This window comes from Oculina patagonica, chromosome 13 (genome assembly GCF_052425735.1).
Source record: "Oculina patagonica isolate OP01 chromosome 13, crgOcupat, whole genome shotgun sequence".
In the NCBI taxonomy this organism is placed as follows: domain Eukaryota; kingdom Metazoa; phylum Cnidaria; class Anthozoa; order Scleractinia; family Oculinidae; genus Oculina; species Oculina patagonica.
The window spans coordinates 30649553-30719689 of NC_135770.1; the positions used below are offsets into that span (position 1 = coordinate 30649553).

At 38.1% G+C, this 70137-nt stretch overlaps 5 protein-coding genes across 5 annotated transcripts; 3 read left to right on the forward strand and 2 right to left on the reverse strand.

Moving 5' to 3' along the window:
* The first annotated feature begins 7380 nt into the window (after window positions 1-7380).
* On the forward strand, window positions 7381-14726 carry LOC144636081 (uncharacterized). Its single transcript, XM_078495224.1, has 4 exons — window positions 7381-7676; window positions 8151-8354; window positions 13351-13458; window positions 13957-14726. Exons 1-4 carry the CDS (start codon window positions 7638-7640, stop codon window positions 14116-14118), a joined length of 513 nt encoding a protein of 170 aa, XP_078351350.1. The 5' UTR covers window positions 7381-7637; the 3' UTR covers window positions 14119-14726.
* Window positions 14727-20562: 5836 nt separating this feature from the next.
* Window positions 20563-21552, reverse strand: LOC144636062 (histamine H2 receptor-like). The gene has a single exon (XM_078495205.1). The coding sequence runs from the start codon at window positions 21550-21552 to the stop codon at window positions 20590-20592; it is 963 nt and encodes a 320-aa protein (XP_078351331.1). The 3' UTR covers window positions 20563-20589.
* Window positions 21553-25298: 3746 nt separating this feature from the next.
* LOC144636083 (cyclic AMP-dependent transcription factor ATF-3-like) lies at window positions 25299-32761 on the forward strand. The gene is made up of 4 exons (XM_078495226.1): window positions 25299-25420; window positions 28989-29201; window positions 31776-31883; window positions 32482-32761. Exons 1-4 carry the CDS (start codon window positions 25397-25399, stop codon window positions 32620-32622), a joined length of 486 nt encoding a protein of 161 aa, XP_078351352.1. The 5' UTR covers window positions 25299-25396; the 3' UTR covers window positions 32623-32761.
* A 13339-nt stretch (window positions 32762-46100) lies between these two features.
* LOC144636035 (uncharacterized) lies at window positions 46101-66670 on the reverse strand. Its single transcript, XM_078495177.1, has 9 exons — window positions 66403-66670; window positions 58574-58700; window positions 57235-57292; window positions 56373-56468; window positions 55734-55918; window positions 54142-54562; window positions 53243-53296; window positions 49325-49389; window positions 46101-47727 (listed from the first exon to the last, which is right to left on the reverse strand). Exons 1-9 carry the CDS (start codon window positions 66666-66668, stop codon window positions 47566-47568), a joined length of 1434 nt encoding a protein of 477 aa, XP_078351303.1. The 5' UTR covers window positions 66669-66670; the 3' UTR covers window positions 46101-47565.
* Window positions 66671-67563: 893 nt separating this feature from the next.
* On the forward strand, window positions 67564-67956 carry LOC144637125 (uncharacterized). The gene has a single exon (XM_078496273.1). The coding sequence runs from the start codon at window positions 67564-67566 to the stop codon at window positions 67954-67956; it is 393 nt and encodes a 130-aa protein (XP_078352399.1).
* The last annotated feature ends 2181 nt before the right edge of the window (window positions 67957-70137 follow it).

Consider the following 70137-nt stretch of genomic DNA (forward strand, 5'->3'; position numbering starts at 1 on the left):
CTAGCTTAAGTAGGCTAACCGTAGTGCTATTTAGGCTAACAAGAGTGCTAGTTAGGCTAACCGAACGCTATTTAGGCTAACCAGAGTGCTAGTTAAGCTAACCGAACGCTATTTAGGCTAACCGGAGTGCCATTCAGGCTAACCGGAGCGCTTAATAGTTAGTCCCATTCTTAATTATCCTTGCTCAGATCCTAGCTCGGATCCTAGCTCGAATCCTGGCTCGAATCCTGGCTCGGATCCTGGCTCGGTATCCTCATAGAATTTAGGTTGTGAATGAACGAAAATCTTTGTCGAACAGTCAGGGGCACCCAACGGAATATTTCGTTAAAATATCTGTTCGGAAGACGAGTTGAGATCTAGAATTTTCGGAACATTCATTGTAATTTTTTTTGCTTGCCTGCCTTTTCTAGGATTTTCGAATATCTAAAAAATGGTATAATTGTTCATTTTTAACGGATTTTTACTCTAAAAAGGTCACCTAGAATTTTCGGAAGCCCTTCTCTGGCTGGAATTTTTTCAAAAAGGTAACTTTTGATCCCTATAACTTTCGGATCACTAGACTTTCAGCTAGGAAATCCGAACAGATAAAAATATTTTAGGGGATTAAAATATGCCTATATCTACCGTTTAAATACTAAAATACGTTCAACGGTGCTATCTTTAAGTGGTTTTGAACTATATTCTCGATGGGTGCCCCTGAACAGTTCTGACAGAAAACAAATACTCCAGGTGTACTGCGCTTTAAAGAACTTTCCCGAAGAAAGTGGTTTTTGATTTGATGCGTTTATTACTTCGTTTATTATAGTACTTTTCGTTCAATGTCTATATGGAATCGTGGCTTTTTCGAGAAAAACAAGGGTATCGTGTTACGTTCGTTTTTAAAAAACAAAGGTCTCATGTTACAAAAGTGAGAAAAACAACAATATCATGTTTCAGTGTTTAGCCAAAAGTATTCCGTAACAAACAAAAGTAACACGTTACGGTTGCTACAAAGCTAGCAACAAAATAACCGCTTAAACAGAATAAGAACGTGCCATTTTGTGACATTTTGATAATTGAATTAGTTTTTGTTTTTCAATTAAATGATGAAAATTTACATATTGAATAAAACAATTCTGATGTATCAAAATGCACGTAAAAGTTATTTTTTTTGCAAGCAAATTTTGTGCAAAAAGTGACTTCGTGGGCCGCCATACACAAATAGCTCAACCCATGGTATAAACCATCCCAACAGGACAATCGCCCAGTTTCACCCCAAGCCACCCCATAAATTGAAAAAATAACTCCTGCACGCTCAGCGTGCCTATGTTTTGAAGACGAGGGGAAACAACCTGAATAGTGAAGCCTTAGTTAAATTGCAATCCATTTCCATCCTAGCCATCTGCAGCCAAAGACGCTCGTTAACAGTTTCAGTGCTCTAATAAAGCAATTGTTTTTTTTTTTTAAAATAGACTATCATTTTTTAGGTTTCCTGCGACGCAAATATAAATTTTGGCTGTTCAAAAATCTGGTAAAATCCGCGACAAAGCCCCTTTAATTTTAAGCACCATTCATGAAACTATACTTAAAAAAATAATATAGATTTAGGCAAGCCTAAAAGCGGAGCTCCCCATTTATTAAATTTTCACTGGAGTTTACAATGTTTCCATTTGATAAATATGCGGTCATTCAAAGCTTTAATTAAATCGATCATGGTTGAAATGAATGTCTTTATACGGTACAACAAAAATAATAATCTCAAGAACAACTCATGGCCTAAAAATTATTTAAGAGTTAATTCTCTGATTTCTAAGAATAGAAAATAGTTTCGCGATCCTCTTATCTTTTTGCTTTATATAAAAGATACGTCAATATATTTCGTGGAAAAATATTCCCGTCTCGCTTTTATTGTCTTAACATCGGTGCACTCAAATGGGTTGCTTACGTTCGCAAATTTAAAACTTTAATAATAACAAATCGGAGTTCATTTTTTAGCTATTTTAATTTCCTACCGTGTGCACAATTTAAACAAATTTTAACGAACACTAAATCATCTCCATTCAGTGTAGTCATTCAGTGTAAACGTGAGCTTCACTAAAGCAAAAATATTGTTTGGACTACTTTTGAAAATATTATTCAGTTTATATTCACAGTTCGCGCTCTCGATCTAAACATGATTTTCAGAACATCAATTAAGCAGTTAGTTTTTTTTGCTCGAGCTTTCTGCTTTGTCGTCGCTCAGCACTTCGAAAAACGTCACTTATACTGTATGAATTTCTTCTGCCGAGAGAATTTACGGCTTTAAGTCGAAATAAACTCACAACAATAAGAAATAAACTCTCATCTAACAGAACATCACTTCAAGGGACTCGAAATCGACTTTATACGGTCGTAGAAAATTACGGAGGAGGCTAAACACGAACGAGATCTTTGGAAGCGCTGTTCAACAAAAGTTTGCTAAAATCGACAAACACTTCCAAGAAAAAAATGAAAGTGAATCACTACTGAGATGTAGGAACTCGTTAAACATTTCACCAGTTTTTGAGTAGTTCAATTACCAATGTTTGCAACATTTTAGATTTCAGGGTTTTCAATTTTGCAGGGTCGAAATAAGTTATCCCAGGTCAGCCTAACTTCCGCTTTTGCGTAAATTGCTAATTTTCGTTTTGTGGTCCAGATTCTTCTTTGCGAATGAAGTCCTGTCAGACATTTTTTTCGTCGAAATTATTCCCACTCAGAAGACCAATAAATTTGAAAAACGCAATGAAACAATAAGCGATTTCGTACATATACTAACAAATGAGTACAAACGAATAAAAGCTAACCACATTTATAAATATTCCACGCATGAACACAATTTCCGTTGCATCTGTTCAGGCAGAATGTTTTTAAGACCCTAATAAATATTCTGATCGATGAACTTTCGATTTCCATTTTGAGTGATTTCATCACTTTCATTTTCAGTTTTAGGCGGGATTTAACCCTCATAAATATGATTTGACATCAATTATCTCCTCACAAATACGAAACACTGTGCATCAGTGCCGCATAAAATAATCTTTCTAAATTTTAGCACTGCCTCTTTCAAAACTAAAATAAAAACATTAAGCAAAAATGCTATCACTGAGCAAGGAGAATCTGACAGTGTGTTTTGAGCTTAAAAGGGTTAAGTTATCTTGGAGGTTTCACAGAATGCCGGACATTTACAGACACGGCAATGTATTCGGCAATATAACGGCAATGTATTCAGCAATGTATCCGCACTGTATTCGGCAATGGCGCCTGTAGCGATATCACAACACACGTAGTTTTTGCATCAGTAGAAAAAGTTAAACGGAAGTGATTACAAAAAATATGAGCTTACCTACAAAACTGTGTGCCAAATTTCCTGTTGAAAAAGTAACGAATTCTCCTCCACTGCATTAGAAGTTTGAAGTATATGGTCCAAAGTACAAGCAGGACATTCCTTTTAGTTGAAAATTCGAATAAAAAGAAGGCAAATATTGTTCTCAACCACTTTGTCATCGCGAAAACCTCCTTATAGTTTCGCCAACATACAACCTTTACCTCGACAGAGGCTTTACGGTCTGAATGATCGAGAATAACCTGGGAAGAAGCTTTTGCCAGCAATCATTCTCCCATCCTCGTCCCCATAGCCCTTAATGTTCGTTTCTCTTAGCCGGCAGGGCCTTGGTACGAGAAACAAAGGGCTCTGGGGACACAGGATTTCCATTCTTAGATTCTAGGACATGCGGTCTTCATGTATGCAGTCGTCGTGACGTTTCCATTTATTTTATAAACTGTGTGAGAGAGTCAAAGAGTTTTTGACTTCTGTTCAAAATATCTTTGTGTCAAACAGCCAATTAATTTTCTCGTGCCAATGCCCTGCTGGCTAAGAGAAACCAAAAGGGCTATGGCTTTGGGGACGAGAATGGCCAAAGCCCTGCCGACCAAGAGAAACAAAAAGAGCTATGGGGACGAGAATTTTACTCTCTGCGTTCCCAGAGCCATTTGATTCTCTAAGCCGGCGGGGCCTAAGCGCTACTTGTGTTCTGGCCTCGCTATGTGCAGGTGACTCAAATGGTCCCACGAACAAGAACTGGCAACATCCGGCTGTCGAAATTAACATGCAACTTAGCTTGTTTCCCTATTTTCTTTTTTCCCTTACACGTTATAAGGTATAAATTGATAGATTGACCCAAATGGCAAAGATAAATAGCAATAATTTTCTTCGGTAAGTCAAAACAGAAAAGAAAAATAACAAAAAATGCAGGATGTAAAAAGATTGTATATTTCGTTAGTTTATGTTTAATGGGAGCGGTTGTTTTTCACTTTTACCCCTTAAGGAGTTATCTTAGTAATCATTGACAAAAATTGAGAACTTCAAACGAAAAAGAGTATTTACTGGTTTTGATTGAATAATATGTAAAGCTTAGCAACATAACAGTTTTTTCAATCTTTCAGCCTCGGGCATTATCTTCCAATATACCAGCCGCCTGAAGGGGTTTGGTTACTAAATACCTGTCGTCCGATTTTGTACCACGTGATGCGTTTTGCCCAATGAGCGCGCGCAAAAAATAATGGGTGGGTTATAATTAGTAAATAGACCCCTTTAGGCGGCTGGTATATTGAAGGATAATGCCCGAAACTGAAATAAATAGTTGGCCAAGAAGCGTCCAATTTTGTACCACGTGATGCGTTTTGTCCAATGAGCGTGTGCAAAAATTAATGGGTGGGTTATAATAAGTAAATAAACCCCTTTAGGCGGCTGGTTGTGTGGGGTAGTGGCTATTACGGTTAACGGTTAAAATATTGGCTTTTTTACGGCTAACGGTTAATTGATTTCCATTACGGCTAGGCCATCCCAATAAAATGTTTCGTTTCCCATCGCCCCGTCTCTTGTGATGGTGGGTCGGTCGGTCGGGCAAAAAAAAAAAGTATGAACAGTTTAAGGAGTCTGGGTTCATTTAGAAGCCAGGAGATGCAGAACTGAAAGATTTTGTTTCAGTCGATCTCGCTGAGAATGTCAACGTTAATGCACTTGGCACGAAACAGCCTTTGAAAAACTTAAGTATAGATGTTAATTAAAGACAAGGGCATCACATCATACCAATTGTTGTAAATAAAGCAAGATCGTGTGCTTGTAAATTAAAGTACTTGCCTCTTTGACTAGTGAATCTGGAATTTTTTTTTACATTTCGAAAAAAATGGGTCGGTCGGGCGATGGGAAACGAAACATTTTATTGGGTTGGCCTTAACGGAAGTTAAAAATTAATTTCCATTATTGAAAAACATATTTTAGGTCTAAGGACCATACTGGGACGATGAAGGGATCTAGTCTGTTTTATTTATTATAACTAACCGTTTTTTTTACGATAAACATATTTTACGGCTAACGGTTAAAATATTTCAATTTTTACGCCTAACGGCTAAATTTTTGGCCGTTTTACGACTAACGGTTAGCCCCATTGAGACCCTCTTGACCGAGAAGCGTCCGATTTTGTACCACGTGATGCGTTTTGTCCAATGAGCGCGCGCAAAAATTAATGGGTGGGTTATAACTAGTAAATAAACCCCTCGAAGCCCTCGAAGCTTTGCTTCTCGGCCAACTGTTCATTTTTTTTTTCAGCCCCGGGCATTATCCTCCAATATACCAGCCGCCTGACCCGGGGGGGTACTCCATATAATGGCCTATACGGGGAGGCTCCACCCGAAAGGGGGTACCTTTTTCAGGCTTCAGGTATATAAAAGGGTAGGGATGTTGCTAGTTTAGGTATGTGAAAGGGTATGAAAATCCGTCATTTAGGTTTTTAAAAAGGCCTTTAATTAAAATATTTCGAACAGACGCACTTTATGGCTGTATTATTTTAATTTATTAAGCGCTAAATAAAAATGACAAGAAAACGTCCTGTTCTAAGGCTATGCCATGTCTTTTAGGTATATGAAAGGGGTACCTTTTTTCAGTAGAAGGTATACGAAAGGGGTACAATTTCTGTAAAAATGGTATATAAAAGGGTAAGGGGTAAGAGCTTGGGGCGGAGCCTCCCCGTATAAAACTTTTTTGAGTGCCCCCCCGGGCCGCCTGAAGGGTTTATTTACTAAATATCTGTTATATTGGCAGGTCGACTGGTCCATGAAAGAATGGGGTATTCTGATTGGTTCTTTGACCGTTCAGAATTTTCTAATACAGACCGTTAAGACAAATAGACCACCAACAAATTAGCTAATCAGTGATTTTTTTTTACGTAGCTTGAACAAATAAAACCGTTTTCTTTATTACTGTTAAACACAATTTTTTTTTCACTATGATGTCTGGTCGACTTGGTTCAATATCTAGGAAAATGAATTTTAAAGTCATGACTTAACAAAAAAGACATAAAAGATAAAAAAGACGTGTGCGTGCTTGACAACATCGATCGCGCTGGTGCATTTGCGGAGAATGAACGTCAAATTTATTTGTAAATGAAATACTTAACTGTATTTCAAGAAGCTTGCTCGGTCCGTGTTTTGGGCAACGTCCTCGTGTTTGTTTGTTTGTTTGTTTGTTTTTTTTGTAAAGGAACTCGACGAAATATTTCCCCAACTCCGATCTCAAGTTCATTCAATAACACCTTCTTCTTCTATTCACTTTTCAAACAATAAGAAGTCCATGGAAATTCATTCAATCTTTGAAGATTCACTAGGTGACAAATATTGTTTGACCGAAGTGCTATACTCCGCCTCACCTCTACTAACTATGGCCCCACACAAGAAGCTATTGCTTGCTACACTAGGTTGTGTAAGTTATCATCAGGTGTCTTCTCGCTAAACAACATCGCACTGGTGAATTTGCGGAGAATTTAGCACAAAGTTGTAAATGAAATACTCAACTTAACTACAAGTAGCTTGTTTGCTCCGTTTTTTTTTGTAAAGGAACTCGACGAAATATTTATCCCGCAATTCCGACCTAAAGTTTATTCGATAAAACCTACTTCTTTAAAACACTTTTAAAATGATAAGAATTCCATGGAAATTAAATCTCCTCGTCTTTTTTTGAAGATTCACTAGTTGGCAAACCGAAGTCCTATTCTATGCCTCACACAAGAAGATATATACATTCTTTGCTATACTAGGTTGTATAAGTTGTCACAAAGTGTCTCGCTATTGTCTCGCTTCATCAGCCGAGTGCTGAATTGTCACTCGCATTGTGAGAACCGAGAGGAGAACGTAAATGGACTGCAAGGGACTGGGAGCAAGATTAATGATGGTAGTGTAAAAAGTGTCAATAAACGTCGCTGGTACCCGTCATGTAATCACTGAGTTCGTTACACTTTCTTGTGGTTGTCACTGGTTCCCCTTTGTTTCGTCCTAAAATAGCTGCAGAGCTTTTTCTTTCTTTGTTTCGCAGCCGGAAAATGAAACGTTCTTAAGAGTTGTCCGCAGAACGTTCTGCGCTGAACAAGGGGAACTGAGATTAGATCATCTTGCAATCTCGTAACCCAACAGAGGAGCAATTATGTAGCGGTAAACTGACCAATCAAATTACAGTTGACCTTATCAGGGACACTTAGCACATTTCGTGGTGCTTTGATGGGACAACATCGTAGAACCTTCGGGCAAGTCAGCTTTAGGCCTCCGTGTTTCCCTTAGCGGAGGCCTGGCGAAGGATAGAGACCCCTATGGAAGCCAGGGTTCCTGTTGCACCGGGGTTTGACGAGGTATGGCGTTTTTTTTGCTGCAGTTTTCGAGAATAGTAGGGTTAATTAAATGGTAGCGGGAACACGCAAACGGGCCGTTGATGTTAAGTGCTTATTCTTGCCTTATGATTAGGTCATAGCGTTAGTGTCGAAAAAACGAACGGCGGAACATTGGATTTCTTCCTCGAAATCTATTTGTTTCGCCGTCTCAGAAAATTCGATAAGGTATCTCAGAAATATGGCCTCGGTTTTTTTAACAAGGGAGGCGCTAATTACACGGTTGACTTCACAAAGTGTTCCATGTTTGACAGAATGTTTTGATGGAGTTAGTCGTCCGGTACCAGAAAAAATCTTTTCATCATTAATGAAGGCCCTCCGTTAATGAAGTTTGAAGGTTAAGACAGGCAGACAAGAGAAAAACGCTGATTACAGCGTTTTGCACGGTTGTCGTTTTCGATCTTCAAATTAAGAATAATTTGATTTATTTCACGGCAGAACTGTGCGTCTATGACACATGAATTCTCTCAAGCACCAAAGGATTTCCCTGGATTGGGTGATTGCCATCCGCAGACAAATTTCAACTTGTTTGAAATGCAGATTAAGCCGGAGCTGAGATGCGGACTTGAGGATGGAGGCGAGGATGTCGATATGGATTACATGATGGACATGTCTTTTGATTGCGACAATGGAAACGAAGCGGTTTGTAGTATAGTGTGCTCTTTGTAAGCGATTCCCTCTCCACAGGAAAACGATGATTAACTTTTAGAATTGTTTATTCGTTTCTTGTTTACCTGTAAACCTCACAACATCTATTTGATTTCCATATGAATCATGATTTTGGTGGATTCAAGATCGCGCTTTTTTGAGCAAAATCTGAATGTTGCTGAAAGTGAAACCTGCAGGCATTTGATGTCCGAGGGTTTTTATACTTACAGCTCATTTTTTTTTTCGTCTTAAGACAAGAGTTGCGCTAACTTTAATCATCTTTTAGCGCTTTGCAATTTTCCATGCTATCTCAGTAACCATTGTGTCAAGAGATGTTAACACCAAAGAATTTTACCACTACACAGTTCTATTTAAGGAGGCTTTTTTGTAAAAACAAGGCAGTCTATAATTTAATCTGGCCTAAAGACGGTTCAAAATCTGCAAAACTCAACTTTCTATTCTTATTGATTAGCATGGTGACAGTTTAAATTAAAACCAACATATTGCCTGAAGTTGATCCTTACTAACTCCGGTGAATATCACCATGACTGAAGTTCACTCTTCGGATAACTTTTATCCGCAGCCTCGCCGTGTATGAAATAAGTTTACAGCTTTAAATATTTTCTGTTCCTGGTTTTCCTTTTATTAAAACTGGTTTGGCTTAACTCGTTTTGTCAATGTGAATTAAGGGATTCACAAAATATTCCTCATAAAAAGCGGTTCTCGCCTTTAATAGCCTCTTATAGAGCGATTTTGGTAATTATAACCGGCGAATTCTTAAGTTCAAAAAAACAAAGCAAAGGTTACTTGCAGATGTCTCAGGAAACAAATTTTACTTTTTAAAAAGGGTTCAAAAGTCACATTCGTGGGTTGTGATTGGTGGAACTCAATCCATTTTTATTTCTATCTTTTTATCTTTTTTTCTCTGTCTTCAGTATTCTCACAAGATGATTTTGTTATTCTTGAACCTTGATGAATAATGAAATTGCAATGTTGGCTCAGGGGCAGGGTAACCCTAGGTGGACGGTTGCTAGCTTTGACGGTATATATGGTAATATCTGGTTTGGGGGAGGGAGCCAACGTTATTCCATGTAAACACTTTGGCTATTTTTGACTCGCTAACCAGAGAGAAGTCTGGACATACAAAGCATGCGTAAGACCGGGAGGTACAATTTTTAGCTTGGCTGGCGGGACAACTTTTCTCATATAAACGCCCGGTAAAAGATGGTTCGGGGGAGAGGGTAGTTCCCTCCTAACAGGAAAAAACTTTTGTTGATATAAACAGGTCCTTACGCATCGTACCTTTGTCACTTGGCAATGTTTTTGATAAACCTTTTTGCAATTCTTTGACAACGCTTTGACAACTTTCTGATGGTGTTGATCTGTTTGTCAAACTGGTCATTCAAAATGCAAGAAAGAGGAAGGCGGAGTTGACAACTGTCAGAACGCGCACGTGGAACTTGTCAACTCCGCCCATCACACTTTGATTGGCCAGAATTGATTGAAAGTCATCAGAAGGGTGTCAAAAAGTTGTTAAAAGTTAATGAAAAACTTTTTCAAATAAAAAAATAGACAGCTATTATAGAAATTTGTCACATATAAACCCAGTTAAACAGAAAACAATAAGTCAACGGGAACATCTGGGACGGGTATTCAAATGTGGCTAGTGCTTCTTTGCAATTCCCAAAATGGTGTTATCCCTTTGAGAAGTTGTATTTTATCATTTAGCTAGAGTTACGGAGTTTATGAATCAAAAATTTAAGCAACATTATTTAATAAATTCTTTTTGAATTGCATAGCGTGTCAAGAAGATAGTTGCTATGACGGTTGACGTTAAACCCTTATATTATAAAGTAGTAATCTTAAGCGTCAAGTTAGTAATTGACGGATAACAACAGGGCCGAAGGCAGAGAAGGGGGGTGCGATGGATGTGTTCACATCCCCCCACAGGCCAAAAACGTTTAATTGGGAAGTGGAATGCAGATACTTGATTTTTCAAAATTTCCGGGCAGAAAATGCACCTGGACCCCCTAGATGCTCACGCCTCCGGTACTCGCAACCACACTCGCAAAATCTTGCATACGGCCCTGAACAATGTAGTCTCTAGGCTATCTGGCCTCGTTGAAGTTACTGTGTAGCAGGGAGGTACCTCTTGTTGCTGCAAATCTCAATTCTGTGTGGAGAGACACTACAGCTGCTAAGATCCTGTAAGATAAGGTGCTGCTTTCTCTTCGCCTGTAAGACTCTGCAACGCTTCTACAGACAGGCGATAGCTGGCCTGGGACTCTTTTGTGTCTGGATCATTGGCACATGCCTTGAAGTGCCCTCTGCAAAATTTTAAGGCAGATAGGGCTGGTACCAGTGAGACTGGTGTCGTTGACTTATTCCTCCGAAATCCTCCTTACAAATGGCCTAGCTATCTCAACTGGCCTTGCTTTTAGTCATATTTCATACGACTAATCCTTAAACAAGCTGCTTTTTGATGTTTCAATGTCTGAAGCCACCGACGGGAGGAGCCACCACCAACTTAGCATTAGCATAACAAGGAAGGTCTTCTAACCTTTTAAAATATTACGGGTCAAAAGTAAAATTTTGCATTGCACGCATTTTCAATTATATCAACAGATTCTTTGTTCCTTTCCAGGTGAAATTGTTTTAAAACAAAATATAACAAGGCAAGAGTAATGTTGGTCGCGAGTTTAACTCATAGGTCAAACTCAATATCACAATACTAGCTATCTCAACCGCCCTTGCATTTGATCATATTTCATACGACTAATCCTTAAACAAGCTGCTTTTTGATGTTTCAATGTCTGAAGCCAACGACGGGAGGAGCCACCACCAACTTAGCATTAGCATAACAAGGAAGGTCTTCTAACCTTTTAAAATATTACGGGTCAAAAGTAAAATTTTGCATTGCACGCATTTTCAGTTAAATCAACAGATTCTTTGTTCCTTTCCAGGTAAAATTTTTGCAAAACAAGAGATCGACGACAATGCAGGAGTAATGTCGGTTGCGAATTCAACTTATAGGTCTTCTTTTTATGGTAGCAACAACCGAAAATGCCAAGATATACGAAAAATTTAAAACTTAATATCATAAAAATCGATTATGCTTCACCCAACCTCCACAAGTATAGCAAACGTTTTACTTTTTTAGACCTTTAGTCACTTTGCGAACAAAATATTGACTGACTTCACCTATAAACTGCGCGTTTCAGGTGCCCGTGAATGAAGATTTTTTGATCACCTTATTCCTACAAATTAGCAGCAGCAACTGCAGTCTTTTTCTCGGTCGATAAAAGCTACATCCAAAATTACTATCCTTTTCTCTTGGCGAAAATCGATTTTCATAACTCTCAAAACAAAAATATTCTAGCAGATCTTGAATGGTATGGCGAGGCAAGAAGAGGGCGACAAGCTAATTTTGTCACCTAAGGTGTAAAAAAGTGGTTGGTAGCTAGATATTGATTACATATTCTTAGCTGTGAGGAATAAAGCAGTCGATAAGAGTGAGACCTATAAAACATGTCAATAACAAGCTATCGATGAAAGTTCAACGATTTCTGTCAAGTTCTGTTCGCAAGTCAGGACCACTCTTTTCTCGATATCGATTTAGAGGGTCATGGATTACATGGTTTCTGTGTTCGTATAAAACACTGATGGCTTGATACGAGAATTTTCCTCGTGAAGATTTTTGTTTACCATTGTGCGAGAACTCGAGATATTGTAGATATAATCGTGTTCAAGCATAATCTCTATTCTGAATCGTTTACCAAGTCATAAGAAGGCAATATTTGTGTTTTTTTTTGATGTGGCTTTGATATTTGACCTTTTTTGTTTGTCGTCATGGACAAACTTACTGTTGCCCTAGTTATTTATACTGCTACAGACCGCGTCGTTTTGTTTCGCCTGACCTGTTATTTAATTAAAAGAAGCAAAGCAATTTCCTTTATACTCTAAATTAAGCAAAGAGATTGTAAGGAAGACAAGATTGGTTCAGCCGACTTGTTGTGGAATCGAAGGCTTTTATTTTCACCGATCCAAAGCACTCTAAAAATAAGGGAAACTGAACTGTGATGTAGGTTTAATCTTTTTGATACGACCCAGTACGGTCACTCAAAGCTTTGTTTGGACAACATTTTGACCTTTCTAACACTCACTAGCTAGGGAAAAGCAAAAAAAAAAAAAAAAATATGAATTTAAAAAAAAAAAAAAAAGCTAGGGAAAAGCAAATACATTTTGAACGCTTTAACAGGCAGACAACAACTTAACAATGGAGCATAAATAAATAATCAAATGCAACAATCTTTTCATTCGCTTTAAAGAAAATTTGATATTCCCGTTTGAAGTGTGAAGCACTAGTACTAGAAGATTTTAAAGTCTTAGTCGAATGTCGCGGCTAAATATTCCTTCTATAACTTTTCTTAGAATTGCTTAGTTGTTCCTGAAATTGTAAGTGTATTGCACACTGGATTAGAGGTCTGGTTTCGAAACCAACTCATCGTCTGTTATTGTGTTTTTACGCAAGGCAGTTTGTTTTTCAAGTACCGTAAAAATGTTGTAGCAATTTGACAAAGTCAGTCGGAAATAACCTGTAATAGATTAGCATTCCAGCCGCTTCACGCTACAGCAGCCGCCCTTTTCGGAAAACTCTCTTGCTCAAATAAATGTATTAACCCTCGCATCTCAGTTGGTAGAGCATCGCATCGGCAACGTACTGAACGCAAAGTTCTTGGGTTCAAGTTCATAGCTATCGCTAGCTCAATAGGTTTTCGAGCTTCTTCTCTGCAATTGCTCAAACTGTAACTGCGATGGTTATTTCCTCACACACTTTGTCCGCAGTTCATTTGTGGCTTCTTTCATACCACTTGCCTTAGCTGCCTGTAGCCCTTTGTCACTGTGTTAATATACTGCTTTTGACACTAGTTGTTTTCTCTTTTGGTCAATAAACAGTTCAGTCGACTTCTGAACGCCTTTCTCCCGACAGGTGACCGCCGATGAACAAGAACGAAGAAGAATAAGAAGAGAGAGGAATAAAGTGGCCGCCTCTAAATGCCGCAAGAAAAGAAAGGAACACGTCAAAACACTAGTCGAGGTATTTTAAGGCTTTTAACCATTCATTCTGCAGGGCTCTGTCTTACCAATGTCAGGTAAGGCGGCCATAATGAGAAAAAAACCGGCATCATTTCTCATTTACCAAAGTGTAAACAGAAACCTCCACTAAAAAGCTAGAAAACGGAAATGAATAATGTCGCTAATCCTGGATTAATCTAGACGTGCTTTGTGTAACCGCGCCCATGGGTATAAAGGGGTGGCGGGAGCTTTGTTAGGGCAACCAACGAAAAGTTGGTGGGCTGCCTCATTATTGTCCCAAGAGGTCAGGATCTGTTTGGTCAGTAATCTTGGTGCTGACCAAAAGAATCGCGGCCTCTGGGGACGAGAATGGGTTGCCCGCGATGGAGAGGCTTCCCGGCCATCGAAGGGGGAGTAGCAATACCCCAGGAAGGTTTAACGCGACAACATGAATAGGCACCTAGCTGTTTGAAAGCAGACTTTCATTTGATGGAACAAACCGTTTATATTATTTTTGCAGGCATCCGAGGAGCTGGAACACCAAAACAATGATCTTCAGGGTCAGATCAGCAAGCTACAGGCAGAAATCAAGCAGCTGGAGTTCATGTTAGATTCGCACAGTTGCGCTAAATATTGCCACGGTCAACATGATGATCAGGAGCTTGGATTAAGCGCTAATTAGTTAAAGGGGACAACACAGAGAGGACAAAATCAAAAGAAAGAAAACTCCATTATTCTGATTTACGATGAAGAGCTATAAATAGCACCCGCGCGTGCACGGAGCATACCGAGAAGCCGCGCGCTTTTCACTCTAAGCGCGCCGCTTCGTGCGCGCAGCTTTGCTGAGACGCCGTGCGAAGCGTGATGTCGCGTTATAACTTGTTATTTGTGTTAACGTTCGGGAGCGTTGTATCAACGCTGCGCGTTAGTGTATGCTTCTGGGAAGCTCAAAAACCAAAATTGCTAAAAATTGCTTTTGAAAACCTGCACAATATAAAGGATAATTATATCCAAGAAAAACCTTCGATGAGCTTATCATATTGGTAATTTATACTTGGAGGAAGAACTTTTAACAAATTATTGCGGTGGTTGTGGTTGGTGAAAGAAAAGTGAATTTTGTGAATCACAAAATAAGGTTAGTTACTTACAATTGTTATTTCAGATGCAGTGAGTTAAACTGATTTAGTTTCCTTAAGATAGACATATTGTTCATCGTATATAATCATTAAATGTAGTGTAGCCTGTATAGATGCTTAATTAAGAGATTAAAATATGCGAAAGAAAAAAAAATTAATGTGTCAGAGTGATATTAATAGATCTTAAAAGATGTATTTTCTCCTAGCAATATTAGTTATCGTACACTTAGTTTCCAGGAATGCCACTTAAACAGACCAAACAAATATTTCAAGTAACATAGCATGGTTAGATATCCTAACCAGCAGGAGGCAGACCAGTTCTCTTTACAAAGCAAGACCACCGTGTTGAACAAGAGACTATCGAGAACAAATCCAGTTAGTGGCAGGATGGAGGGCTTAAAACCGGGACCTCCTGATTACAACACCAGTACCCAGCCACACTGCCTCCACAAACAGACAAGTGCCAAATGGACAAAGTACGAGAAAAAAGAAAAATAATCAGCTAAGGATACTGTTTTGAGGAAATGACAAATTCGCACCTAGCATGACATTTAAGGGGGTGTTATATCCGAGAGTTATGTTTTCATATGTTTAAGTACTATTCTCTCATAATATCTTTGACGTTCTGTGCAATCTTAATTTTGTGACGAGTTATAAAGATGTATATGGAGGAGGAGAAAGAGATGAGGCATTATTGGACTTCAGATAAATACGTTCTATGACTATTCAAAACAATTCAAGACTTTTGAGTTAACAATCTATAGATGGACACCAAGATAGACTGCTATCAACCCCCGAAATATTCTTGTTTTGGAAGAAGCCTTGCTTTATGGTTTTTGCTTTTTAATCCTTTTTATTTATTTTTTCTTCTCTTGACCTTCATCTTATTACAAAATCCTTTTATAACGCCCCCTAATAAAATTGTACGCGTCATACCAATCATACAAAGGAGAATGAGTTTCAGTAGCTGCTTATTCATTCTTTGTTCCCATGGAAACCATCGACCAATCATAACGCACGTTGGGGATTTAACCGTATTTCGCCACGCGTCTGCCAACACACCTTTCTCTCTATATGCAAACAGTTTTAACTAAAATAAGCCAGTGTACTTTCATTTATCTTAGTGAGAAAATATTATGAAAAGACACATAACCTTTCTGGTTTTAAAGCATGTGGAAGCAAAATAACCAACTGACATCTTTTTAAAAATGAAAAAATAAATGGACAAAGATTTTGTATGGATTTGGGGAGAGTGGCCAAAAACTATTGTTGCCTCTGAATAAACTTCTGAAATGTTTAGAATCCTGCCCATTGCGGTTCTTTTCCTCAAATTTTTTGGTCGCTTATATACCATGCATAAGCATCGTTATATTCGAACGGCTTAGCTTTTTTAAAAAGCCATGGAGTCGTGGCTTTTCAATTCCACGTCTCAATCCTCCCTCGTATTTGCGATGATGGGCAATCCAAGTGCGTGATGTGCTTGGTTATGCTTGGGACTATTTTCCTTTGACAACTTTGTGATTTGGTAACTTTTAGCGTTTTTTCTCTATCGGATAAGATTACGATCGGTGCTATTCTTAGTAAAATAAAATAAATTCCTTTGGATTTTGACCACCCCCTGGTTTTTGGAGCAAATTAAGCAAGAAACGGTGGCAAATTTATGTCAACTTCCACGGCTAATTATTCTAACGTCGGATATCTCTTGATCATTTTTACGACTGTTACGTATTGTCCGGCATATAAACAACTCATTTCTGTAATATAAACGATTTTGGATAAAAAGCTTTACTTTGGCTCGACTCCAAATATTAGCATTTTTTGGTTATCAGATGCAAGGATTTTTTTGCAATTTTTAAAGCCAATTTTCTCCAAAGTGCGGCAGTCTCTTTTGAAACCAAACACATCTTTTATGAGTCCGTCCATAAGTCTAAATAAATCCGCAAACTCTCATTTGGCAAGTCAAAATCCCGTCGCGTGAACTTCCTCACAAATTGACCTAATTAGCATAATTTGATCTAATTTGCATAATTGTTGATTTCCCAGAAAATTGTCACGCTTTTTCGTTTCATGTTGAAGGTGTTTATTAACTTCTTTTTTAGTATTAAGAAGCACAATAGACTACTTTCTGAGAATAGAAGGTATATTTAAAAGAATTTTCCCACTTACAAACCAAAAATTCTTTCCTACAAACTTCCTAGAAATTTGATCAAACTTGATTTGTCATCGAAATTCATGTCTCCCCGAAAAATTGTCACGCTTGTGTTATTACATGTTGAAGGCGTCTATTTTCTCTCCAAGTGTTAATAACAGTTCTTTTTTTCAGTTTAGTAGGCATGCTTACATAGAGCTTTTTCGATTGTTTGTTCGTTTGCTTTTTTTAACATGGAATGTATAATTATTTCCGCCGCTCCTGTAGTGACTAGTATGCTGTGGCGTTTTCTGTAACCAAGAATGTAATAATCCCGAATTATATTTTTCATACTAAAAGTGAAGAGGGAAAGCTAATTAGGAACAACGTGTTAAAATAAATTGTAGTTTAGAGGGCACACAATCGCAGATTTTTACTGGTGACTAATCTTTAAATAAGGAGCCTCTGTCCGTCCGTCCACCCATCCATCCATCCATCCATCCATCTATCATGATTAACCTAGCTATCTGACTCACGTCTTATAAGCCTGGGTGTCAGCTTAGGGCTCATTAGCAAGGTTGATCTTATCCTGAATCGAGCTGGGCACATTGTTATTTCAAATGGCACATAAATGCCCATGATAATTTATCCTTGACATAGAATAAGTTGACTGCAAACTGGGTACGCAGAAAGAGTAATACATGCTCGTATCAAGCCCATCAAGGACCGCGGAAAAGCATAAAGATGCCACGCCGCGTAAGCAAACAATGCTCGGAAAAATAAATCAAATTCACCACTGTTCCGATTGGCTCTGGTAAGTATAAATTAATATGTGCTCCAAATATAAGGAACTGGGTAGGCGTAAACATACATACATAGTTGGAACCTATATAATTTGTTGTTTGTTACTTCTATATTTATTCCAATATCTACGTTGGGAGGGAGCCAATTGTTAGGGAAACTTACCTTGTTGATGGGAGGGTGAGCGTGACAGGGAGGTAGGTGGGATAATGTACTCTGCTGTGGGTTCAGAGGTCGAAATTTTATTATATATATTAAAGAGAATCTCAATGGCAAATGAATAAGATTCTCTACTGGGCCGATTAAGGCTCTTTCTTGTCGTATTCTTGGGGCGCTTTCATTCAAATTTGCCGCTTCGCTGATTTTAAATAATTAATAATATGATGTCCCTGCATTCTACCCTATGATTGAATTTAAAACACGTTCTACTAATAGGCGGTCTGGAACAAAAACATTACGTGGGTAGCCGGCGTGAGGTCTGGAAGGAAAAGCGTTTCGGAAACAGCTCGGATTTTTTCTCCCCTTGCCTCCTTTTTACCATTTTGGAGGCTAAATTATACTACATGGGGGTTACCTGCAAACGCAAATCACATTAAAACGTGGTACGATAATGGTAAAGATGTTGATGAAATGCGAAGAAGAAGAAGAAGAAGAAGAAGAAGAAGAAGAAGAAGAAGAAGAAGACGACGACGACGACTACGACGACGCCGACGACGACGCCGACGACGCCGACGACGACGACGACGCCGACGACGACGCCGACGACGACGACGACGACGACGACGACGACGACGAAGAAGAAGAAGAAGAAGAAGATGATGATGATGATGCAGCGCTATAGGGGTATTGACCCTGAGGAAACCACGAAGGAAGACATTCACCGCGGTGTCGGAGATGGCCTCGGACACTCTCAAAAGTTTGGTGATGGATGACATGGGCAAGCGAAGCCATCAATTTTTGTTTCTTGTTTATTTGCGCACCTTGTTAAAACCAACAAAATTGACAATCTCAAACTAGTTGTCCTGAAAGAAATCTGCAAGCAGCTACATCTGATGACAAGCGGATCGTTATCAAGAAAAGACTTTCATCGAGGCTATTGAAGCAGTTTCCGAAATTTGTACATGCTTTCAAAAGGAACTTAACTAAAAGCTTATAGCTAATAACTAATAATTTTGGCACAAAGGACGTCGAAAGGAGATGTGGGATGGGTGGGGGTGGTGGAGGACACTCAGCCAAGGAACCTACGACATAAGCTGAATTGTCCCAATAGCACCTATGTCGGTTTTTGTAACCCATCGTCTCCATTAAGGCTTGTAAGCTAGGTACACAGAGTCTCTGAGATGACAGGCATTTTTGATACATGTACAATCGCGAGGATACCCATTGGCTAGTTAAGCCCGTGTTTGACACTGCGTGCCAACAAACCGCCAGCTACGTTTAGATATCAAAATTGGATTTGCGAAGTTTTATTATTCATGCCATTTGTGTAAATGTAGTTACCAAAAACATCTACTGCCATTTAGGTTAAAAACGCAAGGGTGAAGAGGAATAATTGAGTGTTCATTCACCAGCTCTAGCATCTTCATTATCACAGCTCTATTAAAATTACGTTATACCTTGCTGGTGCCCTATTCTATTATTCCATAGTAAAAATTCGTCATTCTTATTCTATTATTCCCTATCGATGTTCGTACCCAAATTAATCATTCGGACTCAGCTCTGAACTTATCTTACTAGTTAGGTGAAAATCTTACTATTTAGACTATAGCTCTACATGCTGTAAGAAATGTCACTGTATAGACATGATCAAGGATAAAAACTATTTCATTTTTCGTCCCCGACAGAACAAAAGTAAATACGAAATAGCTGTATTAATCAGCTTTGTTGACACAATCTCTATATACTGTTACGTTGTCAAACAAAAAAATTGAAACAATATTGAAACGTGTATTAAATTCTGGTTTAAGTTTAGTAACAAGCTTCTTGCATGCAACGCGTAACTAAACTGGCCACCTTTTTGGCATGAAGTTTGGTTATGAAGATTAACTAGTTCTGTCAATCTTGTTGCTTTATTGTAGATTAAATAAAACACACGATGTTAGTTATAAGTGCCATTTCAGTTCAGTCGCATACTCTATATAGCATATGATCAGACACCGAACAGTCCCAACGTTCGGACATTTTTTACGCCTCAAAAACCAATCAGTTTCATAATAAACAAAATACGATGATGTGTATTATCGTTTGCATCTGAACAGCTCATAAGTAAAGTTTTCCCAAAAACTGAAATAGGCATAGTGCAAGTCTGGTCAAATTCTTAGGAAGCCTGTAGGATAGACTTTTACTTTGTAAGTGGGAAAATTCGTTTAAGTATACCTACTATTCTCAGAAAGCAGTCTATTGTGCTTAATAATACTAAAAAAGAAGTTAATAAACACCTTCAACATGAAACAAAAAAGCGTGACAATTTTCTGGGAAATCAACAATTATGCAAATTAGATCAAATTATACTAATTAGGTCAATTCGTAAGGAAGTTCACGCGACGGGATTTTGACTTGCCAAATGAGAGTTTGCGGATTTATTTAGACTTATGGACGGACTCATAAAAGATGTGTTTGGTTTCAAAAGAGACTACCGCACTTTGGAGAAAATTGGTTTTAAAAATTGCAAAAAATTTCCTTGCATCTGATAACCAAAAAATGCTAATATTTGGAGTCGAGCCAAGGTAAAGCTTTTTATCCAAAATCGTTTATATTACAGAAATGAGTTGTTTATATGCCGGACAATACGTAACAGTCGTAAAAATGATCAAGAGATATCCGACGTTAGTATAATTAGCCGTGGAAGTTGACATAAATTTGCCACCGTTTCTTGCTTAATTTGCTCCAAAAACTAGGGGGTGGTCAAAATCCAAAGGAATTTATTTTATTTTACTAAGAATAGCACCGATCGTAATCTTATCCGATAGAGAAAAAACGCTGAAAGTTTGAAGGGAATCGGCCAATTTACTACTTACAGTACTTATTTGACCTTATTTGAATCTACAAGGCAGGTTACTATAGTCACCATCTTTAAACAAGTGACAGTTTATGGATTAACAGTTGTCTTAAACATCTTAGTAATAATGTTTCTCATCTCTTTCTGTCGCCAGCAGTAAATCAGAGGATTGAAAAGAGAGTTCTGCATGGCAAACGTACGCACACAGGGTAGAAACACGTCGAATAATCCACCATAACCTTTCTCTGGCCTGAAGAGAAGAGCCAAAGCCATGGGTATAAAACTGCTCAGTACAGCACTGACAATGTACGCGGTAGTCTTGAAGGCCTTGTCCTCTCTGACGTGTCTTTCCAATTCATCTTGAGGTAGCTGTTGCGTTTTGATCGCTTCTTGGTGGCGACGAATTTCTCGAAACAAAATCGCATAAGAAGTTACTATAAATAAAATACATATTATCAAAATAACAGCTATAAAAATGGAAAAGTACTGTTTAATGTCAGATATTTCTTTGCCAATTTGGCTCACGATGCAACAGACCCAAGTTGCAACCACTGCCACCCGAATTTTCTTCACGGTGACCACCGAAGGATATCGCATGGTGTATTTGATGGCAAGGAGCCGTTCGCCGGTTACCAGTGATAAATGCAGAAGCGACGCAACAGACACGAGCCCGAACACAGCGTTGTGAAAGTCACGAATCATGCAGTCGTTAGGAAAAGCCGTAAGCTGAAACGCCTTCCAGAGAGCGAACATTGGCTGCACAGCAAGTCCGCAGAGTAAGTCAGCCCCTGCTAAACAGGCCAGTAAAATGTTGGTGTTGCTCTGGAGTCTTGGTCTTCTTTTTACTGCTACTATCACCAGTACATTGAGCACGACAGTACAGATTGAAGCAATACTGTTGACAATTATGGCAAGGACGAAACTCGCTTCGGTCAGAGCTGTTAGCTCGCCGTTCTGGACACCGTCATGGTATCGATCTGCGCATGTGCTCTGAGACTTCGTTGAACTGGTAGGGAGGTCGGCCGTTGAATCGTTTTGCGTGAAATTGGCCATGGCTATCGAAAACGCTGTTTGAAATAAGCTTTTCGAAGAATGTCTAGTTGGCACCAGGGTCAACATTAAACTGAACGTTGGTGCCAGATGCAAGCCTATTACAATCTTATGCAAATTCTTAAAAATTTATGAGTTTGAGCATAACTTTCGGGAACGTGCTTTAAAAATAGCTTTCTTTTCGCTGGTTAAGCTTTTTTCATCGAGAATTTAATAACCGCGGTGCAGGAAGAACACTTTAGGATTTGAAATGAGCAAGTGTTCTTTTGTTTTAGGATTCCCACGAGAATTCAAAGTGCCTTGAAATGGTTTTCCGTTTTCTGATTTTTCGATTTTGTTTTGCCGTTTTTCGTTTTTTTTTTTTTTCCTGTGAAATTCTTTATCAGAATACTGCTGCATACTATATGTCGAGACTAATTTGTAGAATCCCGGAAACAGATATCTTCTTGCCTTAAAATCGCTGCTCTTTTCGGTCGTTGCAAGGTAACCATATACAAAAGACTTAAAGTGCCTATATATCTTGCCGCCGGTCGATTAAGTCTTCGGTGGTAATATTTAACAGTTCAATTAATTTTGCGATTAGTTAAAACAAATATTCTCGCGGTACATCTGCTATGTAAAGAAAAAAAAGGTTCGTCTTCGCTTTGGACTGAGGCTTGTTAAAGTTGTTCAGTCCAAACGCCAATTCGTTTATTTTAATGTTCCGTTCAGTGGCTGGCAACTTAAGAAAAGGATAAAGGCAAGTTTTCGTATTTTTACCTTTCGTGTGTTGCAACGATTTGCAAATGAATTTCTTTTGTTACAAAGTGTTTCAAAGACCTAAAGTATAACAGCTGATGAATTTCCAGCAAAATTTATATTTTGAGAACAACATCAACTCCCGCTTGCTTGAATTTGTTATCCATATATATTTCTTTGATATATAAACCTTGACAATTTGTAAATTGGTAAAAATTCAAAAGCGATCTCTGCTTAACATTTTGATAAAAGCAAGCTTTCGAAAATACTCGTTAAAGATCAAAAAAGACAACAGACTTGTAGTCGAAAGCTTGTTTTATCAAATTTTTAACCAGCGATCGTTTTTTAATTTTTACCAAATGTCTTACCCTGGTTACTCGTCTATTTTTAATTTGTAAATTGTCTGCTTTTGAACTATTAATACTGTGAATCTGCAAAATCTTGCAAATAAATTTTATTTTTATTGTTGTTCTTCTCGACGCGACCAGCTGTGATAAAACTGAGACAGCAATTAACGAAATTTAAAATTAAAACAAATTCCTGGCGGTTTTGACAAAGGTTAATTAACCTCCAGCAATTACTTTATTTTCTATTTAACTAAACCAAGTTAGCAAGGCGGCGAATCTTTTAAGCAAGGTGTATACGTTATTTTTTCATATTGCAGCATCTATGAATAATTATATTAAAAAGCTTTGTTGCTCGTGGATTGTTGTTAGCCTGATGAAATGTTACCGCGTTTTCTTAGTTATCTGTTACCCGTGAGCTTTGCCCCGGATGAAATATTGTGCTGTTAAATTTTTCCACTGGCGTGTGAGGTTCTTTATTGCTCACTCACTTATAAACCTCAACTAATTTAGTTATACGCTACCAATTTCACAACTTAACGTATACTTGTTCTCTGACACTGCTCTGTGTCTGGTGGTTATTATATTTTGTTCAGCACTAAGATCGTAATCTTGGTGTGTATAGCGGGCACTGGCGGCGAAATATTGAGGCTATCCATGCTATCGTCAACAGAGATGCATTTCTCACTTAAAAATCTACGTTTTTAAACAAATTTACGGAGGCTCGTCATGAGAATTAAGGATCCTGTCGTTTCAGAAACTAAAGTACTGCTAAAGATCTACCCTTTCCCAGAGGTATTATTCAAAGTTAACAAAAAATGTTATCGCATGAAAGAACAACCACAGTTAACAGCCCCGGCGTATAACGCGCGCATATGATCTATCCTCGTTCTCAGGGTCTCTCTCTTCCCGGTTGCATAAGATCGAGGTCTCATTAATGAATCAAGTTCGTATTTAGCCTTTGATTTAATGTAATTGCATTGTTATCTGATCTACAGTTTGCAATTTACGGGGTCATTCAGAAGAAAAGAAGAAATGAAAAGAAACCTTACAATTGCAGTTTTTCTTACACAAAGAAAACCTTTATCAGATCGAGGCTCAAAGACCAAAATAACGATCAGAAATATGAGACTTAATAGGAAAAACATGATAAAATGACAGTAGCCCAGGACCCTGCTATAATAAGTTTTCGTTCCTAATTAATTTTAAACAACGGCTTAGGTTGATAAGATTATGTATTGCTAACTGAGTATATATATCAACTGTTGAAATGCTTTGTTGCTATGGCAACATCTTGAAGCAAACAGCAAAGCTAGTTTTAGAAGTTTATTGTTAGCGTAAGGTTCCTAAGATACGAGTAACGATCCTTAATGAAGTAAAAAAAGAAAAGATGAAATCGCTAAGCAATATTATATTAATGTTAGGTCCATTACAATTTGCTAAATTCACTCAAGTAAAAGAATTCTTTTTACTTAAAAATGACAAATTATAAACAGAAAAAAAAAAAGAATGGAGGGTTTATTCTAAACATAAACTCGTGGCGTAGGAAACAAAAAAAGACGAATTTAAATCCCTGGCTTTTTAATTAAATCCTCAAAAACATCTATGGCTTTGTTGGAGAGTTCATGATATAAATAAAGACATGGGACAACTTTTATAAATCAGACACTCTTACGTCAGACAAAGTCACCAAAACACAATTCACAAACCAACAAACCTTAATATTTTAGCGGTATTATTTAAAGATACTGCGTTTTAAAGCTCGTGGCAAAGAACATTCGTCCCAGAACTATCCGCGTGAAGCACCAAGCAGTCAAATATTATTTAAAACACGGTAACTGGTAATTTGGGTTGTGTTAATAGGCCACTTGCTGTGAAGATCTTTCAACAGCAGGTACCGGAAGTAGAATGAGAAACGGAAGTGAAAACAACCTCTCTTTCTACAGAAGGTAATAGAAAGTTTAGCCCCTTTGGATTCCTATTTTTGGAACCCTAGTTTTTGAAAAGTTATATTAAAGATCTTCCATGCATCGCGCTTCTTGAATTTAATTTTGCGAAATTTGCAAATTCAGCGTTTTTGTTCATACGCGTGCTAATAAGTATTGAAGTGTTAATGAAGAGTGCGCACCTGCTGAAATTGACACTTAGAATTCCGGAAAAAAAGAAAAAAGAGAAAGAAATAACATTTGTCATTCCTTTAAAATTCTTTGATCAGATAACTGAAATAAATTAGTTTTAGAACAAAAAATTCTGTTTCTTTAAAAAGTTGCGATACTTATATTTACGCACAAATTCATTTAACTTTTGTTCTCGCTCAATTAGTTGAAGTATGGTTACTCAACAAGAATTCTACACGTACGAAGTTCACTGGGATTTCCATAGTATCAGATATTTTTGTTATATTTTCATCTTGTTTCCTCCCAATCAACTTATCGGAAACCTTTTCGATTTTTTTAGACACGAGTTTTCTTAGTATATTTTGATTTGTTGTTATTTGTTTTTAAACATGACTGCCGACTACACTCGTCCCTGATTGGTCAGTTTAAAGCTGTACAGAGAGGAATGGCGTCAATTAGCCGAAATGAACAAGGTGATTATTTAATATTAATAATGTCATCAGTCCCCAAATAAGTGTTTGTAGAACTCTTGGAAGATCTCTAAGGTGGCGTCAGTACCACTTTAGATAAAACCAAGTTTCAGAGCAGAGAACCACAGAAGCTTGGTAAGGTCTGGGTTGGTGCAGAACGGAAGCAGGATCTTTTGGCATGGACTTTCCAGTTAGTTCGCAGGTAAAGCTAATATTTAACAAATACCTCAATACAATTATAAGCAAGCATGGAAACGTTAAGATGTTTCTCCAAAGCGAATTTTACGGCATCACTTCCAACGAATTGCTTTTAAAGGACAAGTTAAGGCAAACAAGTGTAGTAAGCTTCTTGGAAATTATTGCAGTGGAATAGCACGAGGCAGTATCTACTTACCTTGCAATAGATATCGAGGATATTTACGCGTGTTTTAACTGCCGTATTTATTTGCCGGGCCATACGGGGTTAATTGACACTTAGTGTTGACTGTTATGGTAGTATTTTGACAAGGTCAACAAGCAATGTCAGACGTTTGTGTAGAAAAAGTGGTTAAAACAGAGTCAATTTTACGACTCTCGATACAGAACAGTCAACTGCTGTGTAACATTAAGAAAATTCGAAGTTTAAACACAAACGGTGAATAGTTTTCATAGAAAAGTGAATTAACAGATTCAGGTACGTTGTGGATGAAACAATTGACCACCTGTTTGTAAACAATGAGAGATGACAATCTCCTGACTCCAACCTGTTCCCGGGGACCTGATAGTCTTCTCTTAGAAACTATACCAGTTTTTATTGCACAAAAATTTAATATCAACATCCTGCATTAAACTTCACGACCACAGAATATTCATTCGATTTTTCACAAATATCAAAGCATTCGGAGGGACTTAACTGTTTTTTTCTTCACCTATGTCGCATGATGACAACGAAACACAAAAATAGATTGCATGCAAATTTCTCTTAGTTTCTTGGTTTCGAGCAGTAAATTTTTTTGTTTGGTCCTCATGAACTTTTGCAGTAATGGACAATACGCCTGACAAAGAAGTAATCGTAATCAGAATCGCTCCTTCTTCCAAATGTCTAACGGATCATTATTCATACCTTTCTAACGGCAGGAGTCAATAAGTTAATTTAATTAGTAGACAATCATATTATTAACCCTCCAGTCCTAGTTTAAAATCTAATAAGCCAACCAATGAGTAGCATCAGTGGTTTTGTTTTTTTTATAAACGGACCGCCTAGTCAGTCATAACGGCGAGTTAACAAAAAAACGCCCTGGAATGTCTGAATTTCAAAATTTTGCCAACAACTCAACAATCAATGTCTTGGTCCCTTTTCGGACTCCGGTTCTAACCTATAAGTCGATCTGGATAAAAATTAATCAGTGTGTGACAATTCAATTGAAAGATGTTACTGTTAACTGTGCTGTACAAAAGTTTAGAGTCTGTTATATACTGTGCAATACTGTGGATAAAAACAAAAGCGCGTTGCCATTTATATAATCCAACATGATACATAATGTGCCGTTATTTGTTTCGGTTGAATAGTGTGCAAAACGAAATTGAGAATTTCTTTTACACTTTTTAAGCGTTGGGGTGTTATGAATGAATGGTTCAACACAAACCAGTCCTCTTTCGATTCTCTGAAAGTTCGACGTGTAAATTCTCTCTACACTCTTGAAGCATTTTTAGGAAAATGCTGGGGAGAATTTGGTAGTATAGCTAAGTGTTATGAGCAGCTTCCTCATCCTCATGGTTTGACTACTTCAATTTAAAACAAGTAAAAAGAAACTGACAATGAGGGTGAGAAATTGAAGCGGACGTAAACTTCCGATTTCGGATTGGGACGTACATCAAAAAGACGAATTTGATCGTACAAAATATCCACAGAGTCGAGGAATTTTCTTCTGTTTCCACACGTTCTTCATGTTTCCATTTTAATGTTACTTTTCGGAAAGCAATATTTTCTGAGCTAGCCACATCAAAGACGACCGCAGTTATTGTTTTCTATGGCTGAAAACACTGAATTAGAAAACTGAACTACAGTTAGTACATAAATAAAAGGAATTCACAAGACTCTTTCACGCAATACTAAACGATGCCAAATGCGGTCATGGAGACTGGGACTCGCTCACGTGCTAGTGTCACGTGAGCTCTTGTGATGGTTCTTGTTCGGTTTATTTAACAATTATTCGCCGAAGGCGAAGTGATTATCGTTGACTAAGCTCCGGTCAGAAGAGAACTGAATAATGTTTGCTCTATGATCAGGACTGAGTTTGGATGGCCGCGGGCGACCTCCAAAACCTTTCGTGATTACGATCAATTGTAATGCCTTGAGAACAATCTCTTGAAACTATTTTCGGTCCAAAAGCCTTGGTAGTCAATTTGCAAAATTTCCAATGTTTTAAATATCCAATAGTTTCCAATGTTTTAAATATCCAATAGTTTTCCAATAGTTTTAAATACCCCGTTCGATTTAAATATCCATGACATGAAGTGTTTTTTTTTAAATGAACGAAAATTTCATTCAACAAATGCAGCCATGTTTGCTTTCCTGGATGTCAAAGGTGACATGGCTTAGTAACCAAGCCTCCAAATGCTATAGTCACCTCGCGCGGGGTGATTATAGCCTCTTATAACCCACCCAGTAATTTTTGCACGCGCTCATTGGATAAAACGCATCACGTGGTACAAAATCGGACGACAGGTATCAGCGAATATACCCCGTCCGATTTGATATCCGTCGCCCGATTTTGTAGGCAAGCACAAAACAAACGAATGAAGTCACCTTATTCAATTCTAACTTTTAATAAAATCACAGAGTTAAAAAATCACGTAAACCAATCAATTACATTTGTTTCAACCACAAAATCACTGTAGATTTTTCCTATAAATTTACTGTGATAAAGCGCGTTGTAGAACTTAATCGGAGGGTTATAAAATAAATAAACCCCTTCTAGCTTGCTGGGTATATTGGAGGATAATGCCCTTGGTTGAAAGATTGTCCTCAAAATTTCACAGTTGCCCTCGAAGCGAACTGTTTATTTTTCGTAACAATCTTTCAGCCTCGGGCATTATCCTCCAATATACCAGCCGCTTGAAGGGGTTTATTTACTAAATAAGCCGAGTTTCTCGACCAATCAGAATGCCCCAATTCTTATAATCACCTCTGAAATTATACTTATTGTATTTAGCCTTCCTGTCCTTTATGGTTCCTGTAGAATTTCTGCCGGGTTCACCTTACCGTTTATGGATTAGACAATTGTTAGTTTATTCATTTAGTAAGTTTTGAATAAACCAACTTACCATTCGCTGTTTTCACTGTTTCCATAATACACTTTGTTTACCCCCCCCCCCCCCATTTTTGCATAAGCATTGTTTTCAATTTCTCTTGGGATTTACAATCACCTTCAATCGTCCCCAGAGAAATTGAAAACCTTTTGAAAACCAAGCTTTTGCAAACATTTTTGGAAGTAAACAAGGTGTATTATGGTATCGTGAAAAAGCGAATAGGAAAAAAGGCGGCTATAAATTTTACCACAATACCTTGCGAAACTTACACAGCCGCTAGGACGCATATAAAGATCCCTGTACTGACAACGATGGGCGGTTTAAGGGTCTTTGTGTGCTACTAATTATGGGTACATCTACCAGTCGCCACCTTTTGTGCCAGGGTAATTTGAAACGCGAATCAGTCCGCATATGTACCAAAAGCGTACTTCTTTCTCTTCTAATAATTAAACTAACTTCAATGGATGTTCGTTTCGCAGGCTAGCAATGGAGTGTATATGGAACCTGGGGGCGTCATTCGAAGTATTGGGAACCCAGTCCCTGACGGTAACATAGTGGTGGACCCCAACTTCGAGATCGCGGACCTACCAGTGAAACTTGAACTGCGTTACGTCATAGAATCAAAACGCGCTGCTCACGGCCTGGACTGCCCAACGATCGACCACCGTTCGAAAGATCTCAAGAAACAACAAGTATTTTATACTCTTTCGAAATTTCTTAAGAGCTTTATCAAGCTATTTAAGATACAGTTACATTATGGTTAAGGTAAAAGGTTAGGTCTGCGTTCGAGCCTAGTGGCCCATCAGGCCGGAGCTTATCCCGGTTTCAGTAGCATGAAGCGACCATGAGAATTTCTAATCCCCCCTGGACGGGATGCTAGTCCATCGCAGGGTTACGCCCCAGCATTAAATTCGCTGGTATCCATTTATATACCAGGGTGTAGAGAGGAACTATGAGAATAAAGTGTCTGGCCTATCTATAATTTGACACCTCCATGAGTCACAAGGAAGACATACAAGGACATGAAAACAGGTCAATCCTTTGTCATAATAAGGATGCATGATTTGAAGGTATCCATCCACCCCAGTTACTTTTTATTGTCACTGTTTGCGTGAAGATGTGTTATCCAGCCAAATAGGTTAAACATTAAAAATTATTTTTTTATGCGCTCGCTGACTTATGATTCAGTTAAGATAGATTTTGTCTCTTTCATAGCTCCATGTCACCCCCTTCTTCAAACGTTCTTACTCATTTTGGGTGTTATTTGTTTAAGTTCCACTCGCGTGTTTAGTATGGAAGTCGAAATTTAAAACGATGCATCCAAAATGGGGGGGGGGGGGGTGATCTAGCCCCTTAAGTAAAAAGATAAAATCAAACTATCAGTTGAATGTGAACCCCTAAGGTTGCAAAGGTAGCTTGATATGGAAAAAACATAAATCGATGACAGAAAAATTATTATTCGCGCTGGCTGGGTAAAACGACTTTTCTGTTTGTGAATGCATGACATCACGCACTTTCTTGGAAGTGGTTCATCTGTCCATCTCGCTTCCAAGGAATTTAAAACAATCTCTCGATTCAATTAAGTCCCTGAACTAAAAGAACTGGCGTTCTGATCCCTTATCGCCTAATAAAGCTAGTAGTTATCCCGCGATCACAAATAATAGTACAAAATATGCGAACATGATGATGATAGCGTGAAATTGCAGCGATTTTCGGGGCAGTCTCGCATATCTTCGGACTGACAAACCGGTCTTTTCTTCAAACCCTCGTGGGAGGCCCTTGTTGCGGCCTTGTTCTTGGGCAAGACACAATTGACTCCCACAGTGTCTTTCTTCACCCGGGAGTATAATATTAAAATATCATATACTTGTTGCCAGGTATAACCAGACGGAAATGCTATTAAATAACCATTGATGGACTAGCATGCAATCCAGGGGACTACATGTACATACTATAGAGACACGAGTCAGGGTTCGGCCATCTGGCGCAGCTGATCAATCATAGGAAGTGTGTAAGAACCATACATATGTCATTGACGTTTAGTGGACAAATCTCCCCCTCGAAATGCTGTGGTTTATTTTTATGTTACTATCACCGCATAAATCGCACGATGCATTAACTGATAACTGAATAAGGTGAACGGCCACCGTGGGAAATTCGTGGTCACGTGTTTACTATTCTCGTTCGCGGGAAGAACAAACGTCGTGTTTGGAAACGTGGATGGGACAGTGAATTGCCAGAGAACTTAAACGGCGTTCAGGGTCAAAACTTTTCAGCAGCAATTGACCTGAGGAGCTTATGGAAATCGTTATTTACTGAAGTAGTTCAAGAATCATTGCTATATGTGAGGTTGCAATTATATAAGAATTCTGTTACAAAATAATCGTTGCCAACTCGTTGCCATTCATAATAATTTTGACCAACATTTTTTTCTTGAATAAAAATATAATTCAATAAGGCTATGTGTACTTTACTAAGGATCTTTTCCCAACCTCAGGAGAGGAAACCAAATTCGAAGAGAAACAGACGCTATTCAAAGAGAATTCATTACTCATGGCGAATCACAAAAATCTTTCAAACATCTTTCAATCATCATGTAACATAAACAGGAACAATGGCTAACGCTTCAATGAAACGCTTCTGTTTCTCCCCGCATGCAGTTCTATCTCAAAGAATCATTGATAATAGGGGTTAAAACATCCTTTTAACGCTTGAGAAGTTTTAAATAGAAAACGACTGGCGGCCATTGATGGGGCGCCTCTACCTGTTGCCAAAATTAACACCGTAAAATGTTTACATATTTTGCATCAATTGTCCCCGACTGGTGTTCAGGGGGGAACTAACACCACAAAAAACTTCTATATCCTCCCTAGTGTAGAGGATTTTATGACACAGCGAAACGTCCAATTTAATTTTATATCCTGTGAGCAGGAGAGGGTTCTATTTTGGGGATAAAGTACTATTTATGCTATTAAAAGTTATGGGTGTAGTTAAAGTTAGAAATTTCCAAAGCTAACTAAGGCAATTGTAAAACGGTGTTATGGCGGATTAGCAAAACAATCATGGCTGTAACCCCCCGGAAAATGACCTGTCATGATCTTTTCATTACTTATGTTTATGTAAGAAGCGCTTATCTGATTTATCGTAAGCTTTCTAAGGTGAATGAAGTGATTTTAACATCCTAACTCTGTTGTATTTCTTGAGTTGTGTTTTGTTGTTCGTCTACATACATGTTCTTGCGCGCATCATTTTTTTCACTCATGCAGCTCACCCCAGACGAAGAACAAAGACGAAAATTACGAAGAGAGCGAAACAAGGTCGCTGCCTCAAAATGCCGGATGAAGAGGAAGGAACATGTAAACACTTTACGAAAGGTAATTGCCCTCTGGTGCTCGTTCAATTAACCGTTCTGATCTGAAGCCAGCATCACGCGCCCCGACTGGCTACACTTGACAATCGGCGTTTAGTGTGATTACTCTAACATATTTTGTATAACAAGGTTAGGCCTGAAGGTAGTATTAAACCTTACCGACGATTCTAGCTAACTTTGGGAAATTGACGTGGTGTCGCTTTACGTAGATGTTATGGCATTACTCCTTTTTATATTCTTTTGTAGTAAGGAATCGATTTTTTGGAGTTGCTTTGATGAAACCTTCTAGATTTGATAGAAAGGTTTTATTTAAAGTTAAGTCTGGGTTGGAGAGAGTCGGGGAAAGGTTTTTCCTCAAGACGTGTTCTCGAATGTGGCCCGGGTTCGATTCCTGTCTGGAATCCGGGTTGACTTTGCGGTCAGTTCTTGCCTTGCTCCAATTTCAATTCTACCGGTATTTGCGATCGGCGGGTCACAGGGTCAGTTGATAGTCGCGAGACTGTTAAGAGTCATCCTTAAAAATTGATTTATTTTGATTTGTACTTATTGATATTTCGAACTTGTTGCTGAAGGGGTTTACCAAAATTCTGTTAAATTCCCAGGCCTCTGATGAGCTGGAAGCTGCCAATAGCCAGCTGGAATCCGAGATTGCTTACCTTACAGCAGAGCGAGAACAGCTGGAAATGATGCTCGACGCGCATGTCTGTAACATGGACAAAGCCGCTGGTCGTGGTCCTGCCTAAACATGAAAATCCACCTGGAATGTTGATTTCACTTTGAAAAAGTTGGGCTGAACGATGCAGCTGTTTGCTAATAGAAAGCCTTAGTTTTACCAAAAGCCAAGGACATTCCACCTGACGAACAATGGACTCGACCACCTAGCAGGATCTTCAAGAAACATTTGAATGAAGAAGCTACGTAATAGCATATTACGCGCAATCGATCGTGATCAGATTATTTATCAACTGAAGATAATTAAGTAATATGATTCTGATACAAGATTTTTTTTTTAAGAGAAGCATCATATTTGCAAACTTTTACTTAGTAGTTATGTCACAACATTTTAATCTACCTATTTAAGGTCACTCATGTGAAAATTTCTACAAAAAACATAACAGCTTGCAATGATGGATATTTTTTAACTCTCCATAAAAGCTCAGCAAGATTCAATAATTTACTAATTGTCTAGAAATTCCAGAGTTTAAAATTTTACATAGTAAGCCGTTTCAGTGTTTTGCTTTGAGCCTGCAACTGAATTAGTACTGAACTGACAAATTTAATTTGTGAAATGTAGCCCCAATGAAAGTTTTGTCAAAAATTCTTGCATATACTCCAAATCTTTAGTAGTACTAAAGGAAACTTATTTGTTTTGTTTTAAAAGAGAGGTTATTAGTGATCAGCTTAATATGAAATGCAAATGGAACTTTTATTTGTTTTAAAACAACAAATGTCACTGAGCTTTCGTGAACAAAACAAAATAGGTAAAAACAAATTTACCTTCAGTGGTATTGCTATATTTTTTTCAGAACAGGACAACAGTCGGTTTGGCTTGCGAAATTAAATCTCGCGGGTAGAGATGAAACCTTTTTTTCAGTTAATATTTTTTCAAAAGCAATTTTTTCTAATGCGTTTTTTACTTTCAGCTTTTTTAAAACTATTTATATTTTAGCCTGTACATCACGTCAATAGTCCTAGCAACAACGTACACAAAATAAATATACAGTTGAAGCCTGCTGTTTTGAACACATAAGGCAGAAGAAAAATTCAAGATAGCAGGGGTTTGAAATAAAGAGTTTGGCATGTTGCCAGTTTTCTTCTAAAATATCCATGCAGTACTGTATAATAATGGCTAATGCCTGTGTTTTGTCCAACTTACACTTGAACAGGCAAATTCTGTAGAATATCACTGTAAAATCGCAGAGTTCAGTTGTAACAAGTAAAGAAGTTCAGGCATCCGTGTGTCTCTAGTATAGATTGCCCACATGTTATTAAAATTTCATGTTCACCAACTCTTAGTTTCTTGTAAACTCAGTTGTTAGAACATTGTACATAGATCCCAACCGCGTCAAGCCCTCAACATTATTTTTGCAAATGTCTCTTACAATCTATAAGTGATAATTTAGTGTCAATAGAAAACTTCATTAACTTTCTATGTAAGTATATGATTAAATTAGTTGAAACATAGCAGCAGTGTTTATACATCATTATTTGTAAAGTAATAACCGGATTCTTCTGTCTCAGAGTATATATTCGGGCTTCTAACATATTTTAATATTTAAAAATAACCGTAATATGTGTACAAGGTATATATATTTCGTTGTAGAATAGTTGCTATGAAACGGATGGAATGTCACCCGTCAGTTTAGTGAAGATTTGATTATATATTGAATCAAAGTAAGACCTTAAACGTTTTTCGCAACAAAATGCTTTGTTTGTATGTTAATTGCAATTAGTTGATCTTTGTACTGTATGTGTGACGTGTGTGTGGATGTTGAGTTGCATATTATGGGATTAAAACAAGCGCGCTGAGTGCGTGGCAAGTTTTCAATTAGTTAAAAACTTAAAACGTTCTATGGTTAGATGAGCTTTTGGCTACCAGTCTGTAGCCTTTGACGAACACTAAAATAGAAAGCGAAATTAAAAATATAAGCAATAAACGTGCGAAAGAAGTAATGAACAATAAAAATACGCAGTAAAAAATGTGTGAAAGCTAATACTAGACCCTGTTCAGCTGATTTCGCAACCCTTTACTAGACAAAACACCGAAAATCCCCACCCTATCCCAGACATGCCGTTTTCAGGACTGTACCACTATTTTTGTTTTTGATGGAAAACCATCTGTCAACAACGTTTCCGCAATGATTTTATTTGTGTTTACGAACGCCTCTTCCTCTTTCGAGTTTTTATTCCTATTCTGGACTTAATTCTTCATACCACTCAGTTTTCCAGCAAATGATACCCTATTCTAGACCAAAACGCGCTGATTTTCTATACCCTATCCCAGACTAAACTGCTTGAAAACCATACCCTTCACAGCGGCACATACCTATGTAGCTCATATATGGGAGTTCGCCCCACCGGGACCTCGCAAGCTTCAAATATTAGCTTGTCTGCCGCTTCGTAAATACGACGCGCCTATTGCGTCTCACGTTTCCATTATTGCTAATTAAAACCCGAGATTCCCCCCGGGGAGAGTAATTGCGGGCCCAATAGAGGCCCGCAACCCTAATCTTGACAGTGACCAGCGGATTGCGTTTTACGCGTGCGCGCCACGTTAATAAAAGGCGAACAGCAAGCGGAAGTTGAAAATTTTGTTCTTCCACAAAGAACGATCGGAATGCGAAAAATGTGTCAATCACGACAGTTTGTCGTAAAACCGGAAGAGAAAAATCTGTTCTCCAAGAACGATAAGAATGCGAAAAATGAGTCAATCTCTCAACAGATCTAGGCTTCTGTCACATGGAAGATTGCAAACATTACAATATTTGCAGACGTTGTTTTATAGGTGTTGCTTTTTTAAAATAATTTGCTGTGATTGTATTACAGATAAACCACGGCAAAGCGAATGATTACAACAACGGTTATTCTCGAGAAATTCGTTATAACACTGACAACAGAGCGAGTTTATCGACTGAGGAAAATCACATCTCAATTCAAACCGCGTGCTCGACTACACTTCACAAAACCGTCAATCAAAAAACAACTCTGACTGGTTCGCGGCCGGTTCGCGGCAATTTTACGGCAATAATTACCGGCAATAATAACCAATTATTAACAACCAATTAATTAATAACCAATTATTAACCAATTATTACCGGCAATAATTACTCGGAATAATTGTCTTTTCTCCAGTGACTTATCATTAATCGTGCCACGTTAATAAAAGGCGAGCACAACATAGCGAGTTTATCGACTGAGGGCCTGTTTATATGGAGGAGAGTTGTCCCTGGTAGGAGGGTTACCCTTTCCCCCAAGCCATCTTTTGCCGAGCGTTTATATGAGAAAGTTGTCCCTGTTGGCCAAGCCAAACTTGGCCCTCTCGGTTCAAAGGACTGGCGAGAGTTGTTTTAAAAACATTTATTATAGCCGCCTTTTCTAAAATCAGGAACGCTGAATCATCGACCAAGACCATTTTTTGGACAAATCTACCGCCGACTTCGATTTCAATTTATCTGCAATTTTGATTTGGCGCTATATAGCGTTTGCGCATGCTCCATATGCGCAACTTGTTCCTGGTAGGCGAGGCAAAAATAACCAAACTGTTTATATGGAAGAAAGTTGTCTCACTCCCCTGGATCACCCGACCTTCAAAGCGAGTGACCCTCCACCCAGGGTCACCCTGCCCCTCCGAGCCAACTTTGCAATTTCTCATGTAAATTTCTCATGCAATTTCTCAATAAATGGCCTAGCTCACAGCGAGTCTCACGTAGCTCAGTTGGTTAGAGCGCCCAACCGGTATTCTGGGAGGCCATGGGTTCGATTCCCGTCGGGGACTCAGATTTTTTCTTTGTCCCACGCTCGTGTCATGTAGAATAATATTCTTTACTATTTATCACCGAGCTTAAAATCTACCATCTTTATTATTTACTACAAATTTGATGATTTCGACATTGCTGATCCTAGCAGTATGCAGGACGCGTGTCACATATCAACCTAGTAAATGGCCTAGCTCACAGCGAGTCTCACGTAGCTCAGTTGGTTAGAGCGCCCAACCGGTATTCTGGGAGGGCAAGGGTTCGATTCCCGTCGGGGACTCAGATTTTTTCTTTGTCCCACGCTCGTGTCATGTAGAATAATATTCTTTACTAGTTCGCAGCTATTTATAAAGAAGCGTATGAAAAGCTCTCTCGCCCGGGGTGGCTCGGTATGGAGGGTAACCCTCTTACCAGAGAAAAATCACATCTCAATTCACACCGCGTGCACGATTACACTTCCCAAAACTGTCAAGCAAAAAACAACTTTGATTGGTTCGCGGCATTAGGAAACTATAAAAACATGCATTCCTTGCGTGACGCGTTACTCGGAATAATTGTCTTTCGACACTGCCATCTAAACTTACGCACTCTCGTACCAGTACCTTTTCTAAGGGCATGTTAATATGGAGGATAGTTGTCCCTGGTAGGAGGGTTACCCTCCAAACCGAGCCACCCCGGGCGAGAGAGCTTTTCATACGTTTCGTTATAAATAGCTGCGAACCGTTTACATGAGAAATTGCAAAGTTGGCTCGGGGGGCAGGGTGACCCTGGGTAGAGGGTCACTCGCTTTGAAGGTAGGGTGACCCTGGGGAGCGAGCCAACTTTTTTCCATATAAACAGTTTGGTTATTTTTGCCTCGCCTACCAGGGACAAGTTGACACATACGGAGAATGTGTCAATGCTGCAATCGGCCAAAACAACATCGAAGTCGGCGGTAAATTTGTCCAAAATGGTCTTCGCCGATGTTTCAGCGTTCCTGATTTTAGAAAAGGCCGCCATAATAATGATAATGATAATCAATTTATATAGCGCATTTTTCATATGTAATGTTCAAATGCGCTGTACACATACTGTAATTTACTACACAAAGGCCAGACCACAACACCGGGAACTTCGTGCCCTACTCTTTGCGAATAGTGTGTGGGTTCTTTAACGTCCCTTTAACGGGTTCTTTAGCTATTTCAAAATAACTCTCGCCAGTCTTTTGAACCGAGAGGGCCAAGTTTTGGCTCGGTCAACAGGGACAACTTTCTCATATAAACGCTCGGTAAAAGATAGCGCGGGGGAGAGAATAACTCTTCTATCAGGGACAACTCTACTCCATATAAACAGGCCCTAAGTGCGCCAAGGCCCGCACTTTTTAACCTGTAATTACCATTAGTAATAAAAAGGTGAGACGTAATAGGCGCGTCCTTCAAGAATAAGCATCTAGGTACAGGATCTTTGTTTTCATTTCTCTCAGCCCTTCTTCGTTCGCCTTCACCGTTTCGTCGAGCTTGGAAATTTCAGCTTGTGCTTTAGCCTACGAGCAAGCTCTCTGTTCGGGGGCAACGTAGGCTCTCTATTCGGGGGCAACGTGAATTTCTTTCTTCGAGAGCGCCGAAGGCGCGAGTTTCGGCGAGCGAAGCGAACTCGCGGCATCGCGCCTTCGGCGCTCTCGAAGAAAGAGATTCACGTTGCCCCCGAATAGAGAGCCTGCTCGCAGGCTACTTGTGCTTTTGCTAAATGTTTCTTCTGTTCACTCAACTGCGCGCGTACTGGTGAAATTTGCGCCTTCTTTGAGATCAGTTATTTCCTTCGCTGCTGTTTGTCTAAAACTTTCTCTTCTAGGCTCTCTAGTTTTGCCCTAATGTTTTTGACGGATGATTCGATTACGTCAAGCTTGGTCTTAATATTGCACATCGCAAACGTTACGCTTCGATGTTTTTCATGTTATCGATACGAAGACGGTTTGCACATTCAGTGAATACTGTGCCTAGTTATATGAGAAAAGAAGATAGCAAACATTAGGTGCTTAACATCTCTAGGAAAAATCCGGTTGGGTTACTGTTCCCACCTGCGATTTTTAACAATCTGAACAGTTGAGGTTTTGCGACAAGTGTTTATGTGAATGTTTACTTGTTCACGAGGGTGATCTGACCACCTCTTGCAGCAGAATTTAGTGCCAGATGGGGTCCCAGATGTTTTCATTGATTTCCGGCCGCCATGTTCGAGATCTTGTGCAAAAAAGTTATGAACACAGAAACGATCCCAACAAGGAATGCCAAAGGCAGGCAGCCTGGTCCTCCTGTAAACAAGTGCTGGCATTTCTATGGTCGACGTGAACATCCACGATCCACATCAAAATAAAGCTGTATAAAGCCGCCATATTGAAAAAAAAAAGAAAAAGAAAAAAAGGAACGTGTCTGAAGTGTCCGTGTAAAATATGTGACGGTCAGCGGTTACACGAATAAAAAACTCACAAACTAACAAACTTACTTACAGAGGTCTTGACAAAATGGTTTCGAGCTTCGCCGAAACCACAAAAAGGGGCTGATAGCTAAACTAATTTAAATAATAGAATGTCCATGGGGACTGATTCACATTCATACCAGGGCTAGCTTGACAATCACTAAATAATAAATAGAAATTATAGGAAATTAACGCTCCATGAAATTAATGCGAATTTGAAAAATTTGCGTTAATTAATTTCCATTAACATTCCCCCAAATTCCGGATCCTGCCCAGACATAGTCGACCTTTTCTTTTTTGCAAACTGTATTCCAATCTTTTGCAATAACAAATCTTACGGGTATATCGTTTACGATTTTTCCAGTTCGTGTCTGCTTTACGAAGGGCAGCTCAATATCAGAACTTGCATCAAGTTCTTATGAATTTAGCCAGAAAAATTTCAATGTTGAAATAAAATTTGTTCTTGTTGTCGCCACAAACTGCGCTTTCTTGTGATCGCGCTAATTTCCTTCATTTTAAAAATTTACCTTATCTTTCGCGTTAATTTCCTTTATTCAGGGTTAGGGTTAAGGGTAAGTTTCCCCCCAATTCGCGTATATTTCAAGTACCTTAATTAACACGAGCGTTAATTTCCTATGATAAGGTACTTGAAACATTTGTTTGCTAATATTGTGTCCATGGTTAGTACAGCAGTGCTAAATTAGTTTGATACTTAATTTCGTTGGACTTTTCTTTCGTTCTGAGTTCCTTTTAACGATAGCAAGACAACACAATAAACCCTTAGTTTAAAGTACCGTATTCTTCAACAACTACCATTAAGTCGTTTTTTAGCAACCCACAAATGACCACTGCTCACCACTAGAGTTCTCAGTAGCTCAGTGGTTAGAACGTCCGACTAGTGTACGGAAGGTCGGGGGTTCAAGTCCTACCTGTGAACTCAGAACTTTTTTCTGAGTTCTTCTCTAACAAGAGCTCATAGAGCTTACAACTGCGCTGGTCTCGTGAGCACTTTAGGGGAGCCATGTGGGGGGAACAAAAAATGCACCCCCTCCCCCCTCCTTATCCCTTTACCTACGTCGAACAATGTTGCGACTGACAAACAAGATGGTAGGAAAACACCTTGCGTGACATTTCATGGTTGACTAGTTCCATCCGAAATTAAATATTTTTCTTATATGCTAATGCTGGCCAAATTTAATTCCCACGATCCTGATCCGTGAAACAAAAAAATCTTTTAAATCAGCATCCAGTGTTGTCTTGAATTACCGTTTAAAGATTGAATAACCAGCTCCGAAAATGGAATATTGGAGCAAATAATTAAATCAAATTTGAGAAAAACACTAGACCTGTGTTTTGCTGAATGGGAATTCCCCGGAGAATTAATTTAGCAATGACGTAACCCTTGCAAGTCAGGGCATGTTTGTCTCAATGGTTTTACATCAGATTTCAGAAATCCAAAAGATGACACAGCTCCAAAAATAAATAACGCTAAAACGTAGAACATTTCACACTTAACATGCTAAGTTTAGACCAGAGGATTTGTTTAGTTTCCGTTTGTAGCAGATTTAAACCTTTCAGAGCATTGCGTGATTCTTGCCGATCGGTGCTTTGTGAAAGTAGAAATTTGCTAACGCCAGCACATTCCAGGACACAGACGTAATGTAAATAAAATAAATGTAAATTCTTTCCCGCTAAAGCGTATTTTTTTTAAAGCGTGACATTTTAGTATTTTCTTTGATTCAAACGCTTCAAAATACTTCACACTGAATTTTGTAAGTAAAGATTAATGGCTTCGCAAAGATTTGAAAGGTAGCTGCTGATAATAGCTTTGAATAACTATTCAAAGTGGCTATGAGCCACTAAACTCGGAAAATTTCTTATGAAACAAGAATCGAAAACAACAAACTGACAAATAGAGATTTGCTAAAACAAATGATGTTAAACTTTCCACAATTCAGTTCACTTCACTTCACTTAGTTTCATTGTCATCTAGCTGCTCATCGAGAGCAGGCCGAAAGGGCAAGTGATAGAGTTCCCATTGGTTGCAAATTGTTTTCTTATTTTTCCTTTTTGTTTTTTGAAGGTTAGGCAAAATAATAATATCATTAGAAAAATTAAGTTTTGGTTTATTTCAAGAAAACTGACATTAATACAATATTTCGGCTGGTAGTTAAGCATGCATGTACCGTATTTATTCGGCTATAAGCCAAGACCCTAGACTTTTAGTTTTTGGAACCAGTTAGACTCTGACAAAAAATAAACCCACATCACTCGGCTATAAGCCGAGACCCAATTTTTCCTCCAAACTATAAAACAATCCACGTGCAGCGAATCAACATATTCGTTAAATCACAACTATGTAATTGAAAAACAACAAATCACTGATAAAGAATGAATTTATTAATAGAACCGTACACAAGCGTGACAAAACATTCACCTGAGTTCAGAATCCCATCTCAAACAATCACGCATTCTTCTGAAGATTAAGCAGTTATCGATCATCATGCCAAAAGCTACTGGTTTTCAAACAACTAAAGCTTCAAATTGAAAGTTGTTGCCGAGGTAGAGACAGTTCAGAACAACTGCGAAATCGCCAGAGAATACGGGATGATTCCTGATGATTCAGAGAATCTTCAGTTCGTCGCAATTCGCCAAGTTGCTAGCGAAAAGATCAAGCAGATCAAGCGGGTGAACTTTAAATGTCATCAAAACGAAACGTGCTGTTACCAGTATTTGTCGAGTATCTTCAATCCAGTCAAACTCTTCTGAAGTGGTTTCTTTTAGCAGAGAAGTCGTGGTATTTTAAGTTTTCGCTTTTGAACAAAAATATTACATGCAGCCGTTTTCTGTCAGATCGTGTTACAATGTTTACCAAGCGCGTGGGAAAGACCGATTCTGATTGGCCAGTTTCTGGTGTCGCGACAACAAGTCAAATAGATCGATTCCTTCTTGACCCTTCTTCTCTTGAAAAGTCACGTTAGCAGTAATTCTGCAAATTAACTAAACTTAAAGAAAGGAACAGAAAGAAAGGAACAGAAACAGTCTCAGGCAGAAATAATTATTGTAGAAGAGATTGCGAGGAAATTGTTTAAGACATGCGGGATTTCGAATGCCCTCGTCGGTTCAAAAGACGATCACGTACGCCGACAAAACAAATAATATTCCAGAGCGAGCCGATGGAGGTCGAGTTCCAGCCTAAATAGCGAAGAAAAGACGAATAAAAACTTCATTCCTAACGTTGCGTCATTAAACCAAATGGCTTTTTAGGAGCCGCCACTAAAATAAAAGGTAATGACCAAGAATAAATACAAACGCTTGTTAAGTTTCGTTGTTGATGACCGCTCGGCTTATAGATGAATATTTCATTCAAATTGAACTCTTTGTAGTCAATTTTTTGGGAAATACTCGGCGATAAATCGAACCCCCAATTTTGTTGAGTTTTAACCAGTTCTCAGTAAGATTTGGTGAAAATATATAGTCTTTGTGTACTTCATATATGCGCATGCGTTCAGCACAAAATTCCGTGTGCTTGGGTCTACGCCTGGAAGAATGCATACCACAAGGAGAACATTGGATTTTCAGAAACAAATATATAGCCTTTGTGTACTTCATATAAAGTAACACAGATATAACTCGCATTTTAGCCAACCCCCTACCCGCTTCACAAGATTAATTGATTAATTCAATTTGATACTAATTAATTAATTCAATTAAAATGTTTACAGGAATCGAGGGAAGGAGTGAAATCGGCCTCCTCACCAAAACTCGGAATTTTCCGAGTTAAAAATTACGTGACTCGAGGTCTAGCCGATCGAAAGTGAAACTTGTCATGTCAGCACATTCTTTAACACTAACGTAATGATATTTATTCACGGATTCTGGCCCGCTGAAATATATTTTTCTTTCGACGCATGAAAATTTAGAATTTTGTTTGAATAAAACGCTTCAAAATCGGACATCTCACGCTAAACATGCTTATTAAGACCAAAGCATTTGCAAATTTCCCATTAGTAAGTGTTTTCTAGCTTTTAAACCTTGCGTGACCCCAGCCTGGCCGAGCGGGGGCATCAGTCTGGTCACTGAGAAAAAACAAGAGCTCTTAGAGCTTACAACTGCGCTGGTCTCGTGAGCACTTCAGGGGAGCCATGTGGGGGGAACAAAAAATGCACCCCCCCCCCTTATCCCCTTTACCTGCGTCGAACAATGTTGCGAATGACAAACAAGATGGTAAGAAAACACCTTGCGTGACATTTCATGGTTGACTAGTTCCATCCGAAATTAAATATTTTTCTTATATGCTAATGCTGGCCAAATTTAATTTCCACGATCCTGATCCGTGAAACAAAAAAAATCTTTTAAATCAGCATCCAGTGTTGTATTGAATTACCGTTTAAAGATTGAATAACCAGCTCCGAAAATGGAATATTGGAGCAAAAAAATAAATCAAATTTGAGAAGAACACTAGACCTGTGTTTTGCTGAATGGGAATTCCCCGGGGAATTAATTTACCAATGACGTAGCCCTTGCAAGTCAGGGCATGTTTGTCTCAGTGGTTTTCCATCAGATTTTAGAAATCCTCTAGATGACACAGCTCCAAAATTAAATAACGCTTAAAAGTCGAACACTTCACACTTAACATGCTAAGTTTAGACCAGAGGATTTGTTTAGTTTTCGTTTGAAGCAGATTTAAAGCTTTCAGAGCATTGCGTGATTCTTGCCGATCAGTGCCTTGTGAAAGTAAAAATTTGCTAACGCCTGCACATTCCAGGACACAAACGTAATGTAAATAAATGTAAATTCTTGCCCGCTTAAGCGTATTTTTCTTTCAAAGCATGAAATTTTAGGATTTTCTTTTATTCAAACGCTTCAAAATACTTCACACTAAATTTTTGAAGTAAAGACCAAAGGATTCGCAACGATTTGAAAGGTAGCTGATAATAGCTTTAAAACATTACGTGACTCGAGGTCTAGACGATCGAAAGTGAAACTTGTCATATCAGCACATTCTTTTACACCAACGTAATGGTATTTACTTACGATTTTAGCCCGCTAAAATATATTTTTCTTTCGACGCATGCAAATTTAGAATTTTCTTTGAGTAAAACGCTCCAAAATCGGACATCTCACGCTAAACATGCTTAGTAAAGACCAAAGCATTGGAAAATTTATCATAAGAAAGTGTTTTCTAGCTTTTAAACATTGCGTGACGCGAGCCTGGCCGAGCGGGGACATTAGTCTAGTCACTGAGAAAAAAAAGTAAGGGTAAAACATGAACTGCGTGCGCAGTTAACAAGAGCTCTTAGAGCTTACAACTGCGCTGGTCTCTTGAGCACTTTAGGGGAGCCATGTGGGGGGAACAAAAAATGCACCGCCCCCCCTCTTATCCCCTTTACCTGCATCGAACAATGTTACGACTGACGAACAAGATGGTAAGAAAACACCTTGCGTGACATTTCATGGTTGACTAGTTCCATCCGAAATTAAATATTTTTCTCATATGATGGCCAAATTTAATTCCCACGATCCTGATCCGTGAAACAAAAAAAAATCTTTTAAATCAGCATCCAGTGTTGCATTGAATTACCGTTTAAAGATTGAATAACCAGCTCCGAAAATAGAATATTGGAGCAAATAATTAAATCAAATTTGAGAAGAACACTAGACCTGTGTTTTGCTGAATGGGAATTCCCCGGGGAATTAATTTACCAATGACGTAACCCCCTTGTGTGACATTTCGTGGTTGACTTGTTCCATCTGCAATTAAGGATTTGTTTAGTTTGCATTTGTAGCAGATTTAAAGGTTTTAAAATAGTGCATGGTTCTGGCCGATTCACGACACAAATGTTATGGTTTTAAATAAATGGAAATTCTGACCCGCTAAAGCGTATTTTTCTTTCAAAGCAAGGAATTTTAGTATTTTCTTTGATTCAAACGCTTCAAAATCGAATATTTCACACTAAACACTCTTTGTAAAGACCAAAGTATGAGAAAATTTCCCATTTGTGGTTAATTTGTAGCTGCTAAACATTGCGTGACTTAAAGCATTCTATGACACCAACGTAATGGTATTGGGAATTTCCCTAGCCTACCGAATGACGTAAGCGGTACAAGACAGGGCAAGTTTGTGAAGGGAATTTTTCTTCATTTCTCCAAAATCCTTTCAAAGACAGAGCAAAAAAATAGATTACGCTTAAAAGAGAAATACTTCACAATAAATTTGGTTTAGTAAAGACCAAAGGATTCGCAAAGATTTGAAAGGTAGCTAATTAATAGCTTTAAAACATTATATACGTGACTCGATGTCTAGCAGATCGAAATTGAAACTTGTCATGTCAGCAAATTCTCTGACATGAACGTAATGGAATTTGTTTATTTACAGATTTTAGCCGGCTAAAATGTATATTCCTTTAAAAGCATGAAAATGTATTATTTTCTTTGAGTGAAACGCTTCAAAATCTGAAATCTCACGTTAAACATGCTTAGCTAAGACCAAAGCATTTGAAAATTTATCATTAGTAAGTGTTTTCTAGCCTTTTAACATTGCGTGACACAAGCCCGGCCGAGTGGGGGCATCAGTCTAGTCACTGAGAAAAAAAAAGTAAGGGTAGAACATGAACTGCGTGCGCGTGCGCAGTTAAAAAAAAAAGGACGTCCAGAGCAAGAACTGCGCAGCGCAGTTAATAAAACACACGTCATTCCATTACCAATTGTAAGTAATTTTATATGTTTATTGTGGATGTCGTTTGTTAGTATGGGTTGACTGCATTTGAAACCAATAATCTGTTGGACTGAGTTAATAACAGAGTAGCGGGGTCCGGGGGGATGCTCCCCCGGGAAAATTTAAAATTTTCAGAACCTCAGGAATGTTATTTTGGGCATTCTGGCACGATTTTTAACTAATATAGAAGCCCTCATTACAACACTTGAAAGTATAATTATTTTCAGTGACCCCCCTTTTACAGACCATATTTTTTTGGCTGCCCCCCCCCCCTTTGAAGCCATATTTTTTTCATAACCCCCCGCAAATCCCACCTTCCCCCCCCCACCTCATAAAAAATGAACGGTCCCTATAAGCAATAGTATTGTAGTGGCGTTTTGGTGTTGTAATAAATGTCTCAAAAATAAATAAATAAACAAACAAATCACCATTTTTCAGCGAAGGAAAATTGATCCCCTTCAAACAAACCCAAACAGACGCTCATGAAAGCAATGGTCCCGAGTAAACAGATTTTGCCATCGGAGCTTTTGTTCAGGCCCGTAAAGCCCCCGAAAACGTTCTCTCGTGTTTGTTAAAGCGTTCGTTTAATTTTCTATTCTAAAATAGGTTGGTTGGGAGGAAGGTTGGAGACGTATTTTAAGGGGCTCTGCATACGGTCAAACCTTAAAAAAAGAATAAAAATAAAGAATAAAGTAAATTAAAAAAAAAATAAAAAAGAATAATGGATTGCAGATTCAAAATTAAGATGTCAGATATATAAGACACATAATACTCTATTATATGCTTCCCAGATCAGAGGGCTTTTCAACATGTAATTACCCTACTATCCATCCTATTTACAAACTAAAATACTAAGATATACAAAAATATGTAAAAAATTGAACTTATCGCATTTTCCTTTTCATTCTACAATTTGCCTACACAGATTCTCTTACTGCGTACCTTCGGTTAATTTTAAATCTACGCAACCTTAAAATAATTTCTATCATCTATATTATAATGGCAAATCCAAAGCTGTTGCAAATGCACAACTAATTACTGGTTTATTTAAAATGTACGTAATCTTTTTTTATTTTTATCCCTTATATAATAGTGGCAAATTCGTAACTAATTGCCACTGCGCTAATAAGCAATTCTAAAATTTGGATCGATATTTATTTTTCGTAAGACGCAGGTTGTTTCGACCAGACGACCTCTTTTTAGCCACGTAAGTATTGCACTACGCAGAATTTTACGCGTAATTAGCGCGCACATAAACGAAATGGCGGCTATTTCTACATGGCGTTTGGATTTACGTGATATTTTTCATAAATTATATATTACATTGTTCCTTATGCTAGAGACTTTCTACCTGTCAATTTTCTTTCTAAGTTTTACTTTAATAACCTTTGCTTACAGTAACCAGAAAATGTAACGTGGACCAATGAAATAACGCGCGTAATTAGTACCAGGACAGGCATAATGGCCCATCATATCTCTTTTGCGAGCATGGCAACCTATCTTTTTTAATGTATTTTTCTAAACAGTACTTGGAAGACAACATATTGAAAGATTCAAAAAAATAGTCTGGCAACTTTTATTTCTGAGGAATCACCTAAACTAGGGTGATTCTCTCGAAATAAAAGTTAGCATAGAAATTTTCTAAATCTCTCCCTGGATTACAAAAACATGAAATAACCAGTTGTACTACATTGACTTCCCCGAACAACTCCATGTGTTGCATGACATATGCAAGTTGTTAAATGATCCCTTCCCAACTCCAGTGTGTTAAAACACAGGATACCCCGTTTCAAAAACTGAGCTAATTTGTCTCGAATTACGATAAATACCGTTTTGACCTGTGGTATTTGCCTGTTAACCAAAGGCAAAACAACCAAAAAATCAATTACCCATTTGAAAGCAAAACAGGAAACTTTTTACTAAGATTTACTTGCATATAATCAACGCACGACTGGCCTTGTATACAAATGGATGAAATTTGACAGCAACTTTGCCATCAATTTAACAGGACTTTTATCTCTTTCACTCTTGCACTCCATACATCAATGAGCTGCAAGTGGTTGCGGGATGCCTGGAGGTATCCTAGTAAACTCTTTCTGATTGCTTCCAAAACCATCTTTGCTGAACTTGATTTCATTTTTACTTGGATGAGGGATGGGTGACACTCTCATTATTAACACTGTCAACGTCGGTAAATCGTCCGGCTGTAAGTCAGGGACAAAATTGGAGAGACATAACTTGTTAACAAAGTACATCTAGGTTGTCCTTAATATTTCTTTGGGTTACAATAAATATTTACAAGTAACTTTGAAAAGGTTCACTAAACGTTTTCGACCTAAACTAAGTCATCTTCAAGTCGGATTAAATTGTTCGATTATTCTCTTAACCCATATTATGCTGAAATTACTCCAAAAAACACGCTTTTTTAAACCGAAAAACTGATTTTTTAGCACTACGGTGCTAAATTTCTCTAAACTTTGCTAGGAATGCACTTTCTCGCACTGCAGTAAGATTTTGATCAAGTTTTTGTAAAAATGTACAATATTTTACTTTGGCGCATGGGTATAAGCAAAAATTTGGACTTATTATGTTTTATTTTTTTTGCTAAACCGTTTCGATTTTTTTTCCTTGCTCCGTTTCTTTTCGTTTTTCTCTGCTTTCTTATTCTCTCTACCTTCTAATCTGTCGATCCCTTCTTCTGGCCTGAAAAGTTTTGATCTTTATCAATGGAAAAGCGTTGAAAGGAGACCATGATCAAGTACGGGTATATTGGCCTGTTCTTCCACCAATTTTACACCAAAAACTGATCACGTTTTTTTCGATTAGCTCTGTCAGAATGCAGTCAATATTTAAAATGGACAGTCCTATGGAAAGATCTATCCAACCTCAATTAGTTGCACATCACAAGAATCTGCTGACGTGTAAATCGGTGACGTCACAAGTGGTTGAAAGGCCATTTCTCCAAATCCCGGAATAATCCGGGCTTAGCATAATAAGGGTTAATACGACAGGTACTTGAGGTTGACAGTCTATTCCAGAAAAGAAAGTGGCGAAGAGATATGATATGTAATGCTGTTGATTTTTTGCAATCTCGTACGGGCCTGTTACAGATTTGACCAACGTTTGCAATTTGGTTCGACTCTCGATTTCAAAATTTAGTTTTTCATTTGAAGACTGGAGGTTTGACATGAAGAAAAAAAAATCCATTAATGAATTCTTCACTCCATTACTGACCGGTATAAACTTAAACAGTAGATTCTTCATTAACATGCAATGAAACGACCTGTCTAACCACTCCGATGACATTTTATTGGGAAAACATTGGTGGTGACAACAGTAAGTGTCGAGTTAAGAGGAAAGGGAGACATGTAGATAAACGTATTCTGTCCTTACCACGTGTCCCAAGTTATTATGGCAGGAGTTGTAATTGAATGGGTTTTGAAGTGGCTGTTACTAATATGAATAAACACACAACTAACAATTCTCATCAGTATATCACGCGCAATGTGACTAACACTAATTCCTTTGTTAAAACAATATATACGAAAGTAAAAGAACGCAATAGAGTAGCATAAAATACCACAGAATACATAAGGATAAACAATTCTACCTAAGAACAATAGTGTACAAAGCACACATAGACCCAAAATCGCGCATCATGTGCATCAGAGCACACTACCACGAAAAGTAGGTTTGTAAGAGCTAGTGTAATGAAGCACGCATTTGTATGCACTGAGCTGTACATCACTACTATATGTGCGCACTTTGCACCAAGATATTAGGGCTCTCTATACACATTACCTTGACTTTTGGAGAGTGGCTGTGTTTTGGACTATCCATAATGGGAGAACTGGTGTCATCATTCTCTGTATAAGAAAATAACATTGAATGCTTTCATAATCAAGATAGAACCCAAACTCCAAGATAAATCAGTCTCTACACGTTGCATCATGCCAATTGTACTTCCTTTTAGATTTTAATACTTTTTTATTTCCCATTTTTAACCTTAGTTAGTAGTATTTTAATCCTTGTCCTAGTTTTTAATCTTAGTTAGCATACCACATAGGTTTTGTCTTTTTATTGTATTTTAGATTTTAATGTATTTTAAGGTTTAACATTTATTTTCTCAGAGGACCCTCCTGAAACCACCCCCTAGGTGATTGGAGGCCTCCTCTTAAAATATTATTTATTATTATTATTATTATTATTATTATTATTTATTATTATCCACACTACCATACCAGACCATACCATCCAAATGAAAAAGACGAGTAATATTGCAACAGTTGTTCATTGACAATTACAATAAAAGTAGTAGTACACATAACACACAGATTGCAAAAGAAACAACCCTACAATTTTACTAAGTCACTAATGATAACACAGCATAACCTTTAGAATAAACGGCATGAAGTGCATACAGAGGTGATGACGTTTCCCAAGGGGGTCTTAAATAATTTTCAGGAAATGTGTCAAAAAATTAAGGTATACTAAATAAAAGTACCTGACAATTTCTGTGATGAATGATTGTTCAAAAAAAGTTGTGTTATCTTGATACTTCTCGTGAGCAACATGCAAGGTCAAGCGCTGTCTCGTAATTGTTTATATACACAGACCGACCACACAGGCCCATTGTACTACAAAATGTAGAGATGTGATCATATCTGTCCACTGAATTCAATAGAACTTGTCAAATACAAAATTCGTCTCTTTCGTTTATACTTTGTATCAGTCCTTTCTAACTTTCCAGGAGTATTTTGCTTTGTGTTTTTTGTGGCGATTTCTTGTTAACTTGATCTTTGTATGCGTACATTTATTCCTGTAGCTAGTTCCCAGTCCCATTTGGTTCTATTCATTGGTCGAACGCAACAGAATGCAGTACAGAAGGACGTACGGAAGTACAGATTCCGCCCACCGCCTCATGACATAAGGTGATCAACTGACGTAAGGGACTGGTCAATAAGTACAGGGGGGGGGCGGAGCAGAAAGAAGGTGGGAGGGTGGGTCATCAGTTTTTGAGCCCTCAAAAAGGGGTGGGTTATGTAATTTTGATCTACACGTAGGGGTGGGTCATCTTATTTCTTCACTGACTTTGAACTGCTATAGTTCCAAGAAAAGTTGTATTCATCAGTATATAAAATTGTAAATTTCTCCATGTGAGCAGTTTTAAACGAATTTCTAGCGATTTCAGAAGGCCCAAATATAAAAATTTCCCGGGGGAGCATGCCCCCTGACCCCCCTAGATGGCTTGTGATCATAACATCAGTTTTACCTGTCTCTCTTCAACATGCATAGATTCACGCTGTGCTTAAGGCCTTTTAATACCAGTAAACTCTTTAGTCAAACACTTTGCAAATATGAATGATGGACAATGGTTGTAGTTTCTGTTATTAATTTGTGTATAAAAATATGAACTCTTCAATAATTGAATATGACTTAATATTACATACTGATTCAGTTTTTAGTATAAGAAGTGATAAATTTAACCTTCTTTGGTGTGTTAAGAAATGAAAAAAGATGTACATGGAACAGCAGTGTCCATCAGGGAAAATGTCTATGTAGGGAATTCCACTTTAAAAGCTGAAGTTTAATCAAAAACCTCAAACCCTAACAGATGATAAAGAAATAACGATTGGTCCCTTGATTTTTTTAGCAAAGGGGGTGGGTCGTTTTTCAACCCCCTATCAGGGGTGGGTCAGTCAGTTTTGAGCCAGAAGGAAGGGGTGGGTCACAAATTTTTGAGCCACCACTTTTCCAATTGCTCCGGCCCCCCCCCCCCTGGTACTTATTGACCAGTCCCTAATCGCCTATAAAATAACCGAATTTCTGCTCTTTACAAGGTTGCCTATTAATTAAGGTCATCGCCCTGTATTGTATTGCGCATCCATTCTGCGCAGAATTTTACGCGTAATTAGCGCACGCACAAACAAAATGGCGGCATTTTTTATGCGGCTTAGTCCACGAGAAAAATAAATTGTCTCTTTCTTGTTAACGAGAATGGACCTGCAGGGCTCGAGACTAACGGTAGCCAACTAGCCAAAGGCTAGTAAAAATGGAGTTTTGGCTAGTAAGTTTTCGACTTTCACTAGCCAAAATGGCTAGTGAATATTTCAGGCATTAGTGCAAAGAAACTGCAATTATTAAAATCGTTCCTGAGAGAATAGAACTAACAAGTAAACTGTTGACATAATAAAAGAATGTGTACATGCTGCAGTATCAAAATGCGAACAAACCACTACCGTAACTTTTTTCAAAGTTCTTCTGAGTCCTTTTTGTGAGGAAAGCGGCGAGTGACAAGAAATTGTTTCTGCTAAAATCATTGAAGCCATTGAAGTAACTTCACTGTAACGTTGATCGGCGATGATCATAAGGCTCGAAATTGCGACTTACTGGTCGCCAATGCGACTAACGTATTTTTATCCTTGGCGACTAAAAATTCTGGTTTAGTCAATTACATTTCTCTGTGTTGACGATTAATAACGGAAACTTTCCAGGACATTTGGTCCTTTCAGAAAATTAAATTGGAAGATCTTTTCTTCTAAAACATTCAACTAGAGAAAAGAAGTCTAGCCATCGTTTTCCTTTGCCGTAAAAGATCCTCAAACGTCCGAAAACTTGCCGTGTTAGAAATCGCTCAATGCAAACCCTTGAACATTGAGTACGCCATATATGCGTTTGGATTGTGTCTTATGTTATGCATCGCTATTCGCCATGTTGACTCCTTCGACGTTCCTTACGGTTCCTTACGTTTGCCACAAAGTTAGTGGCCACAAAATCCTACATTATGTATTTGTTTTAGACCTTGTGATAAGATTGTTTTGTTTTTCATCTTGAGTGTTTATGTATTCAGTCCTTTTTTGATTAAATTCCTACAAATAACTTTTAACACTTCTGAACTAGCCCCTATTTGATTTTACGATCTGGCGACTAAAAATTTGCATTTGGCGACTGTTTTTTACCATAATATTCGCCAAACTTCTAGCATGTGACACACATGTGATTGGGAAGCAACACAAGTAAGAAGTTTGACACGACGCGCATGTTATGAATATCCGAAGGTATTTTACTGCAGGTGGAAGCAGAAAAAGCGAGGAAAACAAAATAAACAAACATACAAAAAAGACAAGGAAATACTCGTTATAAAGATAAATACCTGATGAAGTCGTGCCTACATGTCTAGATGGTTTGAGATTTTTTGGTAGAAGTTAAAGTTAAAATATGTTCCCTTTCACCCACCCCCTCCCTCCTCCCCCCCCCCCTCATGGTAAAAAAAAAAATCGGAACTATACTTGAAAATTCTGGCTAGTAGAAAACCAGTTTTGGCTAGTGGAATCAAAGCTGTCACTAGCCACAGGGCTAGTTAGCAAAAAAGTTAGTCTCGTGCCCTGATGGTGACCTATCAATTCTTTGTCATATTTTGGGTGTAGCTATCAAGTTCTTTCTGTAAAATGAAAACAGATCAATTCCTATGTTTGAAAAAATAAATTATCACTGGAAATGTGTACTTTGCCAGTACTCACAAGGGAATTATTAAGGAATCGTGTGGAATATACAAGGTCCTCGTGCTCCAAAACAAATATGGGGATCCCACTTTATAATTTCAAAATTTAAGTCCCCTTGAGGCAATCAACAAGTAGGCAAAGTTTGGTTGAAAATCTATGTTCAGTTCTATTTCGGGGCAATGACCTTAACAGTATTTGCTGTTTCTTTTTGGCTCACCTTCCAGCGTCATGTTGTAATACATCCTCAAGGAGAAAATGGCATCCTCAAGATCTAAAACAGGAATGGAAATTTAGTCTGTGTTAGAATGGGAATAACCTTACCATTCTGGTAACTTGTATCACATTACAAAGTTTTTTTTAATCATAAAAAGTATGTTCACTACTAAAGTGTATTCTCGGAATCAGATTTGACTCTTGATCTGTGTCTGTTCTGTCTATGGTGTATAGTGTATAATTATTCACTTGAGACATCTATTAGTTCACTACGTCATAAGTCAAAAGTGTATGAAGTGTACATTCTCGGACTTGACTCGTGATCTGTGTCTATTCTGTATAAAGTGTATAATTATACACTTTACACGTTTGTTATACGTCTAAAATTAAAAGTGTATAAAGGGTGTATTCTCGGATTTGAATCTTGATCTGCTTGTTCTATCTATGGTGTATAAAGTGTATGTTCTCGTACTTGACTCTAGCCTCTTTCGCAGACAAGCCAAAAGAATGTCTGCGTAGGAGGCTAACTTGACTCTTGATCTTTGTCTATTATGTCTATGGTGTATAAAGTGTATAATCATACACTTTAGACGTCTATTATACATCTACTGTCAAAAGCGTACACAGAGTATACAACGGCGATTTTGAGAATAAACAACAACATAAATTTAAACAGAATATACTCTGTTAATTGATTTGTCTAATATGTATATTCTGCTACACCGTGGGTATAAGTGGGTTTCTTATATTCCTAACAGCTATTTATGAACCAAAAATGAAAGAAATGAATTTTTCAACCTCTGCCACAAAATCAAGATTTGCTCGGTTTTTCCTTTCCGTTGCTCTAAAAGTGATAATAGCATAACATCAGCGGTTAACTAACAGAAAAATTGTCGTAGTCACCTGAGATTTGTTCCTCAATGTTGCAAGATAAATCACGTTCCTCACCAGCTCCTTGCATTTTCGCTCGCAAGTTTTCAGCTTGACTCTCTATTTCATTTAATTTACAAGTCCAGCTACTTAAAGCAACCTCAGCAACCTTCTTAAGCTGTTCCTCATCAAAAGGGCCTGACACAAACTGCGTCGGTTCATTATCTTTGTACCAGTGCCAGTGGCTTGCTGCTTTCAGCTCAGCCTGAAAGTTAAATTCTTCAGGAGTAGTAGGATGGTTGTCTTTTAAGTACTCTAAAACAGCGCGCACAAGGACACTAAAGTTCATTTGAGACATTCCTCTTTTACACTGTGGGACTGTAGATTTTGTCCAGTTCATTGATCTGAGTGCTTCCTTTAATTTCCTTGCATTATCTTTTGCGCTTTCTGGCTCCTAAAGCAAAATGAGATAAAAATTCGACACATTTTGCAATTTCTTCACTTTTGAAGCAACTGTTGATGGACCTGAATCTTACCAATGCAAAGCGCAACACATTATTAAAATGAAACTCAGGACAGTTCGTTTTGAGTTGTGCCGAAGAACACTGCACTCTAGAATTGATTTGGTTTTACTTATACCCTGGGAAATAATTGATGGAAATCGATGCTAGTGGATTCTAATTCCTTAGTATTTTATTTTTGTATTAAGACCACAACGAAAACTACTGGTGTTTCCAGTAATTGTGTTATCAATTAAAGTCTTAGTCTTAATGATGTTAGTTAATCAACTAGTGTTGGTGATTAATGACTAACATGTTTGTGATTTTTCGTCATCATCGTCGTTTCCTTTTCCCTACCTGGAAAATAAGGCTTTATTATCTCTCACCATGTTTCTTGGTATCTCATACAAACCCCAGAATTACAGCAGGCTTTGAAACCTAACTCAACCCTTTCCCTCACTACTGTTCTTCTGCAGGCCTCTTTTGGCTGCCTCTCATGACATTTGCCCTCCAGAATAATTAACAGTTATTCCATGAGCGTGCGTTGGATATGAGTTGGTAGATAGCCAACAAGGTGCGTAAAGCCCAATTGGCTATAACAAGGTCATATCCAACAAGTGCAAGTGGAATAATTGTTTTATTAACAACACCCACAAAATTGCAATATTTGAGCTCCCCGGCTGTTCTTGTTGATGCGTATGCCAATCATATTTGTGGTCAATGGTATGTGAGCTCATATACCAATGCCAGTTAGCCAATCAAAACTCAGGAATTGCAATATACCATGGCTAGTTTTTAATAGCATCTGATATTTTATGGAAATACTTCCAGTCAATGATTCTGCTTGCTTACTTACTTACTGCCCACCACGCCGCTGTGGCATGGCACTCTGCTTATAGCCAAGTAAATGCAGCATTTCTGTTGCTGAGTAAACCAAACTTCACTTTTTATCAGACAAGCCGATCTGACTTAACAGTTGAACATGTAAACTCCAAGATTTTTGAGAAACTGAAAAATTATTTAACTGTTGGCTCACCAACCTGATTAGTAATCGTTGCTATTGCTATGATTGTGCTTCATGAAAGCAATAGTTAAAATGTGACAAAGCAAATGTGCATGTCTTACTTTAAGTTTAACCACAACAATTCCCTCTAAATTGGGATGCCTCTCTGTTATAAGGGTATCCGGAGCAACAGAGATGGAAGTTTTCCACAGGTAAACAACTGGATTTGCTCTTGTACCATTTCTCGGCAGCAATGGCAGGTCTTGATCAAGTGGAAAATACAAGGCAGGATTTGTTATAAGCCAAACTGCAAGTCAATCATGAAATCAACTTAAGCGTCAGTTTGTGGAGAAACATTTCTGCTTCAGTTTTCAAATATAACAGAAGGTTATTGGTTTGCCATGAACTAAAAGCAAGTGATTAGGGTAAAAGAAAGTCACAGCAAGAACTTTTACATACAGGTCATATACTGTATTATGCATAAACCTAGTAATTACCAGTGTTTTGAAATTAGACTAACATAGAGAAACTACTTCACATTCTCCACTGCACATCATAAATGCTCAAATAAGAGTATTCTAATACAGATATAGTTGTACAGATATATAAATTATTATTAGTTTTCTCCACTTTATCAAAACCGATAATGTGAACTTACATGTATAGATTGCATATCAAAAAAATTATACAAGGGCAAATGAAAGGAGGAGATGTTATTCAGGTCAGTTGACGACTTTCCCAAGAAAATTCAGTTAAATTACCTTCATTATTGTTTGTTACTTCAAACGATGGGCTTTTATCTGTTCCAGCCCTGTACAAAACTTCCATCCATTCATCTCCACTGTTTAGTCCTTTACCTAGCAAAATACAAGACCAAGGTCTTAGCCATTTCATTATCAAAGGGTCCTATGACCCAGCTTGTGAATGTAACAGGTGAAAAGAAATTAGGTCAAAGTAATACAGTACTGTACAAAAGTCACCAACATCATTGTCCATAACATAGTTTGCTGCAGAATTTCCTTGTGGTGTGACACCCCTCTATTTTAGAAAATTTGGAAGGCACGAGCCATTTACTTCATTTACTACCTTTCTTTGGGAAGCAAGTTGAACTAAATAGTGTCTCTAGATTGAAACAATGGGCGCACTTATGTTACGCCAGAAGTGCAGTTTTTTAAACACTTTTTGAATTTCATTTAGCTCTTACTATTCAGTCTTCAACTTTTTTGTTTTCTAACATACAACATTGTTTCTAACATACAACATTGTTGTATGTTAGTTGTTGAATTAAATACAACTGCTTTAGCCAAAAATCGATTGGTATGCAACACCGTGCACAAGAAATTTATGCATGTAGCAACAAAATTACTTGGTGATAGGTTGAAACCAATCAGCCACAGAACAAACACATGACCATACACATGTAATTCATTGTCATGCATTGTGCTTCTTTGTAAATAAACATTTTTCTGTACATTTTGTAATTTTAAATTAGCCTCTTTAATTAATAGACTGAAAATAAAGAAAGAAAAAGATTGACAAGTCATTTCTTTGAAAGGACTCTTACATGTAATTTACAAGACCTCTCAGATTATTATTACAAAATGCAGCCTCCTAGCATCTTACCTGCATGTAACACTTCAGATATCGAATCTTCAGACACCCTTCTTGTTTCAAGATTTCCCTTTAATGAAACAAATAATTATGCTAGATATTGATTATCTAGTAATATAGTTTTACGTAATTATATGAAAGGTGTTAACGTGTACTGTATGTGGCAAAGGAAAAACAAGTTGGGTATTTGCCAAACAAATAGAGAAGCTGGTAGCTTACAATAATAAAAAATCAAAATACCTTAAAAGAAGAATTGTAGCATTAAGGTGTAATCAGGGTCAGTGAAACTGCAGGTAGTTCTATTCATTTTTTTTAACCTTATAACACGCAGATCTATCAGGCCAAAAATTGTTCACTTAATATACAAGTCATGTGTATGTTTATTATTTGTGACAGAACAATATTTTGACACTGCTAATAAATAGTTTAGAGGGGAGAGGGGGGGGGGGGCTGATGTCTATGGACAGGATTCGTGCCCTTTTTCACACAGATTTTTCAGGACTTTTCAAGGACTAAGATTAATTTTTCCAGGATTCCAAAATTTACATTAACCCTTTCACCCCCAAGATCTCAATATTATTCCTTACTGTCTGCAATACATTTCTTAAATGTTAGTTCTGAGAATTCAGTTGGTACTTGAGTTTAACAGATTTTCAGAAATTTCCAGGACTGGTAGTCTTTTCCAGGCCTGGAAAGTGCCACAATAAAATTCCAGGACTTTCCAGGTTTTCCAGTATGGATAGTAAATCTTGGCTGTGTCCATTACTTTGGCAACAGACAATAGGCCAATTCCGATATATTAATATTCTAACCTGGCTTCGAGGCTTGAGGGAATAAAACAAAAAAAATTTATTCATCCCTGAACCTCATTGTTATATCTTTTGTTTTATTCCCCCAAGCCTCGGAACCAAGTTAGAATTTTAACATATCGAGAAATGGCCTATTACAGAATTTGCCCTGATTTACATTAACTTTTGGCTCTATACATCTATACATCTTGGGAAGTCTATAAGTCAAGTACAACCTCGCATCTTACTCTGTAATACATGTACAAATATTATACTTTAAATAAACATTTACTGATTTTATTGTTTAAATAAATTCAAAACAAATTCTAAAACAAAAGAATTCATAATAAAACAAGTGAGTAGTATAAAATTGAAATACACTGTATACGTAATTCAACTATGGTATCAATTAAGTGAAAAGTGAAAGTGAAAAAAGGTGTTTTCTAAGTCATGCCCTATTCAAAAAATAATATTTATCGCTTTATTAATTATAACATTCAACAGCTTAAAAAAAGCGACAATTAGCTTGGCTGTAGCAAATAAGTTTAACTTATACACTGTACCTTGGCAAGCAAATAAAGAATAGAATTGCCATGGATGTGTCTTCTTATGAGTTCTCCATCCCACATTCTTGGCTCACCATGAAATTTCAGCCACCTTCGAGTTTTACTGGCTGAAGCACAACTGAGTCTAAATATTTAAATGAAGTGAATCCATCGTTATCCCTACTGGTGTTAATCAGTTACCCTCTACTGACACAAAATTAATTTACAGTCCTTATAAGGAAGGCCGTTCTGATAACTGCTGATTAATAAGTACTTTCTTTTAAGGTAATTCCATTAAAGTAAAATGCCCATAGATTTTCATTCAAACTTTTCCTATTGGTTGTTTGTCTTAAATTTTGAAAGAATTTAAAGGTCTCTTTGAGACAACGACTATTTTGCATCAGTTGATTGAAATGTTTATCAATAACCTTAATGAGCATTTAAGAAACCAAAAATCATGTAAAAGGGCATAGATTTCTGTGGTGCATGTTATCAGATTGCTTACAAGCTTTTATCCCCAGAGCTGCTTGTCATTCTTAGTCTGCAAAGCCTGTGCACAAGAAACAAGTGGCTCTGGGGACACATGATTTGATTGCCTGCATTTTACAAACCAAAGGGAGTTTCAAATCAAGCCAATCAAATCAACTATTTCAAACTCTAGTATAACGAAAATCATTTTAATGCGGTTTTTAGTGAAATGCGAACTCTGAAGTTCAAAATCCAACTAACAATTGCGTTTTTCGCTGCTGTCAATCATAATTATGGCGACTGCCAATGAACAATGACAAACAGAAACAAACAAAATGGATGGAAATCTACCAATCACAACTGACAAATGTGACCTTTTGACCCGGCTGAAGTGAACTTCTGTTTCCCGAGAGGTCCGCTAAGATGATTGATGGCAGCATAACACGTAAACCGGTGGTCGAGGATTGAATTTTAGAGTTCGCATTTCACTGAAAACCGCAATAAATGGTTCATTGATCGGCTGTTTCTTTTGTTAAAATTCAGCCAATCAAATCGTGTCCCAACATTCTCGTCCAAGGGGTCACTTGTCCCTCTTAGCCAGCTGAGCCTGGGGCACAAGGAGTAAGGAACCACAAAAGTGCAGAATTGCATGATGCAAATTATGATGGTTGAATATAGGCCATGTTGATTGAACTCCTGTAGTTCAAAAAGCTAAGTGCCCAAAACTTTTTTTCCTGTTCCTGGTACACAAATCCTAGTACTGAACATGAATAATGTTCAGAGCTCCAGATGACATTATACTTTTGAAAAATACTTATTTCAGCAACAGCATGTTTTCCTAAATTTTGCGAGGGCTCTTAAAGGCAACCCCCAAATTCCTGTGCCGGCTGTAACCGGCCATAAAAAGCATGTGTCGCCCAATGCCCTTTCCCTCCCTCCCTGGAGACTTTTTGGTTCTCCTATTGTTCTATAGATAGGGCAAATAAACCAATTGATCAGAATCTGTTTTCTGTGCATATTTTTAGAGAACTCTAGGGGTCTAAGGAAGAAGGTTTTTCGTCTTTAGCTGTGCCATCAAAATGTACAAGAAGATCATGGCAACTCGCCGCGTATATTTCACAAACTTCCAGGGTCTTTTTTTCCATTCTGAACACAGGGAATTCCAATTTTTAAAGCTTAAAATGAAATCAAGAAATACTGATCACTTTTTAAGTGGATCTAAAATGGAAAATCATGGAGTACAGTGTGCTAAAACCGTTCCGGTGAGAATGTTATCTTTCCTTTGGAGGCCAAGAAGACCTTGTGACATGGCACTCCCAATGTGTTTTTGACTACAATTCACAGACTTGATCGTGACTTAATGTAGCTTCCTAAGATTTCAGAAAGAAAAATGGTAATGTACAATATTGCTTTGAAACACAATTGGAATCATCGAGCAAAATTCGAATAGTAACAACCGTCTGTCCGTATGTAACAATCAAAATGTAAGTCAAGCTTCCATTTTTAAACACGATTTATTCTCTTTCAATTGAACTGCAATGCATTTATATATATTTTTTATTTATTTCTGATGGTTTCAGGTATGTCTGCAAGGCCAGTTGATGAAACTCCTCGTCCTGATGAGTCCCTCAAAATGGCTGCGAACATGAAGATCTTCGAAATTGGGCAAGTTTACACAGCTGTAAATATTTCATTAAGACGATACCAGAAGGTTTTTTCTGTAGGAACATTTTCTATTACATCTACTTTTCGGCTGCGTTGGTTTGATTGAAGTAGACCGCCTCACTTTTTCAAAAATAAAGTTTGAATCTGAGCCGTTTTCAAGTGTTTCATCAAGGTGTGTCCTTAATGTTTCGCTGCTGGCTTGATTCGAGCTCAATGTTCGTGAAAGTTGGTGTGATAAATTAAAAAACAATAATATAACTACACTGTACCTGTCGTGTTTGTTTGGTACAGAAGTTGTTAGTTCTTTTTTAATTAATTTTCAAAATTGTGGTAAATTTAAGCCTTGACAGTGGTCGTTACAAGCACTCGTTCGGGTGAACTAAAAATCCTTAAAAACTCGAAAAAAATTAATGATCCGGTCAAGCGAATTGTGTTTTTAGTATAAGTACATGAAAGTCTTGCAACACACAAGAAATGAGCGAAATCTATTTTACAAGCCAGATTGACCAGACCGGTATTACAGACACATTTTCTTAATTCCAACATGCTGCATGCAGGATCTCACGGCTTCAAAATTTGCGAAATTTTTAAGCTTTTGAATACATTATTTTATTAGCCTCATCTTGAATGAGACTAAATCTAAAACAAAGTTTCTTTCAAGTTTCTTTCATTTATCCAGCTTAAGTTTGGAATTTTAGGCTTTTGAAGCGAACAGATGTGAAAAGCACATGGTGATAATCCTGATACCCATCTTTTGTGGCTGACTTAACGTTGCTTGTTTAGTCGCTTTGATTGCTGCCTTCATATTCTTGAAAACAATCGAGAATTTTGGTTCCTTGGTACGTTCGATGGTTGAGATCAAGATACAGGATATTCAAGAAGCAGCGAATCAACTGCCGTTTTCTATTGGGAGGAAAGCTGATTTCGAGACTAGATTCAATAACTTGGAAATTTCGTTTGGCTTTCTTATGCTGTGTTACACATTGCTTTTCGTGAGCATCTGGAAAAATAATTCAATTCCTGTGTGTTCTCGCACACAATGTTCAGCGACGCGAGGAATTAGAAAGTCGCTTGCTTCTAAAAGCAAATGTACAGTGTTTATATAAATAAAATTTGTCCAACCTTTTGATTTTATTTTGTATCTGTAATTCGTAATTTACATGTACATTCTAGAAGTGGTGTTGTGTAAAACCTTGAAAAATTTGCATAACCAGATTGAAATTTGATACACGAGTTGTTTTCATTGAGATGCGTGAGAATCTTGATTTTCAAGATTTTGGTATGACTTTAATACCGGTATACTTCATCTGCAACTTTTGTTTCTCTTTTCATGAGAAAATTTTTATATACCGTATTTATTGGGCTATAAGCCGAGCGATTTTTTCACCAAATTTTACTAAAAACTGGTCAAAACTCAACGAAATTGGGGGTTCGGCTTATAGCCGAGTATTTCCGCCGAAAAAATAATTCGATGGTACTAGAAGAGTTGAATTTGAATAAAATATTCATCTATAAGCCGAGCGATCATCGACAAAGAAAATTAACAAGCATTTGTAATTAATTCTTGTTCATTACCTTTTTTTTAAGTGGCGGCTCCTAAAAAGCCATTCGGTTTAGTGAAGCAACGTCAAGAATGAAGTTTTTATTCGTCTTTTCTTCGCTATTTAGGCTGGAACTGCGGTCGTCCATCGGGTCGTGATCGTCTTTTGAATGGTCGAGAGCATGCGAAATCCCGCATGTATTGAACAATTTCCACGCAAACTCTTCCACAATTAAATTTTCTGCCTGAGCTTGTTTCTAGTTCTGTTCCTTCAGCTTTTTAAAAGTTTTATGCAGAATCACCGCTAACGTGACACTTCAAGAGAAGAAAGAATCGATTGTTTTGACTTGCTTTGGCGACGTCAGAAACTGACCAATCAGAAGCGTCTGTTCCCACGCGCTTGGTAAACATTGTAACACGATCTGACAGAAGGCGGCTGGATGTAATATTTTTGTTCAAAACTAAAAACTTTTAATACCACGACTTCTTCTTCTAAAAGAAACCACTTCAGAAGAGTTTTATTGGATTCAGAATACTCAACAAATACTGGCAACAGCACGGCGTTTCATTTTGATGACATCTATAAAAGTTCACCCGCTTCACTTGAACTGTTCGCTGGTGACTTGCGAATTGCAACGAACTGAAGATTAATCCTGTATTCTCTTGCGATTTTGCAGTTGTTTTGAACGGTCTCTACCTCAGCAACAACTTTCAATGTGAAGGTTAAGTTGTTTGAAAACTAGTAGCTTTTGGCATGATGATCGATAACCACTTAATTCTTCAGAAGAATGCGTGATTGTTTGAGATGGGATTCTAAACTCAGGTGAATTTTTTGCCACACGTATGAACGGTTCTAAATAAATTCATCTTTTCTCACTAATTTCTTTTGTTGTTTTTTCAATTGCATACATGTAGTAGTGATTTAACAAGTATGTTGATTTGCTGCACGTGTATTGTTTTATAGTTTGAAGGAAAAATTGGGTCTCGGCTTATAGCCGAGTGTTTTGGGTTTATTTTTTGTCAGAGTCGAACTGGTTCTGAAAACTGAAAGTTTAGGGTCTCGGCTTATAGCCGGGGTCGGCTTATAGCCGAATAAATACGGTACATTTCAACTTCACGGTACCATGATTCGCAAAATAATAATTTTGTCATCTCAAATAACCACTTTTCTGCACCAAGTTAATGTCAGTGACAGTTGTACCAAATGAAAACCCACCTTTCACCAGGGTGTTTTGAGCTAGTGTTATATTTTGCACAGACTCTTGTTTTTGCGAGTTTTTAACCCATTGACTCCTGAAGGTTTTCCGCACACACCACCCCTGAATGTCTGGCTCTTTTACGGCATTCAATGCAAATTACAAGTGGAAAAATAAGCCATAGGCACAGCAAATCCAGACAAATAATTAGTTTCATTTCTGAAATGCTCCACATCTTTCCGTCCTGATAACACTCCTTGGTTACAAGAAACACTGACTGCGTGATTGACTGTGTAAACAAACGTTTGACACAAAGGGACCTCCCAGGCTAGTATTTTAGGAATAAACTCGACCCATTCCCCTGACCATATTTGAGGGAAAAAAGACACAACTTTGAGCGCTTGTTAAATCGTTAGTTTTACCACAACATGTTTAAAACTTTGGAATCATGTATTTCAAAAGGTAAATTTTATAACTAAACAAAACATTATTCACATCATAGGCACTTTAAAACTCAAATAAATAAAACTCAAAAACTGGTATTAATGCACTGAACAACTACACTCACAAAATTTTATGTTGTGGTGAGGCACTACAGCAGGGGCGTAGCCAAGGGGGGGTCCTGGTGTGCCCGTGACCCACCCTTTGTGGGAATTTTTGTGGGAAAAAATATACAAAAAATCAGCAAAAACATGCAAATCTTAAGATCAAACATGGCATCAATGTGTTAAATCTTTCTTTACCAGTGCTAGATACTCAATTTAAGCAGCTTATTTGCAGGCTTGTCCATCCCCCACTCTCACTGCTCAGGGATATCTTTCATGCTTGCCGCTGTCCGGCTGTTTGACATGTAACGTCCGGTAGTTCATACACGAAATAATGATTTTCAGAAGTGTGAAAATTGGTCAATTGTGTTTGTTAATCAAAGATAGAGTTAACCTCGCTTGGACTGGCCAAAAACTATTTAATTAATGTTAAATAGTTAAGAAAACCATCTTTCATATCCGAGATTAACCCACTCTCTTTCCAATTGAAGTCTGTTTTGGAATCTACTATACTAAAAACTAGACAACTGTTGTGAGCATTTTTTAATGCCATAACTTTTAGACCTTCCCGGTTAAGGTATCAGTGTACCCCAAATGACCATCATGCGTTGGAGCAGCCTTACCCTCTGGTAATTAACGCAAATCCCAACAAAGTATATATTTTCTGAAAGCTTACGAATTGTAGATTACGGAGATATATTTATTTTAAGTAAAAATATTAACGTTTTCCAAAAAGAGCGTGTTATTTCCAAAAGTACCGAGGCTCATAAATCGGGTTCGTTTCCGGACAAATTTGGGTGGGAAAAAGCGATTAGCATCGCTATGTGTTCTTCACACATTTCTCTAAGAAACTGTGTCGGGGAATATTGATTTCTTGTCTGGTTTGTTTTTGACACGCAGTTAAACTTTAAGAGTGTAAGGAACAACTATTCTCTGCGTTAAAACAGCCATAACTTTTGAAAGAGGAAAAAAGTTAAAATTCGCCGACACAGTTTTGTTGCTCAATTATCGGGCAACGTTCTTGCCAAATTTCAGCGAAAATTGTTGAAACCCCATTGAAAACGAACTTAAAATGTGCACCTCTCTCTTCGAAACTTTGTTTACGAGATACGAAAGAAAATGTATTTTGGGGCGTTCTTCCGGTGTAATGAGATTAATTACACAAGACGTGTGAAAATGATCACGCGTTGAGCGATAGAATGAAGGTTCATTTTACTTTAACAATAGAACTTGTTCAAAGCGGTGTCAAATGTTGCTTCTGGTCGGAAACAGCCTGTTGCATAATTTTATTTCTACCGCTCGCTTTATAACAATTTTCGTCTCAGTGCAACAGTTTTAGAAATGTTAAATCTAAAACAACAAAAACGTGGAGTCGCAAGCATCCTAAAGTAAGCCGAGGAACTGGTCGTGATGCCGGGTCGTGACGTTACCGCTTCAAGCGGCGAAAAATAATTCGCTGTCGCTGGGCTGTCGCTATCTAGTAGTGTATCTGCCAAATCTTTAGTCTTTTCCCGTTGTTGCAGCCTTTTTTGAACATGAGAAAGGAATGGGAAAATGTTTTTTCTTTCACGTCTAAAAAACTATGCATTTTGCCAGCGAAAAACACCCAAAGCATCTCGTCGAAAACCAAGAACTCTGATAGTCATGCAACGGTAGATCGCCGCGCTTCTTTAGACAACCTGTTGACAGCTATCAATATCAAATAATTAATGGCAAGAAAAGTTTTTCGTTCATAACTTTGTGTAGATTCAATCTTTTTCCATGCTCTTTTTTTTGAATGAAAGGTCTTAATGAGATCTACCTGAAAATACCAAAATATATTTTTCTTTAAAATGGTCAATTTTGGGGTACACTGATACCTTAACCAATTACGGTCCTGGGAACACAGGAAATGGCACTTTAGAGAGTTTAATTTGAAAAATTTTCGGGGGAGCATGCCCCCGGACACCCCTAGGAGTTTGTACCTCCGTCACTCATGTTTGCACCTTTCGGCTCACGTCCGCCAGTTAAACATTTCAATACTGTTCTTTAAAATGTGATCGAAAACCCTGACACTGACTGTCATACAAAAATTTCACTTCTAGCAAAACACAACGTGGATGTCGACGTGACAATCTGTTACGTACCCTGGGTGTAACATAGTGAGTGTGACCCCCCTTTCCTACCTGGAAAGTCTGATTTAATAGCTGACAGTTTGTCAACTTTGGATCAGGTTTAATTTTTATGTCACATACAAAACGTCTGATTACTTTGCAATGAAAAGGGTTTTGGTCTATTTTTCTGCTACTGAAAGTTATCCATACTTACTAAAATGATACCTCATTTTTGGACAAATTTGAACTGGGAACATATACAGTACCATAACCTTAACAAAATCATAACACATGATATTATCAATACACTGTTACTGTTAGTATCAGAAATATTTAGTACCTTGTATTTTGTAGAATAGGGAAAATTGAATGTAGTTTCTGCAGTACATCCTCTTTTGTCATCATTGTCGTGAACTCTATTTTGCCTTTATACCGTCCTTTTTCTGGTTTTCTGAGTCCAGCCAAATCCATACTGCTTGGCATGGCCACTTGACCATTCTTTCTGTCTGTGACATCACTGTCTAATAAAACCATGACATTCTTGAATATTGCTGTGTCTCCCTTGTATCTTTTGGCATTTGGCTCTTCCCAATCAGACCTCTTCATCTTGACTCAAGGTGGCAGATGTGTATTTGATCTGTCTGGGAAAAAAGATTTAAAAGAATGCGAATGTTGATAAACCCACAGATAAGCCACACCCTAAATTTATCAACTCAAAATTAATGTTGAAAAAAAAAGTTTTTTGACAGTAAATCAAAGAAAATCCAAAGTCCAGTCAAGTCTTCTTCAGGGAACATAAACTCACTATTCACCATTGAAACAGAAAATACTTCAGTCTTACCCAAAATTTGAGCTCTTTAATGTAATGAACACCAACTTTGACATATGGTTGATCTTTTTCTGGTATTTGTTGACAGGTATTTCTTCATTCCACACAGTTTTTCAATAGATTTCTGTGTGGCAACAAAAACGAACATCTGCGGAATGTTCGTAGCTTAGTAACCAGGCATTACTGTAGATCTGACGCGAAAAAAGGACTAGGGCGAGAACAAGCAAGCAAAACAAAATGGAGGCATTTTGGTTTGGGGGCTATCATATCGACAAAGAGATTTAGTAGCCATCTGTTGGAGATAAATTCGAAAAATTTGCCATCAAAGTGGACAGCCCAAAGCTGTCTAAGCAAAGAGTCACCGTGGCTTCACAACTGAACAATGTTCCAGTTTGAGTTGACGCGATTCGCCCGTGAAGTACTCTGAGTACTCTTCGCTGTTTACATAAACATCATATTTATCACTCCATTGGTTCTCTGTGAAAAATTGCTAGTTTTTTTTTTACTATAAACCAACACCAGTCACTTGATTCTGTCGGTTCAAAAACCAAACTACCGAATAGACCTAAAAGCGAGTGTAAATTGTCAAAATAGCAAAGCAAAAACACCAAGATAAGAATCTTTAAGTCCAATGTCATAGCAGTGCTTCTTTACGGGTGTGAAACCTGGAGAATGACCAAGGGGGATGAGGCAAAACTAGACACATTTCTACACAAATGTCTACGGAGGATACTAAGAATATACTGGCCAATGAGAGTGTCAAATGAGGAGGTTAGAAGACAGGCAAAGACTTGCACCACCAGTGAGCAGATAAGGAGGCGAAGGTGGAGATGGATAGGCCATGTATTGCGCATGGGCCATCAGCAACATCCGCGCATTGCGCTAACATGGGCACCCGAAGGAAAGAGAAGAAGGGGGCGTCCAAAGGAAACGTGGAGGAGAACGGTAGAGGGGGAGAGGCGGAAGATGGGGTTTGCCACCTGGGCAGAGGCGGTTAATGTTGCGGAAGACAGGGTAGAGTGGAGGGAACGGATCAAAGGCCCTATTCTCCCAGAGGAGACATAAGGAAGCAGATGATGATGACAAGTTTGCCTCATTTGACGGGTGCGGGTTTCTCAGGTACAAAAACAAAATATGGATCAAAAAACACCAATGACAGACCACTAGCATGACCTTTTGAACTGCACGTGAAACAAACGCCGGTCGGCATCGCTTATGATTGGCTCTTTTTTTGCTCTCAGACGTGCTATCTAACTGTGTCTGATCCTGTCTGCTCGATTCAACATCGGTTTTCCGTAAAATATCGTTCATATCTATTGTTTGCTCATACATAGGCTTAAATAGAAAAAGAACAATTGAAGGACCGAGAGCAAGAAACGCACATTGAGTTTTGGCCAAATTGAAAATTGTCACAAACAACTCCAAATTTCGCAAGCAAGTTCGTTTACATGTGCTAAACATTGATCTGTATTCAAATTCGCTGGATTTAGCTTCGTTGTTCAGAAATTACGTATGCAAAGAACAAAGGCGTTTTGCAAAGCTTACGTTCTCCACAGTCAGCCAGCAGTATGAGTTTTTCGACACATCGCGTGTAAATCTTTCCTTCTAGCCTTTTTTAACTGTCCGGGGAGGTTGAAAAACGTGTCAGAGCCATGCTTTTAGTTTCTAGTCGCCATGTTGAGGATTCGCTTTAAGAAAAGGACTGGATATCACATTGTGACGCGATGTCACCTGATAGGTGTCACGTGAGAGGAAAGAGAAAAAAAATGGCCGTTTGTTCCTGAAAATCAAAGCCTTTGGTTAGTTTTAGCGTAAGTGCGGCTGCCAGGTGGTTGAAGGACATCATTAAGTCTGAATACCCGTAAGTTAAAAGCATCGCTCGAAGAACTGAGGGATGTTCCTGCCTTGGTTTTGTACAACAGCGTTGTCTAGCGCTCCAGAACAACGTTGCACAAACCAAGGTAGTTTTGAGCCTGGCAGAATAAAAGCCTAAAACGAGAGTTTCTTGCCGGGAACTTTGTCAACGCGAGTTTTGCAGTGTCCGCTTGGATGCTGCCGCGACAAAGTTGCGGAGAAGTGACCTGGTTTTAGACTTATAAGATATTTGTGAGTGCCCGGAGCGCTACCTCCCATCGCAAATTTGTTTTCGCTACCTCATTAAATATGCACGTATGGATCGGTCAAAAAGTGTGTGCGATCTTGTCTTGATTACGTGCGCAGGGTCTTGTAGATTGTGTGATGTAACAATGTAAGGATTGGAGATGGGAGAGCAAACAGCGCTTTACTGAAAGCAAAAGCAAGATGTAATTGGAAAACCAGCAGAATGTGATTTTGCTGAGCACGCTCGCCATGCCATTTACTAGGCGTTCCTTAAATGGGATCAACGGCGCGCGTGTCACAGAAGTTGAGTGTTGTGCAGGCGCTTTATCGAGAAAACTTATCAAAATAGTGTTGCCCCAAACAACAAAAAACAGCTAACCGCAAGCAGACTGCAGTGAAAGCTAACCGCAAGCAAACTGGAGTGAAAGCTTACGGCCAGAAAAGCGCGATCTTAGGGTTAAGGCCAACTCGGATCTTAACCCTAACTTGATTTTGTAACCCTAACTTGAAACACTAAACCCAACCCTGAGCCTCGGGGTTCGCTTTTGCCTTAGGGTTAAGCGCTTAAACCCTAACTTGGAACATTAACCCTAACCTTAGGGTTAGAGTTGTTTGAGTTATAGTTTGATCCTTAAAACGTTTGCTGGTTTCATTGTTTTAAGGAACAAAAGGGTTCCTTTGTTTATCGTTTGTCAAAGAAAATTCCTTAATATGCCGCCAGCAAAAACCTTGTCTTTTTGCATGCGTTATTTTTCGAAAAGGAAGGAAAGACCAGCAAAATTAAATACAGGGCAGTGTTGAGCACACGTAAACGAACTTGCTTGCGAAATTTGGAGTTGTTTGTGACAATTTTCAATTTGGCCAAAACTCGATGTGCGTTTCTTGCTCTCGGTCCTTCAATTTCAGTATTTGAAAAGCGGTAAAATTGAAGATTTGTCCTGGAAGAAAAAGCCAGCTTGTTGTTTCATGTCAAAACGTGACTAATCCATGCTGCGGTTTGGCGGTTATCTTTTGCGGTTTCATCTCGCATCTGATTGGTCGCGAAACAAAAAACATTCCAGAACTTTTCTCTGGTGTTCACGGTTTTACGGGAAAGACTGTAAAGTTTTAGGCCCTCGTCGACACTACAAACAGCTTTTAGGAGCT

Bases quoted from the DNA above. Each gene is read 5' to 3' on its own strand.
- LOC144636062 (XM_078495205.1), bottom strand. From the start codon at position 21,552: ATGGCCAATTTCACGCAAAACGATTCAACGGCCGACCTCCCTACCAGT.
- LOC144636083 (XM_078495226.1), top strand. From the start codon at position 25,397: ATGGACTTTCCAGTTAGTTCGCAG. The intron at 29,202-31,775 runs GTATTTTATACT...TCACTCATGCAG, and splicing joins AAGATCTCAAGAAACAACAA to CTCACCCCAGACGAAGAACA. The intron at 31,884-32,481 runs GTAATTGCCCTC...TTAAATTCCCAG, and splicing joins ATGTAAACACTTTACGAAAG to GCCTCTGATGAGCTGGAAGC.
- LOC144637125 (XM_078496273.1), top strand. From the start codon at position 67,564: ATGACCAAGGGGGATGAGGCAAAACTAGACACATTTCTACACAAATGT.
- LOC144636081 (XM_078495224.1), top strand. From the start codon at position 7,638: ATGGAAGCCAGGGTTCCTGTTGCACCGGGGTTTGACGAG. The intron at 8,355-13,350 runs GTTTGTAGTATA...TTCTCCCGACAG, and splicing joins GCGACAATGGAAACGAAGCG to GTGACCGCCGATGAACAAGA. The intron at 13,459-13,956 runs GTATTTTAAGGC...TTATTTTTGCAG, and splicing joins ACGTCAAAACACTAGTCGAG to GCATCCGAGGAGCTGGAACA.
- LOC144636035 (XM_078495177.1), bottom strand. From the start codon at position 66,668: ATGAAGAGGTCTGATTGGGAAGAGCCAAATGCCAAAAGATACAAGGGA. The intron at 54,563-55,733 runs GTAAGACATGCA...ATTTTGCTTTAG, and splicing joins TTGTTGTGGTTAAACTTAAA to GAGCCAGAAAGCGCAAAAGA. The intron at 49,390-53,242 runs GTGAGCCAAAAA...TTTCTTATACAG, and splicing joins TTACAACATGACGCTGGAAG to AGAATGATGACACCAGTTCT.